Source organism: Cenococcum geophilum (assembly GCF_001692895.1).
Source record: "Cenococcum geophilum 1.58 unplaced genomic scaffold K441scaffold_29, whole genome shotgun sequence".
In the NCBI taxonomy this organism is placed as follows: domain Eukaryota; kingdom Fungi; phylum Ascomycota; class Dothideomycetes; order Gloniales; family Gloniaceae; genus Cenococcum; species Cenococcum geophilum.
This window is the reverse complement of record NW_027137587.1, coordinates 1,767,191-1,832,850: the sequence shown is the minus strand read 5'-3', so window position 1 is coordinate 1,832,850 and position 65,660 is coordinate 1,767,191. Positions and strand designations below refer to the sequence as shown.

Sequence of the window (65,660 nt, the reverse complement as noted above, 5' to 3'; positions counted from 1 at the left end):
TTTNNTATTTAACNTACTTCCGCTTATATAAGATTTCCAATACTTCTAATATAAGTTAGTTATTACATTAATAGGCTGCTATTAAATTTGCATTAATTATTATTAAGAATTGGTTGATTTTACTAGGGTCAAAAAATCGCGATTTTGGTGGGGTTTTGTAGTGCGCGACTTCCTTATATACGCGACTCGCTTATAAAGTACGTTATAGGGAAATAAACAGGAGAAGCTATTCTAAAAACTTAAAGACTTATTTACCTAAAAGCTAATCTTTAAGATCTACTAACTAGGGCTAGATATGGTTGTAAAAATAAATTTATTAAACTTTATACTAGGAGTATATTTACTATAAAAGTATAGGGACGCTTAGCACCTAGTAATATACTATAGTTAAAAGATAATACTACTAGAGTTAAACTATAACATCTATAATAAAGAATTATTAGGTATAGTTGCAGTACTTAAAAAATAAAGAGCGTTTTTATAAGGTGTAGAGAAACTATTTATAGTTAAAATAGATTATAAGAACCTAATGGGGTTTCTAATAATAAAAGAACTTAATTATAGATAAGTTAAATAGGTAGAGATACTTACAGAATACTATTTTAAGATTTAGTATACTAAAGGAACTAAGAATATAAGGGTAAATATATTAAGTAAAAAAGCTAAACTATAAAATAATAAAAAACTATTAGGAGTAATACTACGCAGAAATAAAGACGGATTAATTAGATATAATTACCCTAAGCTAGTAGTAACTTAAGAGGATAATAAACTAGAAAGAGTCTATAAGATACTAAAGAGCTTTTAAGTATAGAGAATTCTAAAAGCATAGCTAGAAGATCTATAGATAGATATATACAAAAATTAAGAAGCGAAGTATATCCTAAAGAGTATCCCTTAACCCATCGGGGTCCGTAGAGTATATGGTCTATACACAAACACCAGGACCAAGACTACGCGTATTCTATATAAAATTCAACCATTAATTACACCACCACTATACCTTGCAATCATGCTAGACTTAATGCAGATCTTATTTAGAAGACTTAATATAACGTTCCACCAAATAAGATAGCCAAAATATTACCTCCGAAGCCCTAGCCGCTGCCTTATTTTAAGCCTCTTTATATTAATAATTGGGACAACTATAGCTTACCAAACTTCCCCTTAGACGTTGATCCATATAATCCTTATAAGCTATTTAGCTTATTCTTTACAGAGGATATTTTAAATAAGCTTGTAGAGTAGACGAATAAGCACGCGGAGCTCTATCCGTCGTATAAGGAAAATAAGCATACACGCCTATAGCAGCCAATATGCAAGGAGGAACTGTACGCGTACTTTAGTGTGCTTATTTATATAGATATTACCATAGAATCGTGCATTAAGGATTACTAGAAGGATTTAGACACCCATAGAACAGAGCATATTATTAAAAAGTATATTTCAATCGTCCAATTTTAGCAGCTTAATTATTACTTTCAAGCCTTACTACCATGGCCAAAGGATAATATAACACCTAAATCTATATTTAATAGAGTTAGCGAGCTTACTAATTATATTCGGCTTACCTATAGGAAGCTCTACACGCCTAAAACATACCTTACCGTTAATAAGACGATTTAACGCTTTATGGGTCGCGCACCTAAGATTATTAATATTCCATCTAAACCTATACTAAAAGGCTTTAAGATATAGATTTTAGCAAACGAGGACTATATATTAGACTTTATATAGCACGCTAAAGGTAATAAGAAGGGCCTAGTTAATTTAGATAAGTCTTTTCTTAATAAAGGCTTTTTAAAGACGCAGGTGGTAGTTCTTAATTTACTCCTATAAAAAGACGCCAAAACAGATAAGCGCCTCTACCCACCTAAACAACACATCATTTAGCTCGATAATCTATTTATAAGCGTTAAGCTTTTTATATAACTACGAGGCCTTAGTATTAGAGGTGTAGGAACTGTTTATATAACTAAAACACAGCGTAAGGAACAGGGGGACCTTAAAGGCGATATTAAGATAGCTATAACTATAAAAGAAAGGGTTAAGAAGAAGAAGGTGCCTACTAAGCAAATAAGCCAGAGGCTTATACGGAGGCAGCGGGCAAAAGTTCCTGGCCCCCTTGCGCCATAAATACGCCACCAATAAGCCACAAAACTACTTTCTTGGCGTTCCGAATTAGGAAGGAAGCTAGTATAGAAGATGGATTTTGGCTCTTTACGACGAGAGTGTAGATATATGACATTATAATAGCCACCTGGTGTGGTGGTGATATATAGGATTACTGCTTCTGCCTACTACCTCGCCTACCACCTTGTCCAGCACCTCGTCCAGCACCTCGTCTAGTACGTCGTCCAGCACCTCGTCTAGCACCTCGTCCACCACCTTACCGTGGCTTCTTTCCTTTTAATGACTTAGCCTGCTGCTGCTGTGGCTCCTGCTGCCGTTATGGCTCTTGCTTGGGCTTAATAAACATTATATTAAGTAGCTTGATTAGCAGGTGCCGTTGTGGGTTTTATCGTAGCTCTGGAGGTAGAGCTTATAGTAGTTTGGGAGGTGATTTGGGGGGTGGCTCTAGAGGCTCTTAGGGTAGTTCTTAAGATATTTTATAAGCTTCTTGTATCGCGAAGATAGTAGTAAGGGCAGCGCCAGCAGCGCTCTTAGCTGCTACTGCTAGTGTAATTTAATGCCGGAGACGCTTATTCTAATAGCGGCTTAAATATTAATATTTATACTACCGTAAATCTTTATAGTAAGGGCCTAAGCTCTTATATAAGTTACCTATTATAAACAGTAAGATATAATAAGGATTTGATGGATTTTAAAAGTTTATAGAGTATAGTATTAAGAGGAGAGCTTTGTACGCCACGACCCCGCGATGCGCGCCAAGCATCTCTTACGCCACATTAAGCCACTAAAGGCTAGCGCACACAGGGGGGGGGCCAGGAACTTTTGGCCGCTGCCTCCGTAGACCTTAAATTAACCCACGCGGCTTAAATTCTATGGGGAGAATTATATAGTAAGCTTTCCAAAAATAGCTAGGTAATAGAGTTTACTTAAAAGGACGCTAATATAGTACTTTTTATAAGTACTATTAATAACGGTAAGTTCTATAATTTAACTCTTAGGCTTAAAACCTAATAATATTATACATCGCTAGGTTAATAGAAGATTAAGGACCTATAAAAATAACCTACCCTTACCTCTAGCGGCGCCGGACAGACTCGGAAGGTCTTTAGTAATAAGGTATAGAAGTAGTTGCTTATTTCTACCTTCATTTTCTACTACAATCACTATATATGTAGTGTGGATATTATAAATTAATTACAACAGTATTTTATAACATAGAGGATCTATAGGCAGACCTAGAAGCCTCTATTATACTTCCTTCTTAATATAGTAATTAGCAATTGCTTCCTTCTGTCCTCCTACCGTTCTACTAATTATCGCGAAGGCTGTTATAACGGCCATAAGCAGTTCCGAATTAACCTCCGCAACGCCTTATTTAAGCGATCTATGCACCTTTACTAAAAATGGAAGGCTCCCAAACTTAACGCCCTACCCCCGCAACGCGGTACGGACGATATTATATAGGTTCCTATATAGCTATACTAGTTAATTAAGCTGTCCAATAAGGACGTTAACTGCTCAGCCTACGTAGAGGCTAGTAGATATACTTAGGTAGAGCGACAGGGAGGAAGGAAGGCTCTATTGGATCTATCACCAAATACTACACGGAAGCCACGAGATAGTAAGGAATAAGAAAGGCGTGGGCGTGCTCCAAGGACTTGATTTGGCTGTAGTATCTACAAGATACCATTCTGCAGGAACGACGCCTGCTAGCAGCCTCATATTAAGCGACTAAACTCTAAAGGATAAGCCTATATAGAGATTTTGTGTAAGAATTAAGCAATATTAAAGGCTTTAAACATCTAAGCACGGCTGTCGAATCTAGTTGATCTAATTGGCTGGCGCTTATCGATAAGCTACGGACCCAAATTAACGGGTTAAGGGATAGCAGAGTATTTTGTAGAAGATTTCTATAAGGGAATAATTTAGGGATATAATAAAGCAACAGGCTTAGTATTAAGACTTTAGGAAGAATATATTATTAATAAAATCTAGAATATCGCGAGGAAAGTAATAAAAGAGTATTTAGATTGCTAGAAAAATAAACTAATAAGGCATAAGCTATATAGAGGGCTATAACCTATTAAAATACTAGAGAGATTATAGGAGGTTATATTATAGAACTTTATTATTAAGTTACTAAAGTTATAAAAAAAACTCTATTACTAGATAAGAGTATAATATAATCTTAGTAATAGTAGACAAGTTAACTAAATAGGGCTACTTTATAGTATATACGGAAGAAATCTTAGTAAAAAATGTCGCTAGAATCTATATTAAAGAAGTGTTTATAAGATATAAAGTACTAAATAAGATTATATTAGATAGAGATTTAAGATTTATAGCAGTATTTTAAAAAGTATTCTTAATAGAATAAGGAGTTAAAGTAGTAACTTTTACTATATATTATCTATAGATAGATAGATAAATAGAAAGATTAAATTAGACGCTAGAATAGTATCTAAGATATTATATTAATTATACACAGAATAATTAGGTATTGTTATTACTAGTTATATAGTTTATATATAATGCAACACTATAAAAAGAAATAGGTATATTACCATTTAAGGCAAATTATAGATATAAGCTAAGAATATTATTATTACTATAATAAGTAAAGAAAACAAGTAGTATAGCTAAAGAAAAAATAAAGATATTAATAAATCTTTATATAGACCTTATAGAGTTAGTAAAGTCAGTATAAAATAAAATAAAAAGGTATTATAACGCTAAAAGATTTAAGGGACTAGATCTTAAGGAGGGGGATAAAGTATAGCTACTATACAAAAATTTCAAAAGTTAACAACTAAGTAAGAAGTTAAACTATGTTAGACTAGGACCTTTTAAAATTATATAGAGGATTTTACTAGTTATATTTAAGTTAAACCTATTAGCTAAAATAAAGATCTACCCTATATAGTATATTGTAATACTAAAGCCAGTATATAGGAATATTAAGCTACTAATTTATAAAGTAGACATGTATAGAGGATAAGAAAAAAATTAATAGTAAGTTTTAAAAATTATTAGTTATAAGAATATTAATAATAAAATATAGTATAAGGTTAAGTAAATAGGCTATAATAAAACTACCTAGAAACTACTATAAAATTTAAAGAATACTATAGGAAAGATATAAGAGTATTAAAAGAAAATAGGTTAGGTAATATTAAAAAGGAGCTAAAGATAAAGGGATTAGTTAAAGGTAATAGACGAGCCAGATTATCTAAGGGATCTACTACTAGTATATAAACTATTTCCGCCTCTTTTTAAACAGAATCCTTTTTAGCCTTCTTAGCCTTAAGTTTAGATAGACCTTAATCTATTAAGTAAAGCTCTTTTAAGTATACCTTTTTATAGACCTTTATTAAACGGCTTAGGCAAGTATAAATATCTAGTTAAGCTTTTAGAGCCTAAGACGCCTTATTAGAACAACGCTAAACCTTAGCAAGGGCCTCGGCTAGCTTACTCTCTAGTTTTTTAGCCGCTACTAATACGCGCAACCCTAAAGGAGATTAGATAAGGAACTAGATAATTATAAAGAATAATAAGACGTATATATTTAGCATTAAAGATAGATTAAATATTATATAATAACCATATATTCGCTCACGTATATTTAGCATAGAAAGAAGGTTAATAACTAGATAGAGCTATAATCGCAATATATACTAACTTCTTCTCTATATAACGAGAATAGAATAGTATAACTTTACTAAGGGAAAGAATAAACGTTACTAGCTAGTTATAATAATTAAACGTAAAAGATCTAATAGGGGGTATTAGGAATAATAAAGGTTATTAAATTAAAGATAGGAATGCCATACCTCTAATAGACAACTTAGAGATAGGAGATATCTTTAAGGACGAAGATAAAGAGGAGGGGGATAGTATTACGGACCTTATATTAGCAGTAGTATAACTACTAAGGATAGATATAAATAGGTTAGTTAAGATAGTATAGGAGGCGCTAAAACCGATTAAGCTATAGAATAAAGGGTAGCTAAGTTATATAACTAGTTACGTTATAAGTTTAGAATATAGGAACGCGACGTACCGATGTACTAATATACCGATATACTAAACCCTTTACTATAGGGAGGAGTTATATATTTAAGGACACACAGTCTTTATAGATAGTTTCTCTTCTTTATAGTAAATCTTAGAATATAATTAGAGTTAATCTATTAGGTAACCACTTCACCAGTTATATTTACGTTGTTAACTATTCTATACCTATATACCCAGCCCATTAACAAGTCTACCGTAGTATTTTCTATAAGGCTTCGTTATACCTAATACGTTCCTAAAGGTAGGAGATCTAATAGCCTATAGAGGAGGTATTATAAATCTTAAAACAGAACCTATTTAGATAACCATTAAAGGAAGACTAATTAAGATATCTTTTAATATCCTACTATTAGGACAAGATAAGGCAGTACTAGAAATACCTTAGTTATAGGCATATAATTTAAAGATTAATTGGGTTATAGGTTAAGTTAATATTAGAAATACTTAATAACGTAAGAGGCGTATAGTAACTAAGTTAGAGCAATATATAAGGAAACTGAGGAAGGGTTATCTTATATACTAAAAAGATACTATAAGTATAGCAAAAAGTTATAGAGCCTAGAAAGTAAAAAGCTATTAAAGTATATAGTATAGAAATATAAAATAGAATTGGAACCAGAAATAAGTCTAAAGTTCTTTTTAATCTATAAGCTGACTAAAGAAGAGTTAAGAGCACTTAAAGAGTTTATCTAGGAGAGCTTATAAAAGGGATATATTAGACTATTATAATTATTAGTAGGTTATCCAGTACTATTTATACCAAAGAAAAATAGAAAACTTAGGCTATATATTAACTATAGACAGTTAAACAGTATTAGCAAAATCTAAAATAGGATAAGTAATATATAAATCTTTATAAAGATAAATCTAAGATAGGTATACTATTAGATTAGGATTAAAGAGGGCAATAAATAAAAGGTAGCCTTTAGGTTAAAGGAAGGACTATATAAACTATTAGTTATATAATTCGGACTTATAAATATACTAGCGACGTTCTAAAAGCGGATTAATAATATATTAGAAGAACACTTGAATGAATTTATTATGGTATACTTTAATATTATTATTATCTACTTAATAACTAAGGGAGAATATAGGGAACACGTTAAATGGGTTTTAAAGAGACTATAAGAAGAATAGATGTTAGTAGTAATTAAGAAATGCGAGTTCCTTATATAGAAGACTAATTTTGTTAGATTTATTATTAAACTAGGTTATATTAGTATAGACCTAAAGAAGATTAAAGCTGTAGTAAGTTAGCAAAAACTAGAGAATATAATATAGTTAAGGTTATTTTTAAGGATTTGTAACTACTATAGAAGGTTTATAATATAGTGTTTAAAAAACATTAAATTATTTACTAGGCTTATAAAGAAAGAGGAACTATAGGTATAGAAATATAAGTAAAAGGAGTTGTTTAAGGAACTTAAGGAGTTATTTACCTAAGAGCCAATCTTTAAGATCTACTAACTAGGATTAGAAACAGTTATGGAAATAAATATATTAGACTTTACGCTAGGAGTAAACTTATTATAAAAATATAAGAATATATAGCACCAAGTGGTATACTATAGCCGGAAGATAATACTACTAAAACTAAACTATAATACCTATAATAAGGAGTTATTAGGTATAAGTATAGCACTTAAAAAATAGATAGTATTCTTATAAGGCATAGATAAACTATTTATAGTTAAAATAGATTATAAGAACCTAACGGAGTTCCTAATAATAAATGAACTTAATTAAAAACAAGTTAGATAGGCAGAAATGCTTATAAAATACTATTTTAAGATTTAATATACTAAAGGCACTAAAATTATAAGGGCAGACGCACTAAGTAGAAAAGCTAAACTATAGAATAATAAAAAACCATTAGGAGCAATGTTGCGAAAGGATAAGGATAAATTAATTAGATATAATTACCTAAAGATCGCCATAACCTAAGAATATAATTTGTTAGAGAGTAATTAGGCGGAAAAGATCTAAGAAGTATAGAATAAGGATTTAGACTTAGAGTAATATAAAAATTAAAAAGTAATATATATGCTTAAGAGTATTACAAAGGAATTTATTAAGGATTTCTATTAGGGAATAATATAAGGATATAATAGAGCTATAGGGCTAATGTTAAGACTTTAGGAGGAGTATATTATTTAAGGAATTTAAAGCTTAGTAAGAGAAACTATAAGGGAATATCTAGACTGCTAAAGGAATAAACTAATAAGGCATAAGCTATATGGAGGGCTACAACCTATTAAAATACTAGAAAGACTATAGGAAGTTATATTATAGGACTTTATTATAAAGTTGCTAAAGTTAAAAGATCCTATTGCTGGATAGGAGTATAACGTAATCCTTATACTAGTAGACAAGTTAACTAAGTAGGGCTACTTTATAGCATATATAGAAGAAATCTTAGCAGAAGATATCGCTAAAATCTATATAAAAGAAGTGTTTATAAGACACAGAGTACTAATAAAGATTTATAGTAGTATTTTAAGAAGTATTCTTAGCGGAATAAGGAGTTAGAGCAGTAACTTCTACCGCGTATTATTCGTAGATAGATAGGTAGATAAAAAGATTAAATTAAATACTAGAATAATTAGGTATTACTATTACTAGTTATATAGTTTCTATATAATACAGCACTATAGAAAGGTGTAAGGATATTACTATTTTGGGCAAATTACAGATATAAGCTTATAATATTATTATTACTATAATAAGTAAAGAAAATAAGCAGTATAGCTAAATAAAAAATAGAGACGTTAATAAATCTTTATAAAGACCTCTATAGCATAGCCAAATTAGTATTAAAAAAGATAATAAAAAAAAGTACTATAATGCTAAGAGATCTAAGGAACTAGATCTAAAGGAGGGGGATAAAGTATAGCTATTACATAAAAATTTTAAGAGTTAATAACTAAGTAAAAAGTTAGACTATGTTAGACTAGGACTATTTAAAATTATAGCTAAGATTTTAGAAGTTATATATAGACTTAGCTTCCTAGTAAAGATAAAGATTTACCCTATATAGTATATCGCAATGCTAGAGCCAGTATATGGAGATGCTAAGCTATTAGTTTATAAAGTAAATATATATAGAGGATAAGAAGAAGACAAATAGCAAGTTTTAAAGATTATTAGTTATAAGAATATAGACGATAAAATATAGTATAAAGTTAAGTAGATAGGCTATAATAAGACTATTTAAAAACTATTATAGAACCTAAAGAACGCTATAGGAAAGGTATAAGAGTATTAAAAGAAAATAGGTTAGGTAATATTAAGAAGAAGCTAAAAATAAAGGGATTAGTTAAAGGTAACAGATGAGCTAGATTATTTAGGGGATCTACTACTAGCGTATAAGTTGTTTCCGCCTCTTCTTAATTAGAATCCTTTTTAGCCTTTTTAGCCTTAAGATCGGCTAAACCTTATTCGGTAAGACGTAACTCCTTTAAGCATACTTTTTTATAAACTTTTATTAGATGGCTTAGGCGGGTATAAGTATTTAGTTAAGCCATTAGGGCCTAAAACGCCTTATTAAAACGGCGTTAAACTTTAAAAAGGGCCTTGGCTAGCTTACCCTTTAGTTTTTTAGCCGCTACTAATATATAAAACCCTAAAGTAAATTAAATAAGGAACTAAATAGTTATAAAGAATAATAAGACGCGTATACTTAACGTTAGAGATAGATTAAACGTTATAGGATAACCATATATTCGCTTACGTATATTTAGTATAGGAAGAAGGTTAGCAATTAGATAGAGCTATAATTGTAATATATACTAAAAATAGGATAGTATAACTTTACTAAGTAAGGGAATTATAGTTACTAGCTAGTTATAATAATTAGATATAGAGTATTTAATAGGAGGTATTAGGAATAATGAAATTTATTAAATTAAAGATAGGAATACTATACCTTTAATAAATAACTTAGAGATAGAAGATATCTTTAAGGACGAAGATAGAGAGGAGGGGGGTGGTGTTACGGACCTTATATTAACAGTAGTAGCACTACTAAGAAGAGATATATATAGGTTAGTTAAGATAGTACGGGAGGCGCTAGAATTAATTAAGCTATAAAATAAGGGGTAGTTAAGTTATATAGCTAGTTATGTTATAAGTTTGGAACGTAGGAATATAGGAATATATAAACGCGATATACTAACATACTAACGTACTTAGTACATTTCTTAGGCGTAGTATTATATATTTAAAAGGACTACAGTCCCTACCGTAGATAATTCTCTTCTTTATAGTAAATCTTAGAATATAATTAGAGTTAATCTATTAGGCAACCTACTCTACTAGTTATATTTATTTGTTAACTTAACCTATACCTATATACCTAGCCCATTAACAAGTCTACCGTAGTATTTCCTATAATGCTTTGTTATATAGGATATATAGTTTAAATCTATCTACTACCTTAATAGCTTAAAAGTAGAGATCTTACCTCTTATCCCTACTAATATTCATATCTTAAACTTATACGCCTCCTATATCTTATTAGTTATACCTTTATACTCCCTTTTTAACGCCTTTAATATATTAATATTCTATATCTCCTCTACTAACCTTACCTTAATTAGCTTAAGAATCTCCCTTTACTACTTATTATTAAACTCTAGCTAGTTAATAAGCTATCTAAAGAAGAATTTAAGTAGCTTAACTAGGTTTATCTTTAACTAAATAGGGCTAGAATTATAAGGCTAGTTAACTATTAAATATAGATATAAAGGGTAGTGTAGAGGGTATATAGGGAGCTAAGGTTAAGGCTAAGACTGTTAATAGTATTATCCTTTTTCTTTAACTACTTTATCTTATTACTTTTACGGCCTTTCTTCTTCTAGTTTATAAGCTAAATAATAATATTCTATAAAGGCTAATCTATAGTAAACTCTCCCTTTAATAGCTTATAGTTCTAATATATTAGATTTTCTAAGCTAATAGGATAATAGTAGAGGATATAATCTAGTATGGTTAATAATTAACTATTACGCTAATACGATATAGAATAGTTACTATAGTGCTTATTTAAATAAGACTACCTATAAACTATCTTAGGGACGTAATTACCGGCGTCCTCCTTAGCGGTAAATAGCTTAGGTAAATTATTAAGTTAAGCTTATATAGCAGTCCTTTTTTCTCCTAATATATTACTTACTTGCTAATTTAATATAGGTATCGGTATTACTAGAATTACCTTTTTTTCCTTAACTAAACTTAATATAAAGTTAAGCCTTAAGGATTTTAATAGCTAGCGTAAATACTACTTCTTTATAATCTTAACCGCCTACTAAGGGTCCTTATAGTTATTAATTTACTATTAATAGAAATTATAAGCCCGCGCGTTCTTATATAAGGCAATCGCCTTAAGCTACTAGACTTTAAACTTTATAATAAGAGATCTCTTAGAAGCTTTCCCCTCTAAACCTTAATTATAATCAGGTAGAGTATAATCTAATTTAATATTACTAATTAAGTCCTAGATAGAATATCCTTTTTATTAAATACCTTCTATATACTTATAAAACGTACTATTAGCGGCGGCGGCGGCTCCTCTATCTTATCGTCCTCTACCTCCTTCTCTTCCTCGTTATTATCCTCTGCATCTATATCTATTAAAGGCTAGGTAAACGCCGGGGGTAATGGCGTAAACGGTAATACTCTTAGGGTATAGAGGCGGGGAAACACGTGTAGGAGGCTAAGGCGCTGCCCTAGGTCTTGCTTTCTTAACTGCCGGTATAAAGGGCGTCGATATTAAATGGGAGCGCTTCTTTAATATTTTAGAAGGACGCCTTAATACGCAGGTCGGCAGTTTAGCTAGCTTATTACGTCTGTTAGAAGCCATAGAAAACACAAAAGGTCCTATATAATTATTAATTAAGCTAAACTTAAACTTTATTTTAAGCTACTTACGGCTATTTACTAACATTTGCTAGGTCTTTAATAGCTAGCATTAAACCTCATACAAATTTTAGTGGGGTGCGATGCGGGTTGTACGTGGGCTTGGCGATCTTTTGCGGATCACTGTAAATTGTTTCAGCGGCTTGCACGTACCTATTACCTCTAGGAATAACATAGTGAAGATTCTATACAGTAAGGTTTAGTGCTATAGTATAGAGGAATTATAAAGGCCGTTCCGACCAATTATACGAAGTTAAAACGTGATGCTGGTGTTAGTTTAAAAGGAACTAGAAGAATTAGAATATTCGTAATTGCTCTTAGCCATGTGCATAGGTTAGAGTTGGAGTAGGGAAGTAAGAAGACACCCTATCCTAGCCTTCATCACTATTAGCTCCCTAACGTGAGACAAATACCATTAGAAACTCTAATAAGCACTTCAATATTACACGGATCTGTTAATGTCCCCGAAAAAGCTCCTCAAACGCATGCACACCTCATCCTAAGATTGAGTCCAAACACATAAGGCTCGCTGGCACTCTACAATCTACTCTCAAAACCACCAGCGCCCCATCTCCTCTCTCCTGGCCAACTCGCCTCAGGCCACACACACCTCAGCGCGTCCCAGATGTGGGCAACATGCACAATCTGCAATCCCTCGAGCACTTCAATGGGTATATCCCTAATATCCTTCCTATTTCCCTCTGGCAATAACACCTTCTCCACCCCAGCCCTCAACGCCCCAATGAGTTTCTCCTTGATCCCACCAACCGGCAAGACTCTCCCCCTCAGGCTCACCTCACCAGTCATAGCCAAAGTTGGCGGGACCGGCTTTCCGCTGAACAGTGAGATAAGGGCAATAGTATGCGCCAGCCCAGCGCTAGGTCCGTCTTTGGGGATTGCGCCGCTTGGGCAATGCACATGGATACTGCGATTCTTCATGATATCTTCCTCTAGCGAGTGCGTTAATGCCAGTTCGTATGCATGAGCTTTCACCCATGTCAAGGCAACCTCTACACTCTCTTTCAGCACATCGCCCAGCTTTCCAGTCAGCTGTACGCGACCTGACCCAGGCATATCGGCGACTTCGATGAAGAGGATGCTACCTTGCCCACCAGTGCTGTAAGCGACCAGGCCAGTAACAACGCCGGGTCGTGAGTGCTGCTCCGCGAGTTCCTCACTGAAGCGCTCAATCCCGAGGATGGTATCGAGATCGGCTAGAGATACGACCGGGTTATATGCGGTTAGTGAATTTGTGTCCTTTGCGGAAGCATATTCAACGGCTTTAGAGCGGCAGACGGAGCCTATCTCGCGCTCGAGGTTGCGCACGCCAGACTCACGGGTGTAAGCAGCTATGATCTTGTCTAGAACCTCCGGAGTGAATTGCACAAGGTCAGAGGCAAGGCCATTAGTAGTGATTTGCTTGGGGAGCAGATGTCGGGTTGCAATGTGGCGTTTTTCGAGAGTAGTGTATCCGGATAGCTGGATCATCTCCATACGGTCAAGGAGAGGAGGCGGAATTGTATCAAGAGAGTTAGCGGTGGCGATGAAAAGTACTTTGCTTAAATCAACGGGAATATTGACATAATGATCGGTGAATGTGTGATTCTGCTCCGGATCTAACACTTCCAACATCGCAGCGCTCGGATCGCCGTGGAAGTTGCTCATGCCTAGCTTATCAATTTCATCGAGCAGGAAGACTGGGTTTGCGACGCCAACCTTTTTCAGCCCATTAACAATGAGTCCAGGCATCGCAGCTACGTACGTTCGTCGATGTCCGCGGATTTCAGCCTCGTCTCGTACACCACCGAGAGAGATGCGGTGGAATTTGCGTCCAAGTGCAGCGGCCACAGACTTAGCGAGACTTGTTTTGCCTGTTCCCGGAGGACCTACGAGGAGGAGAATAGGGGATTTGTCAACCATACGCTTCTTCTCTAGTAGTCTTAATTCTGCTTCCCCCGGCTCTTTTGAGGTGGGTTTCTCTGCTTCATCTTCCTTTTTCTCATTTTTAGCACCAGTAGCAGCAGCGGTCAACTGCTTAATTTGCAAATCGAGGTCAGCATTCGCCGCATGTTTCAATTTTAGGACCGCCAGATATTCCAGTAATCTTTTTTTGATCTTTTCCAGCCCATAATGATCATCATCAAGCTGTTTCTTTGCCCGTGCCAAAGTGGCAGCATCGAGACGATCCTCCGTCGTCTTACTCCACGGAATCTCTGCTAGATTTTCTAGATAATTTCGGCAAACCTGATACTCCGCCTGCGCCGGATTCATCTTCTGGAGTCTCTGTAATTCTCTTTGCGCCACTTTATCTGCCTCGGGTGACAGTTTCGCCTCCTCCAACCTCTTTTTTAATTCGTCCAGCTCATTGACTTCTTCACCGCCCTGATTTCCTCCAGGGAAGCCCAGGAAACCTGGAGGTATACCACCGGGGAGTCCATTCGTGCCTCTCCTAAGCAGTGCCTCTTGTTGCAATTTCCTTAGACGGTCTATATCAAATGTTCCGCTTGGTGAAGTGCTTGATGATACTGTGATCCTCGTGCTTCCCTGGATCCCTTGGATCTGCCTCTGCAACACCTCAATTACTCGTTCCAATCTATCCTTTACATCTAACGCAGCCAGTATTCTCAATTTCTCCTCGTGTGTGCAGTCAACAACATTCGCCATGAAGTCTGCCAAAGAACCTGCTTCTCCAATGTTCTTGCGCGCGATATAGAGTTCTAGCCTACGTGCGACGATGGGGGATAGTGAGACGGATGGGCTGCGGGGAAGGATGGAGGAGAGGCGAACTAGTGCAAGGAGCTCGCGAGAAAGCTGCTTTAAATGCTGGAAGAGTTCTGCAACCTCCGTATTCGAGGCATTGACTACTTTCCAACCGTTAGCTTATCATAGCCAATGCCCATTCAAATTCTCCGTTACTATAGTTTTATCCCATTATGCATTCTATCATCCTCCCATATTCCTCGAATGCTCGGGCAGATATTATAGAAGGGATCACATACCTTGATCTTCGACCACCTCAATCATCCCCTCAAAATACGGTTTCTCCTGCAGTATCTTCTCAATCCTAAACCTGCCCAGCCCCTCTACTACCAACGCTAGTTCGCCCTGCCGCCGTCCCTGCACCCCAGACACCTTTGCCACACACCCAAACCCAAAGAGATCTTTATTCTTCGCGACGACTGGATCACTCTCATAAACTGCCTTTCCCTTGGTTCTCGCATCCCCATCTCCTTCATCCAACAGCAGTTTCCCATTTTTGCTGACCAGAGTCGAGTTTAGCGGCACGCAACCGACCGTGATGGTGGCATCTGGTTTTGCGGTCGTAGCGCGTGAGTAGATCTTGGCGAGGACGGCGGTGACATCGGCACGGTTGGTGATGGGAACACGAAGTGTGACTCCTGGGAGAAGCACAGAGGGACTGGTAAGAGGGAGGATAGGCAAGACCTTGGGTTCGGCTTTCGAGGGGGACTTGCCCATGGTGAATTTGGGGTTCCACGGTCCAGACGCCCGACAGCTAGGAGTGTATATAGAGACAAATACAGAGGTGGAGGAATGGATACGGGTAAAAGCCGATTGACGGATACAAAGTCTGGTAGGATGAAGCGCTTAATCTGTTGATATATCTGGAAGGGATACGGAGAGCGGAAGTATCGCAATCTAGTGTATTGCATCGTCATCGCCGAGGTAATACGGCCCCTGTCTCGTGATTGGGCTTGAGCACGGAATGATATGGAGCAGGAAGGAGAAGCTTTTCCATGTTAAACTACATTAAACGACCGCGACATCTCTCACTAGTCTAGCAAAGGCAGACCAGGTTTAGCTCTGTGAATCATTTATATTTCATAAGCTACAACATCAAGAATTCCTCCTACCAAATTCCTGGAGCCGTAATTCCGCTTCTCAATAAATCAACATCTCCACAAGCCTAGTGTACCCTCAGCCTCTAAATACTAACTACCCCTAAAAGCTCTATCACTATATTATCTACTAAGCTGCTACGTACCTAAAATTACAAGGCAGTATCTATTTTATAGTTCTATCTACTAGTTGTACAAAATAAGACTTTTTTTAGTAGTTATCGCGAACGTCCACAAAGAAAGCTGTCCGTGCAGAACACCAGGATCAGAACAACGCGCATAGGCTGATCAAACCATGCCTTCTAATTGTACTTCCAGTGATATAGACCTTGTTCAGCCGACTCAATATAACGTTCAACCAAATCGTGTCTCAAAAAAGCCTCCCCCGGAGCCTTGGCCGTTGCTCGATTTCGAACCTCTCTACATTAGTTGTATATTCCTGAGCATGGCATTGATTTAATTGGTAAATCCTTGTCGATAACGTGTGGACGAATTTTGGCGGGTTAAGGGATAGAAGCGTTTTTAAAAACAAGTATATGCGTACAGGTGGCTCGCTTATTTTCACAGCACTTTCGAAAAAGGTAGTAAAGGGGTAGAGTCGGATATTCTTACTTTCGTACGAGTAGGCCCGGTATAACAAAGCCCCGTAGGAAATACTACAGTGGACGTATTAATAGGTTAGGTATATAGATAAATATAAAACAATAAGCTTAAACTAGTAAAGTAAGTATTTAATAAATTAATTATAATTATATTTTAAGATGTTACGGACGCTTTAAGTACAATGTTACGACTACTTGGAGAAGAGACGGAAGAAGCTAGTTGGTTAATTCAGGCACGGTCTAGGATAGAGCCGGTAGAACCATATGACGAGAAATAGTAGCCGAGGTTACATAATATGCTACGTATTAAACGCAAGGAACGAGAGGAACTCACGTACCTTATATATAAGACGTATATTATATATAAGAAGGATTTTATAGGAGTACGGTTGTATATTTAAGGACCCTTAGTCCCTACCTAGATAGTTCCTTCCTTATAGTAATTCTTAGAATATAATTAGAGTTAATCTATTAGGCAACTACTCCACTAGTTATTATTACGTTGTTAACTTTTATACTTATATTTTCTATATACCTAGCCTAATAACGAGCCTACTGTAGTTCCTGCTATAAGGTTCTGTTATACAATTACTACCTAGTTACGGTATTAATATAAGAAGTTAAATAATATGCTACTAAAAGTAGCTACTACAACGCCATTAACGGCAGCAACTATATTGAGGTTAGGTAATAACACCAGTATAGTAGACACTAACTCACAGCAACCTATAATGGTTGGACAGTTATAAGAGATAGTTAACTAGTTAACAGAAAATAATGTAATGTTGGAAAATAGGATTAACGGGATAGGCGTAGTAAAGGTTAAGTTACCATCAATTAAAAGGTACTTAGGAGAGAGATTAAAGCTTAAAGGATTTCTAACGTAAATATACTTTAAGGTAGTACAGGAAGGAGTAAAGCTAGTAATACCTATAGATTAAATAGCATATATAGGATTGTTCTTAATAGGAAAAGCACTTAAATAGTTTAAGCCTTACCTAATAGAAATCTAGGCAAATGGAATAACAACTATAAATTAAGAGGTACGGTTTATATTCTTAAGCTAGAATGGATTCGTTAAGCGACTTATATAAATATTTGGAGACCTAGAGGCAGTAACTATAGTAGAAAGAAAACTCTAAAATATTACGCAATGAACTTTAGTAATTAAGTATATAATATAGTTTTAGACGCTAGTAATATAAGTTAAGTGGAATAATAGGGCGCTTATAGCACAGTATAAATAGGGACTTAAGGCTAAAGTCTAGGACGTAATTATTCTAATGGAAGATGTAGATACCCTAAGGGAATTAATAAATTAGGTAATTAAGATTAATAATTGGATCTACTAAAGGGAATAGGCTAAGAAAGGTTAGAATAGAGTTCTATAGTTGTATAAGGCGTAGAGTACGCAACGATAGAAGCTAAGTTAAAAACTATAGTATAGCGCAGAGCTAATAGACCTAAGTGGTATTAAAGAAGCCTATAAGAGATAGAGTAAATAACCGTAGAAACCTAGAGGATAAGGATTAAGTAATTAAAGGTCTAAGAAGCAGAGGCCAAATTAGGGATCTTAACAGCAGAAGATATTTAGGCGGACTCTATAGCAAGAAAAATGGTTTAAAAAAGGAGCTTATATAAATTGCAGAAAATAAAGTTATTACGTTAAAGACTATAAAAGTGGGTAGAGTTACTATATAGTAAAAGGTATAAGACTAGTAGATAATATATACGTATAGAGGGATAATAATATACTACGAGGAATAAAAGAATGTTTAATTAGAAGTTTTACATTTTGTTATAATAACGCATACTAAATTTATAAGGACGCTAAGTATGGCGTAAGCTATTGGCTATAGGAGCTAGCACCTATAGGATATAGAGGAACTAATAAACTAGTTCGTAGATTGGATATTAAGGATAATAAATTTAACGTAGGCGAAACATTTTATAACGATAAGGTAATAAGAGCGGTTTACTAGGAACACGTAGCCATTAAAGATATTATACTAAAGGTAGAGGATAATTCCACTATAGAATAGGGAATATTAGTAGGGATTAAAACCCTACTAAATATGATGTCTATCGCTTCGCGAGATGTAAGAGAAGTAGGATAGCGAACTACTTTGGTACTTAATAAAGGCAAAAGGCCAAAGGCTTAAGATTCTTATAGCAAGATAAGAGACGACTAAGATTCTTAAGACGAGATAAGGTAAGCTTAAGGACCTATAATAGACGAAAACCAATAGAGTAGAGTAGTAGCTTAGTTTAAGAATATACGAATAAGTTTAAGATAGAGATTCCTATAGGTATAAGATTCTTAAGACGAGATAAGTGAGATTTAAGACTCTTAAGACGAGATAAAAATACTAAGTAAGCCTAGTTAGACTAAGGCTGGAGCTAAGCTTAAGTTAGAAGCAAGCTTAGGATTAAAGAATCTAAGGGATTAAGAATTTGGAGTATAAATTAGGACACCTATAAGTAAGAGGCAAGGAGCTTTTTTATAGATTAAAGAATCTGCGGCGCAAATAGTAATTAGACTAGGAGACGAATATATAGACCTAGAAGATTTACTAGTAGAACACGTTGTTTAGACTAAAGGTTGAAAAGTTAATACCAAGATTAAGAAGCAAGAAGACTTTAAGGATTAAAGCGTAAGGCGTAAACCAAAGGAAACTATAGAAGAGTTTAGATAAAGAATTATCGCATAGCAAGAATAGAAACTAGATAAGAGATCTAGCATATTAGGACGTATAAAGGATAGAGCGCTAGTATAAAGAATTACTAATAGGCCGAGAGTAGGCACACTAAGAGCTAAGTGGCTTACTAAACTGGAAGATAAAGAGGATCTAGGGATTTTAACTAGGTTCGAAGAACGATATATAAAGGGCTATTACGACGTAGTAATAAGAAGATACTTCCTTATGGATAAGCCGTATATACTTTAGCAGCTGTATTAAAAGTGGTATAGGCAAAGGCATAACGATGAGTAGGAAGATTTCTATATATGGTTAGATAAGAAAGTTATCTAGAACTACCCAATTATAGAAAAGGCTATAACTTACATTAAAGGAGCCTTAATTATAATGTTAAAGGATCTAAAGGAGCGTTTAGAGGACTAGAGAAGTAAGAGACGTATCTTAATACCTATAAATAAAGTCGTAATGTTTAGATTAGCACGATAGAGGTTTAAACTTAAGGATAAAAATAAGTTAAGAGTTAACCTAAAGTACCTAGCACACTATACGTTATTATGGATTGCGTGCGTGGATAATATATATAAAATATATAAGAATTTAAAGAAAAAGAATCGGAAATACCCTATAAGGATATACTAGATAATAGACGAGCGATAGTATAGAAATGCTAAATATATGTATAAATAGCATCTAGCAGAGGTCTAAAAGGAAGGAAGTTTAGTACTTTAACCAGAAAGATTCCTTATGGAAGAATGCTTAGACGGATAATAGTAGTAGAAATGCCTAGAAAATATGTATTTATAGTATATTAAAGATAAAAAGCAAACTAGGCATTAGCTAAAGAATAAGCTAAGTGTAATAGGATTAAGCAGCTAACAGTTAGGAAAAGTAGAGGCCTATGGGACTAGAGGGAGCTAGTAGTAGAGCCTTAGACCCTTAAAGGAATTTAAGGACGGCACCTAAATTTATAAGTTAAATGGCAAGATTAACAGTTTAAGGCATTAATAGATAGTAGAGCAATAAGGAACTATATCTTGCTAGTAGTAGTTAAAAGGATAGGATTACCTTATAGACAAAAGGAGAAACCTTACCTATTAGTTATAATTTTAGGAGATCTAATAACCTACGGAGGAGGGATTATTAATCTTAAAATAGGACCTATTTAGATAACTATTAAAGGAAGACAAATTGAGATGTCTTTTAATATCCTACTATTAGGACGGGATAAGGTAGTATTAGGGATGCCTTAGTTACAGGAATATAATTTAAAGATTAATTAGATTATAGGTTAAGTTAATATTAAAGATACTTAACGCCATAAGATGTAATAATAAGCTAAGTTGGTATAGTACTAAGTGGGAGCAACCTATAAGGAAACAGAAAAAGGATTAAGTTATATATTAAAGAGATACCATAAGTATAGTAAGAAACTATAGTTACCGGAAAATAAAAAGCTATTAGAGTATATAGTATAGAACTATAAGATAGAATTAAAACTAGAAATAAGTTTAAAGTTCTTTCCAATCTATAAGCTTACTAAAGAAGAAGGTAAAGCACTAAAAGAGTTTATCTAGGAAAATCTATAAAAGGGATATATTAGACCATCGCAGTTATTAGTAGGATATCCAGTACTATTCGTACTAAAGAAAAATAGTAAACTAAGGCTGTGTATTAATTATAGATAGTTAAACAGCATTACTAGGAAGAATAAATATCCTTTACCCTTAATTAGCGAAATCTAAGATAGAATAGGCAATACGTAAATCTTTACGAAGATAGATCTAAGATGGGCGTACTATTAGATTAGGATTAAGGAAGGCGATAAATAAAAGGCAGCCTTTAGGTTAAAGGAAGGACTNTATAAACCATTAGTTATGNAATTNGGGCTTATAAANGNACTAGNAACGTTTTAGAAGCGNATTAANAATNTNTTANGAGAANANTTAGATAAATTTATTATAGTATATCTTAATAATATTATTATCTACTTAATAATTAAGGAAGAATACGGGGAATACGTTAAATGGGTTTTAAAGAGACTATAAGAAGAATAGATGCTAGTAGTAATTAAAAAATGCGAGTTCTTTACTAGGAAAACCGATTTCGTTAGATTTATTATTAAACTAGGCCAACTTAGCATAGATCTAAAGAAGATTAAGGCTATAGTAAATTGGCAAAAACTAAAGAATATTACGTAGTTAAGATTGTTCTTAGGGTTTTATAATTACTATAGGAGGTTTATAGCATAGTGGTTAAAGGATATTAAGCCATTTACGCGATTAATAAAGAAAGAAGAACTATAGGTATAGGGAGAGGAATAGAAGGAACTCTTTAAAAAAGTTAAAGAGTTATTTACCTAGGAGCCAGTTCTTAAGATCTATTAACTAGGTCTAGAGACGGTTATAAAGATAGATGTATTAGACTATGCACTAGGGGTATACTTTATATAAAAACATTAAGATGGATAGCACCTAGTGGCATATTATAGTTAAAAGATAACACTACTAGAGTTAAACTATAACATCTACAACAAGGAGTTATTAGGTATAGTTATAGCATTAAAGGAATAGAGAGTATTCTTATAAGGTACAGAAAAACTATTTATAGTTAAGATAGATTATAAGAACCTAACAGGATTCCTAATAATAAAGGAACTTAACTAAAGATAGGTTAGATAGGCAGAGATGCTTATAGAATACTATTTTAAGATTTAGCATACTAAGGGTATAGATAATACGCGGGTAGATACTTTAAGCCGTAAAGCTAAACTTTAGAACAACGAAAAGCTATTAGGGGCTTTACTGCGAAAAGACACAGACGGATTAATTAGGTATAATTATCTAAAAATTATAGCCACTTAAGAAGATAATAAGTTAAAGAAAGTCTATAAGACACTAGAAAGCTTTTGGGTATAAAGGATTCTAAAAGCATAACTAGAAGATCTATAAATAGATATATATAAAAATTGAGAAGTAAAGTATATCCTAAGAAGTATAGCAGAGCAGTTTATAGAAGACTTCTATAAGGGACTAACTTAAGGACATAATGGAGCTATAGGCTTAGTGTTAAGACTCTAGGAGGAGTACATTATTAACGGAATCTAGAGAATAGCTAGAAAAGTCACTAAAGAGTGTCTAAATTGCTAAAGGAATAAACTAATAAGGTATAAGCTATATAGAGGGCTATAACCTATTAAAATACTAAAGAGACCATAGGAGGTTATATCGTGGGACTTTATTATTAAGTTATTAAAGTTAAGAGATCCTATTACCGGATAAGATTATAACGCGATTTTAGTGATAGTAGATAAGCTTATAAAGTGGGGATACTTTATAGTATATATAGAAGAAATCTTAGCGGAAGATATTACTAGAATCTATATTAAAGAAGTATTTATAAGATATAGAGTACTAAGTAAAATTATATTGGATAGAGATCTAAGATTCGTAGCAGTATTTTAGGAGGTATTCTTAGCGGAGTAAGGAGTTTAAGCAGCAACTTCTACCGCATATTATCCGCAGATAGATAGTTAAACGGAAAGACTAAATTAGATACTAGAGCAGTATCTAAGGCATTATATTAATTATATATAGAATAATTAGGTATTACTATTACTAGTTATATAGTTTGCATATAATATAACACCTTAAGAAGGAATAGGCATATTACTATTTAAGGCGAATTATGGATATAAGCTAAGGATATTATTATTACTACGGCAAGTAAAGAAAACGAGTAGTATAGCTAAAGAAAGAATAAAGACGTTAATAAATCTTTATATAGACCTTATAAAATTAGTAAAGAAAGTATAAGAGAGAATAAAAAAGTACTATAATGCTAAGAGATCTAAGGGACTAGATCTTAAGGAGGGAGATAAAGTATGGCTATTATACAAAAATTTTAAGAGTCAACGACTAAGTAAGAAGTTAGACTACGTTAGACTAGGACCTTTTAAAATTATATAGAGGATTTCACCGGTTATGTTTAAGTTGAACCTACCAGCCAAAATAAAGATCTACCCTATATAGTATATCGCAATACTAAAGCTAGTATATAGGAATATTAAGCTACTAGTTTATAAAGTAGATATGTATAGAGGACAGGAAGAAGACAAATAGTAAGTTTTAAAGATTATTAGTTATAAGGATATTAACGATAAAATATAGTATAAGGTTAAGTGGATAGGCTATAACGAGACTACCTAGGAGCTACTAGAAAATTTAAAGAATGCTATAGGAAAGATATAGGAGTATTAGAAGAAATTAGGTTAGGTAGTATTAATAAAAAAGGATTGCTAAAGAATGAGTTACCTAAGGGGGACCTAAGAAGAGCAGTTACCGAGCTATTTAGATCTATTTCCTTCTCTATTAAAAGAGAATCCATTTTTTTATTACTAAGTTCCTATAAACCTTATTTTATAAGTTTCTACTCCTTAGAACGAACCTTTTTATAAACCTTCTTAAGACAAAGTAGATAAGTAGACGCCGCGATTTAAGTATCTAAGGCCTTCTGTTCCGCATTATAAGAACGTTCTAACTTAGTAAGGGCTTAAGACAGCTTACTATCTAGCCGCGTAGTAGCAGATTAAATATAAAACCCTAAGACAAATTAATTAGGGAACTAGATAACTATTAAGAGTTATAGGTCGCGTATATTTAGTATTAGAGGTAGAGCAAACGTCGCAGGACAAATAAATATTTGCTTTAGTGCACTCTAAATAAGAGGATGGTTATCGTGAAGATAGACTTACTAACGTAATATAGACTAATCCCTCTTTTAAACAGCGAGAATACGGAGACGGTATAATCTTACTAAGAGATAATATTGCAGCCACAGTGCGAGCACGACGTTGGGCGTATAAAGAAGAAATTGCTTTAGGTATAATAAGCAAAGATATTAACTAAATTAATTAAACGGATATTACACCTCTAGTAAACAACTTGGAGATATTTTAAATCTTTAAGAACGAAGATAAAAAGGAGGGAGATAGTGTTATAGACGCTTTAAGTATAATATTATAACTACTTAGAGAAGAGACGGAAAAAGCTAGTTAGTTAATTTAGGTACGGTCTAGGATAGAGCCGGTAGAACTATATAACGAGGAATAGTAGCCAAGGTTATATAATGTGCTATATATTAAACATAAGGAATAAGAGAAACTTATATACCTTATATATAAGATATATATTATATATAAGAAAGATTTTATAGAAGTACAGTTGTATATTTAAGGACCCTTAGTCCCTACCTAGATAGTTCCTTCCTTATAGTAATTCTTAGAATATAATTAGAGTTAATCTGTTAGGTAACCACTCCACCAGTTATTATTACGTTGTTAACTTTTATACTTATATTTCCTATACACCTAGCCTAATAATAAGCCTACCGTAGTTCCTACTACAAGGTTCCATTATATAAGATTTACTATAAAGAGAGAACTATCTAAGTAGAGACTATAGTTCTTTAAATATATAACATACTCTTAAGAAATACCTTTATATAATATATGTGTTATATATATTATACGTAACGTATCTTATATATACTATATATAATATATATAATATTACCTAACTTTTATAACCTTGCTTACTACTTATTATATAATTTAACCAGTTTATTATAGTCTATATTATATTTTATAGCTTATCTAGTTTAGTAATAAGTATTTATAATACTTCTAGTACTAGGTTTATAATACTGCCCCTCTTCTACCTCTATCCTTAGGGGTATAGTAAAACCTCATTATACCGTTTAGCTCGGTAGTAGGGGGTTTAAACATTATGCTGTATAGAAGCGTTATATTGCGAGCTCACTTATTAATTGCTGTAAGGGGCTAAATCAACTCTTCTCTCTATTTATAACTACTTAAAGAAGCTTGTAATAGTTGTCTACCTTACCCACATAGCTTAACGGCCTTAAATTACTCTCTCTACCTTTATAAGAGCTGTAATTAGAGTCTTATTACTATCCTCTTACTGCCCTTTATAGAGCTTAAGACGCTCTGGTGCATCTAAAGCCCTATTAAGCTTAATAACTTATAGCTTAACCTCCTTATCGCTTTCTCTATTATCTAGCGCGTTATATAAAGCAATACTTAAGGCCTTAATTGCTTCCTATAATATAGAGGCCTTAGGCTCTATTAAAGCGTCCTCCTTATTTATATTAATGAAGTTACTAATAGAAATTAATTGCCTAATTTACCCTGCCTGGCTAAGCTACTATAAATATACCTCTAATTCGGCCTTAAGCTAAGGCTTACTGTACCCACTTAGTATACCTTAGGGGCCCTTATAGGGTCTAAAGATTGTTAAATACGTAAAGCAATTTATTACGGTTTAAGGGCTAATTTTATGCTATGCTGTAATAGCCCACTAAACGGCCCTAAGTACGTTTATTGTCTTAAGGGGGTTCCTATCTTATTCCACCTAATCTACTATATAGGACAGCTAGTAGCGGCGGTAATAGGCTTTAAAGGTTTAAATTATACCCTAATCTAAAGGCTAATAGAGAGAAGTAACGTTTTTAGGCAGGAATTTAACCCTAGTATTAAGTAAGCTAGTGCGCTCTAATATTATAACTATACCCCTAGTATGGCTAGGAGCGGAATTAATAAGTAAAAGGACCTTTTTGCCGCCTATTAAGCCGTTAAACTACTTAATATAATTAAGGAATATTAACGCCATTATCTAGGCCTTTTTATTAAACCCCTAGGCGAAGTTAAAGCCCCTAAGGTTACTGCACTGCGTACTAAAATATTAAGGATTCTTTACTCTTTTAATAATCTATATATTACGGAGTGAGTATAAGCGGCGATAATATATAGTAAGGTAGATATTATTAAGTTATATACAAAAACTGTATAAGAAGTCAAAACGTTATATAAGGAAAGAGGGTAGGAAACGGAAAGAAAGGGTATATATTATAGACTTAGTTGCTTAGTTAATACGTATACAGAGCAGAATAGAATTTAGGTGGTGGTTCTAGCAGAACTTAGCAGGATTTAGTAGAACTTAACAGAATATAGCAGAATACGGCAGATTGCCGTAGATTGCTATTAAATTGCTATCTTATAGTTAGTCTCTAGTTGCTAAGTTAGTAGGAATATATAGACGTATATAAGGTGTTACGGGGGTATCCTATAACAGTTACCCCCCCTTTAAAATTAAGCTTCTGCGAAGTAGGGCTATAATAGTTTTAAGTAGAGTTTATAAAAGTCTTCTATAGCTTATATAAGTCCTATAGAGTTAATAGGTTCCTATAAGGGCTTAATAAAGCCTCTCTATTTTATAAGATATATATATTAGCGTTTCCGTTTATTATACTTAATATTATTAATTCTTTTAATAAAGTACTTGTTCTTACCATCTACTTTAACTAATAGGGGAGGGTCTTATATCTATCTAAGTAGGGCGTTTAATATAGGGGTAGTAGGGTAAAGGACTAACGTATAAAATATAGGGTGGATTTTAACCGTATTAGGGAGCTTTAGTTAGTAGGCGTAGGAGAAGACAACCTTCTTAACCTTATAAGGGCCAGCGTTCTTCTAATTAAGCTTCTTAGCAGGTCGTTTTATATTTGGATTTCTTATATTTAGCTAGATAAAGTTACTAATTTAATAGACTAGTGCTAGGGTTTATTTCTTATTCACTGTGGCTTTATAAACAGATTAAGCCTATATTATTTTATTAGTAAGAAACTATTATAGTTCCTCTATCTTCTTTATAAATTTTTTGGCTTTTATAACTTATAAGGTATAATAAGTAGGGCAAGGAACATTACTAAAGGGTTTAAACCCTATTTGTAGATACTAGCCGTAGTTAGCCAGAACTAGGGAGATCTTTATAGTTTCTAAGACGGAATTATTTATGGTAAACTTAGTAAATATAAGCCAGTTAATCTAGTTATCTTATAAATACGACATATATATCTAAATATACTATTTTATTATAGTATTTACGCGTTCTATTTAACCGTCCGTTTCTAGGTAGTATACAGTAGATAATAGTGCCTTAATGTAAAGCCGGATAGTTAGTTCTTTCTAAAATATAGAGATAATCGTTTTAGGGAGTCCGTAGAGTTTCTATATATAGTCTAGAAACAGTTAGGCGATAGCAGGTATTAATATATTAGGGTAGGCGATTAAGTACCTTATCTTAAATAGTTGGTCTATAACTACTATAATGTTTATACAGCCTTTACTTATAGGGAGGTTAATAATAAAGTTAATTAAAATATCCTTCTATTTTTGGTCTGGAATAGGTAGTGGCTTTAAAAGGCCGTTATATGTCTTATATAAAGCTTTAGCTTATTAGTAGATATAGTAGCTAGAGACGTACCTTCGTATTATATTATATATATTCGGCCAGTAATACTCCCATTAAAGTAGCTCTAGGGTTTTTCCTTGGCCTAAATAGCTAGCTACTAGTAGATTATATACATATTTAAGGAGCTTAAGCTAAAGTTTATTATAATTAGGGACAACTAGACGGTTCTAGTAATATAAGCGGTTTCCATAAGCTTTATATTTACTTAAAGAGATCTTCTTAAAGCGTTAACGCCATTATAGATTAGCTTAAGCGTCTCTTAGATAAACCCATTATTTAGGTATTTATTAATTATAATCTATTTAATTAATTAATTAGTTATTTTAAGGACGTATACCATAAGGTCTTTAATAGGAAAGTTAAATAGTTTAGGATAAAGTAGGGTCTAGTTTTAGTAAGAGCGCGCTTTTTTTAGTGCTAGTACATCTTATAAGCATTAGGTTAGAGTATTAGGCTTTTAACCTTAAACGCTTAGGCGGTATATAATTAAGAATTAAAAATAGAATAGATATTCTAACTAGCGGGCCTAATAATAACTTAGCTATTTCGTAGTTATAAAGTACTATAGATTCTTATAGTCGTTAAGGACCTTAATTAGAAATCTAGCGCCTTTTAGTTTAGGTTACTATTATTTAAAACATCTAATAATAGCTAGTAACTCCTTATTATAGATCTTATAATTATATTTAGCTAGGCTTAGTTATTTTAAGTAGTATACTATAGGGTATAATACTCTATCTTTATTATATTAGGACAAAATACCTCTAGTAATATAGTTAGATAAGTTAGCTTCTATAATACTTATTTAGTTTAGGTTAAAGTATTAAAGCATAGGCGCGGTAGTAAATATAACCTTTAGATAAGTAAAGGCCTTCTTATATTCCTTATTAAAGATGGAGGCTTTATCCTTTTAGGTTAAAGCTATAAGGGGTAAAACTAGGATAAAGAAGTTGTTAATAAACCGTTAGTAAAAATTGGCAAACCCTATAAAGGCTCTTATATCCTTAACGTTCTTAAGTTCTTACCAGTTTACAATCGCTTTAACTTTCTTTAGGTCTATTTCTATACCATTTATAGAAATAAAAAGTCTAAGGTATAGAACTTCTGTCTTATAAAAAATATATATATCTATATCTAATTATAAACTAGCTCTGTATAGTGCTTATAAAATAAGATTAACGTATTTTTAGTATTTGGTTAGGTTATTACTATATATTAGGATATTATTAATATAAGTAGTATAGAAAATATCCAGACAGGGATATAAGATATTATTTACGTAATATTAAAATAAGCTTAAAGTATTTATAAGGCTAAAGGGTATTACTAAGTACTTAAATAATCTATATTGGGTACGAAATGTAGTAAGCTATTTATCTCCTTTTGTAATATAGAGGCGGTTAAATATAGAGATAATATTAAGCTTTATATAGAAGTAAGCCTTACTTAGTTAGTTTAGCGTCTTTTATATTAGCGGGATTGGATATTAGTTCTTAATAGTAACGGTATTAAGTGTTAGGTAAAACCTAAGTAAATAGTTATATAGCTATAAGGTATAGGCGACCCTAGGGCAACCTAGGAGTGACTTACCCGTAAGGCACGTGCGCTGCACATGCCTAGGGAAAACCCTTCCTACCTCGCATATAGACTCCTCCTTTTTCCCTTAAGGATTCGTCTCTGTCTATATAATATACCCTATTATTCTATTATTAGACTCCTTATCTACATCTTTACCTTATATTTAAATCCTTACCAATCCCCTTAGGAGGATAGCTGGTTTAATTTTTCTATAATACCTCTAAAAAGAAAACTGACGCCTATACCTAATAGTAATACGCTAGTAATACAACTGTAGAACGCCTTAGGATCTAGTGTAGACAAAACCACTAGAAGTATACTAGTAGCATTTAAGCTACCTTTTAAACCTTAAAACGATTAAATATCTATAAACGCTAGAGACTAGTTTAATCTATATATCTAGGCTTAATAGGAGCTTAGTAAGGTTACTAGCGTTTTACCTAATACTGCTAATATAAAGGAGCTAGATAAGCTAGCTAAGAAAATAGCCAACTTATAGAGCATTATTGATTTAATAAAGCCCTCCCATCGCCTCTTTAGTAAAAAGTATAAATTACGTAGTAAACGTATACGCCAAATAAATCTTAACGCCCTAATTAAGAAGTTACTACCTAATATTAGCGGTACTACTTAACAGCATTTTGGCCGGTAGATTACCACAGTTAAGAACTAATTCGAGGTTAATAACGCTAACTATAACTATAAGCGACGTACGCGCTAGGCCATTAAAGGTCTTATTAAAAAAAAGACAATTGCCTAACTAGTTTATTGCCAGTTAGGTACTAAAGATAAGGGCCCTTTACTATAGGATAAGTTTAAGACTATAGTCTAAGACTAAATTAGGAACCCTATAGTAAGACGCTTTAATAACGCTATAATATACTATACGGCTGTTATAAAGGAGAATTAGAGGTTTAATGTCTTCCTAGCCCGTATACGTAGCTTAGAGGACCTCTTCTTATATACCCCTTTTGTTAATCCTAAATAATAGGTAGACTTTTAGTTCTTATNTCTCCNAGCCTACCTATAAGNAGAGCTNTTCNGNTAGAACTTTNCCTAANGGGTAAGAACNNCTAANGACCTNTTTAATNAAATCCGCTATATAGAGCAATTGCTTAATACTATAAAGCTCGCGGAAGATCGCGTAAGTAGTAGCGGTAAATTATTGTGTATAAAGCGCGGTTGCAGCATAGGCTTTATAGAGTTAGGGTTAGGGAATAGAACCTAAAAAGGGTAATGCTTTAAGTAAACTTTTAGGGAGATTACCTAAAAGCTAGACGGCTTAGGGGACCCCCTAAACGCTAGGGCTACATACGCGAGTTAAAGGACCGCAGGCGGCTACCGTAAGGAACACTAGAAGTAGGTCCAAGTTGGGCCTCCTTAATCTTACTAGGTTATTAATCGTCCCAGCTCGGGTCACATCAACTGATAGCTTGCTATCGAAGCAACCAGCGTGTGGCCCGGAAGGAAAACCGAAATTATTGATTGAGTGTATTTGGAGTGGTCTCAACCCCTGGCGAGCTGAGCGACAGGAGACTAGTTCATTCTTATGCCCATCAGAGCTGCATTGCCCAATTCTGTAAAATAGTGGAAATTGCTCTCGCACTAGATGGGGCAACAAACCCTGTTGCGAAGCCTCGTATGAAGGACAGCGACGAAGGTCTTGCAGAACAAATTATGTACTACTACATTACGAAACAGTAGGCCTTTGAGTCAATCATACCATACACCGGCACCATGCTTGCACTTACATACACTTGTACATGTAGAACCATACTGGATACAAAATTCAAGCTGTGAGTTCATATATAAAGGCTACAACAAGTATATCGGCCTTCAAGAAAACAGAAAATCCTAAAACAGCTAAGTAATATACATATCATTACGTGTAACCTAGGCCGAAAAATGGGGTGCATATAGGTGGCTCTTTCATCCACTCCGGTCCGAACCCCTGCCCCTCACCCCCTCACACTACTCCCACATGCTCCGCCACCAAGCTGACTACTCATCAAGCTGGCTCCAAGATTCGGCGCCGGGCTAGCCTCACGCACCGTGATACTCGGCGGTAGTCCAATTATAGGAATGCTGCTGTCTAGCATCGGCGTCGCGTGAGGGCTGGGACTAGCGCGTTGCAAAAACGCCTCTTCGTAGAATATTTTCAGGGCCGTGGCGTCGGAGCAGAAGGCTTCGATTTCGTCTTTGATCTGTTCGGGCATCTGTAACTGCACTTGCGCCGCTTTCTCCGCTGATACATGTAATATCGAGGCGTCTGGAACGGGGTGGGAGAGCGGTGATGAGAAGGGAGAACGGTGAGAGGGCGTGTGGCGCTCTGTGGGGCCAGGGGTGGGTGTCGTGCCTGTCCCTCCTCTCCGCTCGTAGGAGTCCGCGGGCTTGTATTTTAGTGCGTCGCGGGATGCGGCAGCGCGGTTGTTACAGAGACGATTGGCGAGGAGGAGGAATGCGCCTTCGTCTGTGATTTGTGCAAGGAGCACGCCCGATTTGTGGATGTATTGCGTGTACTGGTAGTCCGGTCTGCCCCAAGAATACGTGACGTCTGCATCAGACGGGAAAGATGAGGCGGCTTCCATATCGAGTACGAAATTGAGCTTGCGGAGCAGCGCCTTGTGGTAGACGAATTTGTCGGACTTGATTTGTGGTGCGAAATGTGCCGAGTCGAAGTACTGCTCCGGTTGGGTTTTTGGTGGTGGTACAGCGAGGCGAATAATATAGGGCGAGCGGAAAGGATGCGCGTTGCTGATATTCGACGCTTCTGCAATAGGCACTTCCACGAGTTTGAGTCCATATTTTTCAACCGAGGTCGCCCAGGTGACGATGGCGTCTTCTATGAGTTTAGCTGTAACATTCATCCAATCAATACGAATATGGTAGCAGTTATCTGGGTTATGAAGGCGGTCATAGTGCAAATTAATAATCTCAGGTCGGTAAGATCGTTTTCGAGAATCAACATCGTAGCGCATGACTCGACTAAGAGTGACTGTACGTTTTGGGCTCCCAGCTCGAGTGGGCGTCTTCTCCCCTTCGCCGGACGCGTTAGAAGAGGTGCTAGTGTTCGGACGAGATCGAGAACTTCGTGTCGTAAGAGGTGAGGTTCTTGGCGCATCGGACATTGGGGTTGACGGTACTGATTTGTCTAATCGACGAGTTCCGAACCAACTGGTTCTTGAGTCTGGACGCGGAGCACGATATTCAGTAGCAATCTGGTAAAAGAAATTGCCATCTCGAAATTGGTGCTTCCTCTGCACGTGCTGGAAAAGACCTTTTTTCATAAGCTGATTTCCAAGGTCTACTGCTTCGTCTCTGGTCTCAATATTCTTAAAATTCTGAAGCAACCAACTGGTCAAATCAAATCCAAGGAAACAGTTGTAATGCAATCTCCAATGCCATCTTCGATCCAACATTTGTATGCCTTTCTCTCCTTGGAGATCCTCAGCGAGCTTCTTCATGTCGATGCTGGAGGTGTGATACTGTTCTGTTTCGGCGAAAAGCTGAGAAGAAAAATTGTTAGGATCTCCATCCGCGAGTAGTGCGCTGTCAGGGCCTGCTGCAACAATTGCAGAGGGATCCCTTGTTTGGTACTCGATTGCTAAGGGGTTTGGGTCTTTTCGCTTCCGAGCAGATTCTTGAAAATGACGTTCTTCCGGAGGAATATAGCGATACCGCTGCCATATCTGGGTCAATTTTCGGATACCCTCCAGTCGAATTTCTTCTTCAGAATCTTCAGTGAGAAGAGGAAGTGGACGGCGAGTAACGCTTGGTAATTCGACTGGAATTAGCACAAAACGAGCGCGCCAAAAACGGAGGATATCCGAGAATTCATCGTCGTACCCAGCCAGAAATGAGTCGATGAAATTCCAATTGTACTCTTTCCTTGGTGGCTTCAGAACGATATCGCGAGGATGATATTCATGCTCAAGGGCTGTACGAATGAGGGGTTTGTAAAACAAAGGCGAGTCTACGCCCGCGGAAGTTTCTAAAGCTGTAGTGGGCTTCCGATTGTATCGTTTTACTTCAACTTCGCCTCCAGCTACGCAAACGAGTTGATGTATGGTGTTTCCGACCGACATAAAAACCATGTCGCCGTCGTTCGACATATAGTTCAAGTCAAAGATACTCTCAATATCGCGTTCCCTACTTCCCGTAAATTCCGCCACTGCAGTCCCGACAACAATCTGGAAGCCATGGGACAACCGGAATGCAATGAGTTCTCTAATCAAGGACTCACGAGATTTGGGAACATCAGTAGTGTCATCGTCCTCGTTCTGAGTAATCTTGTATGGGCTCTCGTGGTATTCAGTAACAAGTTGCTCTGCTGTTGGGAAATACTCATTTGTCAAGGGTACCGCAGCCGGTGAACATAGTGACTTCCACTTTATAGCTGACGCACGAAGGGGCTTTGGGAAAACATGCTGCCACCTGCGAAATTGGTTTGCAATACTCATGTTGTTCTTTTTGGGGTTGCATGGATTGACTAGTACTAGCCAAGGGGAGAGTGCACTAGTCGGTGACAACGTTCGTGGAATCTCCTGGGCGCCGCCACTGGATGATAGATCTGGCTTTCGTCCAACTTGCTCTAGAAGCTCCCGGGAGCCTGCGAGAAGAAATAGTGAGCCAGGATCCTTGGATTCTAAACTTGGCTGGATTGTTTCCGATTTTCTTGGGCCAGGGACGTTTTTCATGGTGATCACAGATTTAGGAACGTTTTCGGGGACTGGAGAATGTGCGGAAGCTACACTAACACGCGATGCAGCCCTTATGGCAATAGGTTGTGAGGGCTTCTCAGTGTCGTGACTCCTGGTGCTCGCTAATTTTGCTGCAATAACACCTTTCTGGTTATTTTCAACTGTCAATCTGGCGGGCTCCACACTGCCGGAAGACACTGTAGCACTAGCAGTTGACTTAGAAGCTCCAAAGCCTAAGCCGCCGAAGCTAATTTGCCTTGATAGCCACCTGGAAGGTCTCAAAGGAGGGTTGGTGTCGGAGACCGCACTACTAGTGCTGTGTGTCTCGGGAAGTGTGTCTTGAAAACGAGGTGACGTCGGGTGTTTTGTTATCACCTTCAATGAGGCAGAGTCTCCACGTGTGCCGTGTACGTCTTCTTTGAACGAAGTTGTGGTTACGCCTACTATACCCCGCTGATCTCCTAGGCTAGCTCGTGGATGAAAGACTGGTCGTCCCGGGGGATCTACTACTCTAACCGAAGAGGTCAGCCTGCGCTGTGGTGCCTCTGATAATCTGAAGCTTGAATCACGAGACAAACTCTCGTGTGTTGTGTCAGCCTCGACTTCATTCGAGCGCTCTCTCATAAGTTGGTGAAAATTTGTATTAGGCGGAGGTCGAGCAGAATTGCCCAGAGAATGTGTGGGACTGCTGAAAGAAGCAGACAACAGTGAGCCTTGTGGCACTTGATGATAATTGGGAGCATCCTGGGCCAGCTCCCTTTTCTGCGATGCCTTACGATGCCTTTCTTCTACAGCTTTTTTATCAGCTAAAGGCCGGAATATGTGATCATCATAAGTTTTCATCCATGTGGATTGGAGGAAGCGACCATGTCTGATATTATCTTCAGGTCGGGTTCGATCAGATGTAGTGATTTTCGTGGGAGATTTTGGGGCAGGAAACAACACTGGACGAACCATTAAACCCTGAGCAGTTTCGATTAAATCCTCATAATATCCTCGTAAGCCGTGGGGATACAAAGGGTTTTCTTGCATGTAGGGAATCGATATGTTGCTCAGCTCGTTTTCCATAACGCCCATCATCTGAAGTTCGTACATTCTACACCTTAAAGCAAATCGTCTGTCTTTTTCATGTGGCTTTAAAAGCGATTTCCTGGTGCTACGGTGTCGAGACAGTTCTATTGTCTCACCCGATGGTCCAGACCAGAATGAAATGTCAAGCCAATGAGGCATTGCATAGCTCCATTCACCAGGGACCATATTGTCTAAGTTACCCATCAACGGACTTGGCGTACGTATTGCACTCCGTTTCGCAGGTGAGTACCCTATTAGTAGGCTAAAGTTTGGCTGGCTTTGCCTCGGCGTTTTTTCATCATGCTCGTCATATGAGCGTCCGTTTAGAGGACTCGTTGTTTCGATCCGACCAATAGCTTTTGCTACTGTGCTAGAATATAGGCGAGGATTCCGGTACTTGAAAAGTGGTACAGAATGCAGCGGCATAGGTGATAAGCATACAAGATCGATACCGATACCAGTGCCGATGAGAGTGTCTGTGGTCAGCTTGAGCATGTTATAGTCGACCTCATAGACACCAGTTCCTGCTGTTATAACAATAACAGATATGCCTGTGCGAACCAGGTCCCTATCGATATAATCCTTAGCAAACTGGGCGGACGCAAGGTTAATAGCCTCCAATACGTTTCCATTAGCTGCCATTGATGGCGTCCCAGCAATGATGAACTTTGATTGGGGGTCTTCGTTGGCATTTATTTGACCGTTAGCTCCTTCATTCGCGTTCGTTTGTTGTGGTGTGAGTGAAACATCCCGAAGAAACGCACGAAATTCCTTCTTGAGTTGATAGAGGATATTGATCCAATCTCCGCTTGCCATTTCGCTTACTACTACGCGATAGAAGTCTCTAAACGGTCGGCCCTGGTTGCCCTTCTCATTGAAATGCGGGTGTTCGTCCGCAAGATTTTTCGTGGGTAAGGGATTTCCCACATATTCGAGCCTTGTGAAAAGGATTATGGTGACAAGATGCCGCGCATTGATCCTCATCCAGCGTTTGAATAGTTCGGGAAGGAATCCATTTACGACCTTGTTAAACATGATCTCTCCAGCACCCTCCGTATCAAAGTCCCACATCTCCTTAGACATTTGGATAAACAAAATGTACCGTGCCGATTCGCTGCGAAATATAGGTTTTGTCATAGATGAGAAATAGCCTGAATGCATCGTCTGCCCATTGATGTATACATTTTTAACTGTTGCTTTGATCGTGCCCATGAAAAGCAATTTTTGGCCTTTGTAAACAGTTTTGTGACTTAGTTCAGAGACTGCCATTCGCCACATATCTGCTCTTGCGAGGTATTCGTCTCGAAATGCTAGCTCAACATGGGATGCTGAATGAGTTTCTTCATCAGCCTGTGCGGGGAGATGTTAGCAGAACACAGGCAGCATAAAAAAAAGATAGACAAATTAACATACTGTTGTTACTATTATCTGCATTCTATTACGGAATCCAAACACTTTTGCAATTGTTTCGGAAATGGAGACCTACGGCTATTAGTGAATACTAGGTGGTAGTAGAATAACGTGTGACGTACTTGTAAGTTAGGATGCTTAGCTTTCTGTTCTGGACTCATCGGCTTGGTGACAAACACATAAGACTTCTGTGGGTCCACATCACGGCTGCCTTGTATAGCTACTCCATTCTCATCTAGGGTGATTGTAACTGAGCGTCTGCGAGCTTTCTTCGGTTGCGTTTCCGGGACAGGGTCTCTCTGTACCTCATCAACTTTTGATTGCCTTGGATCTACCGGGGAGGTCTTTAGAGCTGTCTGAAAGTCCCGGACTGCCGTTGTTTGCTTGAGCGCAAGGATCCGCGCTAAGGATCCAGAAGCAATGGGAAGCTCAACAAACTTATCAATATTGAAGACGACCTCGTCCCTCGAAAAGTTTTCGTCATGAGTCCAAAGAGCGCANATTTTTTGCACCCTTGTGGGTCTGATATTGGCGGCGGATTTCGACATGGCGATTACTTAGTTGGTTAGGATTAGAGTATAAAAGCCATAATACGCGTATATTCGGCAGTCTAATAATATAGATAAACCAGAGAGCTTGGAATAATGTTGAGCGGCATCTATGCGGGCCAAAAATAGAACATAACGTTTTATCAGGAAACGCGAACGGCAAACTGCTGCCGTGGTCCTCGGAGGGAAAGATGAGCGACCCAGTTGCAGGATGTCATGAGTATTCGAGACTGAACAGAATGTGACAACTCAAATCCCCCACAGGGAAGAACTATCGCGTATTCGATGTAAAGAGGCCGTAAAAGTAATAATTTTGATAAAATGGTGGAGAGAGAAGAGGCTACAGAGATGCAATACATATTTCAGCCGCGTGGAATGGCGTCGGGAAAACTATTCTCGCTTGCGTATTTTCTCATAAATCAGACCCTCGGGGGAGCGTTGGTACGTGCACTACGCGCACTACGCGCACAGGCGGGCATACTGCTCCTTATTAACCAACGAAATTCTCCCCCGAGGGTCTGAGAGCTTATGGGCGTCGCTTTGGTGAGAATGCAGCGTTAAAATGCAGCAAAAATCACCTTTTTCACTGCTGTATCTCAACTATTTTACAACGTCTAGTTATTATAAAAATACTACGAGGTAAGAGCTCTTTAGCTTCTCTATCTATTGCATTAAAAAATAACGTTGTAGCTATATTATATAAAATATTAGATATAGGCAGTCGGTCGCATTTATGGTCAGTATTTTGTCGCAATTTTGTTACAATTTTGCCTCACTGCTATACCTTACATACTTCTCTACATCTAATTATTTCTAAAATACTATAAGCTAAAAGCTCTTTATTTTCTCTATCGCCTCTACGTTACGGCAATATTATAGCTCTATTTTATAAGAAGTTAGATATAAGTAGTCGGTCGGTTTTAGTTAAAATCTACAGATCCGTAAAAACATTCAAATTGAACATCTGACTTACGTTGTGCGACAATGTATCTCGCCCCCTAGTATTCTTAGTAGGGGGTTATAATTTATAAATATATAGATATGATTACCTAAAGAATCTATTGCATCAATAAAATATATAATAGGTCTTGTGGTTAGGACGTCGCTCGTAAAAATACACAAAATTTGATTTTTAAAACATTCAAATCTCACCAAAGCGACGCCCATAAGCTCTCAGACGCTCCATTCAGAATTTTTAAATATAGGGAGCAGATATGAGTGATTTTCTAGTGTGCCCGCCCCGTAACCAAGCACGTGCTGATCTAACTGAGTTCGGTTAAAATTCTGCTACAGAGCGTCTGATTCATGAGATAACTTGCGCGGGGTGCAGCTGAGCAGGGTCACGGAAAAGTTGAACAGGGTCACCGATGGGGGTCGGCGAAAGCTGAACGGGGTCACCAATGGAGCGCCGGAAAAAGGTCGGTAGGGTCACACTTTTACCCATACAAAACACGCATTGGTAGCCATATTTAACTTAAGCGACCGCACAAACTAAAATATTCAGGGCATATGCTACGTATACGCAGGCATACAGGATATATATATATATATACATATATATATATATATATATATATTTACGCATATTATAGTATATAAATAATAAGTGAAAACTATACTAAAGCAAATAAGAGTATAGCAGGATAGTTAAACGGCCTACTAGTTAGTATGTATAACTATATGCTACGCATATACTAAGTATACGTAGGCATTCTAGAGCTTACCTAATATTAAATATAAAGATGATAGTTCTTAAGATAATATAATCGGCGGAGAGGGTATTAAAGATAAAGAGGGTAAGAAGGAGGATAAGAAGGGTAAGGGTTAAGATAGTATGTAATAGCGGCTTCCATTTTATATAGGTCTCTCTAAGGTAAACTATATCCAACTTTATACATAAGCTATATATATACTTAGAATAGCTAGGGAATACTCTGAGACTATAGAGCACTTATTAGCTCTAACGGCAAGTATTAAGTTATTGTCTAAAAGGTAATAGACTATATTATAATGCCAGAATATCTAGCAACTAGGAAAGAAGGAATTATATACTTTATCTATAAAGCAATACCTCTACTATCTATAGATGCAGATAAAAAAATAGTATGTGAGGTTATTAATTAGTATATATTAAAGGTAAGCAATACATATATAAAGCATATACTGTATTTATATATCTAGCAGATTTAATTCTTATTCCATTAAACTGGTAGCCCTAGGATTATATAACTACAGCTTCTTAGTAAAAACAATTAGGAGAGTAAAAAAGCATTCCACTAAGCGTTTAAATACAGCGGCATTAGATACTGCAAGTATACCTATAAGGATATGCTCCGCATATGCTTAGTATATAATAGGGTTAAGCTTAAATCAATTAACGACCTTTGAAAGCGTAGTAGTTGTCCATACCAGGCAGTAGAGATTAATAAAATGCTTAAGTAAAGCATAGAGAAGTAAGCATTATCTATATATATTAGGTATATACTTATAATATACAGCTACTACCACAGTATTCTATAATTATGGCGGCAGTGTATCTACCCTAGTACATAAGAATGTGTATATAGTAAAAGCAGACTAACGATGTTTTTTTGGCATGGAGTATGTATATATCCGGCATATGCGTAATATATGCTTATTATATATAGGTAGAGTTTATCGGTTATTCTAGCAGTAGTGATACTAAACTATAGTATACTACCTGGCCTTTATCATCAACAACTGCCCAGGTAGATATTCAATACCTTTGGTTACTTATTAAATATGGAGTTTAGGAAGTTAAATGAGAATGTACCTATATTGGATATATAACGTTAAAGCGAAAATATTATAGTATATAATATATATATCGTGCATACGCTATATATATACTAAGCCGACGTAGGATTCGACCACCCGTAAGGCTAAGGTAGGGTAGTGGGCCGAACATACGGTGTATAGTTAGACTGCTATATTCCTATTAATATAGCACAGTATCCTTATATTTACCTTATTACACGAAATTCTTATATATATTATCTACTATATCTAATAAAGCTACTAATTGACCTTGCTAATAATGTAGTTAAAGTAATAAAGTAGGTAGATGTCCTAAGCCTTACTACACGTATACTCCGTATATGCATAGTATATGCGAATGAAACTACTTACCATTATATAGGTCGATTTATCCTATTGCCGCAGTACTATATTTTATATAGGAAGTATAGAACGCAGACACTACGTGCCGTATATAGTAGTCTTAATATTAAGGATCGAATTACTGCTCTAATTCGGAAGGAAAGGATGCTATAATTCCTAGAGGGGATGGCATATATAGGTAAGTATAGGTTAGATATACGCCAAGCATATACAGAGGCTAAGCGTAGTAGGTATACTACGTGAGTTCTCTATTAATCAATATAAAGAGAACACCGAGCAATGGATTCGGGCAATTTATAACTTTAATAACGAGTATTTCCTTATCGTATATTATACGTATACGCAAGCTAAAGCATTTTAACGCGTAATATATATCGAAATAGACCTATTATTTAAGATAGTTTAAGGTAAAACGAATCTATTCTTAATTATAGGATAGGACAAGAATTCTAAACGTATGTATACCCTATGCCATATATATGCTATATATGAGCTAAATACTTATAAAAATCAAGGTATAGGTATACGCCTTTCTTAACCTAGAAACACGTGCTATATACATAAAGATATTTTAGCTAGTATTTAAGGTATTAGGTAATACTGCTTAATTATCTATACAATTTGCATATATTTATAGAACTAGACTTTGCACTGCTATAGTTAATATGTGTAAGAAATAAGCTGGTGGTGAGTATACGCTCTATATATGCTCTGTATATGCTAAGCATATGCTTATAATATATAGGCTTTGGAGATTACCTATATATAATTAACCCATCCCGTAAATGGGACGAACACCTTTAGTATATACTTATATTTTGCCTAGTATACGTTAAACAAAACTTTATAAAGCGCTTTTAAACTTATAAAGTAAGATATATTATAGAGCAGATATAGGAAGCAGAGACAAAGTAGAAACTAACAGCGCGTATATAAAGTATATACACACTGCATCCGGAGCTTACGTCTTAGATAAACAACAAAAAGAAACTATAGATACTAGCCGGGCTTATAAAAGAAAAGTCAAAGGTTCCTTACAAGTAGTGGGCGTATATACGGAAGCATACTGGAATTAGTAAAAGTAGTCACTTTTAAAATAATAACTTTACTGGTTGAAAGTTATACATACTTGCCGCAGTACTACAGTAACGGTATATGCTCTACATATGCTCTGCATATTCTAATATTTTAGTATAGGCTTAAACTTTATATATAAGAAATATTCAATCTATAAGAGCTATATAAAGAGACGGGAATAGATAATATATAGAAAAATCAGAGTAACTTAAAGCGAATAGCAGTATAGCTATAGAAATAATATATGCATATATAAAGCATATATAAAGTATATACTAAGCTTAAGCAGCGCAGAAACAGCAGAAATTAGCTAAGCGGCGAGCTAGAAATCCTAGCCTAAATCTTCCTTAAAATCCTTAGAATCCATTTAATACCCCTAAGCCTACTATATTTAGTAGCCAGATTATCTCGCAGATAAGTACAGTAGATAACGATATTGCATTAGTATTGGATATGTCGCGTGTATCCACCGCATATACAACGGAGATGCCACCACCACTATCGCGAAGTTAAACACCCCGGACTATAGGCAAGAGGTATAGGTCTTACCTATCTACAAAGGAGCTAGAAAAGGAGGCATATACACTACGTATAGAAAATATAAAGCAACGAATTAACAAATTAAAATAAGCTAAAGACGCATATAATAAAGCAAAAGAACTAGCAGAGCTTAAGAAGTGGGCATAAGAGCATAATGTTAGCATATAGGGCGCATATACACAGTATATGTATAGAAAGTATTATATAGAGTTCCATAATAAATAAAGAATTAATTAATATGGGCCTATCGCCCTATGCCCTATATTAGGCATATGCCTAGCCTACCTACTAAATAAACCCTAATAAAACTCCGACTATATATAATGCATACTATATACTATATGCGTAGCGTACAGGCCTAGTATATACCAGGACTTATAGCTTGGGACTTGCGCGGTAAAGGTAAGTTAAGTAGCAGGTTCCGCCCGCGGCTTATATAGAGCATAAGTATAATATACACAACAAAAGGAACTAAACTTACTAGAGCTCTTACCTCTACCACAACGGGCCGTTGGCTTTTTACTCGCTAGTGCTAAACATTAGCTGTATATATATAGGGTATATGCAAGACAAGCTTACCCCTTTAGCGGCGGGTGGACGGCAAAAGGGACTCCTCGCGGTCGCCTAGCGGGGTCAGGCCGCGCTATGTATATAGTTAGCGTATGCCAAATATATGTAGGTGAAATACTAACCCTATATTTTAAGCCAGTAGAGGGAGTGAACGGGCCAACGCGCTGTTTCTCTCTTATTAGCATACGCCTAGCATAAGCACGCGTTAACCTATAGTTAGTTAAAGATAATAGGGGTTTATATATGCGAAGTATATACGCGTATAAGCTAGCAATATAACCAAGTGGTGGTTTTGGTGATGTATATATAGGGCCTATATAAAGTCGGACTTTACTAGTCTCCTAGATATAAAGACAAGCGTTCGTTTCTAAATCGGGTAGTAGTCCTAGTAGTAGCCGTGCTTATTCCTCGCATACGCTACCCTTAGGCCTATAAGCACCCTTAGGTCTAAAATTAAACTTAGGGGGAATAAGTATATATATAGATAGATAGATAGATATATTAGGGTATAGTGCGTATATATAGAAGCGATACTAGTGCTCTTACCTTGTAATAGAATTACCTGCCAAATCGGGTAGTAAACCCCTAGTCTTAAGCACTATATTTAGTTAGCTTAGGCTAGATATATACTAAGTATAGAGTAAGCATACGCGATTAAAGTGCAGGCGTTTATATACTCTAAAATTCTTGACCCTAAAGGGCCACGGCTGTGTGCGGTGTTAGTACTGTATATATAGTGCATATATATAACCTACCTAGGCTTATATAGGTACCTAGCATCCTATTAGCCACTAAAGAGAACAAAACGCTTTAGGGCGCTATGTTATATTAGCGTTGTATATACATAGCATATACTAGGTATATACTTCTCCCCTATAATCAACTCCGCAGCCAACATATTAGTAGTAGGAGGATTAGTTACTACATATAGTAAGCATATACCTTTAATAAACTGCATAGTAATACATACAGGCACCGCTATACTTATTGCGGACATAGCGGCGATACTACAACTCTATTAGTAAGACGTAGATACTATATATATGCAGAACATACGCTAGGCTAGGCCGTAAAGACCCGGCCGCACATCTACGTGCCATTTACTGTAATATCATAGCTATATTTATTGTCAGCATATACTATATATAAGGTGTGGATATGCGACCTATACTATGGAGTTAATAGTAGACAGTGTGGAGGCAGGGTTAGGTGGATCTAGTTTACGCTTAGTATATACGCACTCTTTACGTAGAGCCTTTCTGGCACCTACTCGCGTTATCTTAAATAGTTATAGCTAGGGCTGTATAAGGTTAGCATATGCTATAGGTATATGGCTCTAGATTTACATACGCCTTCTACCTACTACTACTGCGGCGGCGCGTGCTTTATCTACTATAAGCATATACTTTGCATACGCGTTCTCTATAACTAACCTAGTATTACCTAGTTAGGGTTAGGATTAGGAATCGGGCCTATATACTTTTATTAATATATACTTCTTCTAGGTATATATAAAGCATATACTCACCATAATAGTACCTAAAGGCGCTAGGGTTAGTAGCACTGGCCACCTATAGATTATTAAAGTCTATAATTGTGAGGCTTATAGTAAGCATAGGCTAAGCGTATACTAAAGTAAAATTGAGATATTAATATTGCCCTAGCCAAATGTTAGCATATATAGCGCTTATACATAGGCTATATAGTATATACTTATGGCGTATGCTGCGGTATTATAGAGAAGTTCTAGTATAACCGCTGTTGTTATGAATATATAACGCGTATGCACGGTCCATGTTTTAATAACTTAGCTCGCTTACTTTATACGGTAGCTAGTGATATGCATATACCCCGCATATGCAAGCCACGCGTCATTTAATATTCACGATTTATTATATACCGTCAATTATCAAGCACTATAAAATTTTATTAAAAATTAAATTTATTTTATATATGCGCTATATATATAGAAACTTAGTAGGGTTAGAAGCTGAGCATAGTTAGAAAGGTTCTAACCCTGTTAAACTTTGTAACCTTACCAAGTTTTTCCGTGACCTCGCCGAGCTGTAAGCCTATAACTTGCGTAGAAGTCTCGGGGCTTACAGCTCGGCGAGGTTATAGAAAAACTCCCATGCTCAGCTTCTAACCCTGCTGAGTTTCTGCATATGCAGCGCATATACAAAATAAATTTAATTTTTAATAAAATTTCATAGTGCTTAATAATTAATGGTATATAATAAATCGTAAATATTAAATAACGTGTGGCTTGCATATACGGGGCATATACACCCCACTAGCTACTATATCCCTTGCACCAATATCATCCTTAGAGGTATAGCCCATGCACGCGATTAAGAACATTAACTTCCTCGCCTTAAGTTATAAATAGATAACTTTATTAATTAAATATACCGCTAAAATAGTATGTAATTATATATCCAATAATATAGATCTTATATAGCCTACTTAATATACTATTTCCAAAAATTTGGTTATAAAAAGCCACCGCTTTAGGCTCTAACACTTCCTCCTTTAAAGAGCTTTAGTAATACGGCAGAATAACTTACCGCCTATATATGCACCTTATTAATTAGTGCGNANAGGCCACAGCTTTAAGGACGNAACTTATTAGTATAAGGGNTANCCCTTATACTAATAAGTTNCGTCCTTAAAGCTGTGGCCTGTGCGCACTAATTAATAAGGTGCATATATAGGCGGTAAGTTATTCTGCCGTATTACTAAAGCTCTTTAAAGGAGGAAGTGTTAGAGCCTAAAGCGGTGGCTTTTTATAACCAAATTTTTGGAAATAGTATATTAAGTAGGCTATATAAGATCTATATTATTGGATATATAATTACATACTATTTTAGCGGTATATTTAATTAATAAAGTTATCTATTTACAACTTAAGGCGAGGAAGTTAATGTTCTTAATCGCGTGCACGGGCCATACCTCTAAGGATGATATCGGTGTAAGGGATAAAGTAAGTAAGCTAAGTTATTAAAACATAGACCGTATATACGCGTCGCATATCTATAACAACAGCGGTTACACCAGAACTTCTCTATAATACCGCAGTATACACTATAAGTATATACTATATAGCCTATATATAAGCGCTATATATACTAACATCTAGCTAGGGCAACATTAATATTTTAATTTTACTTTGGTATACGCTTAGCCTATATTTACTATAAGCCTTATAATCGTAAACTTTAATAATCTATAGGTGGCCGGTGCCACTAACCCTAGCGCCTTTAGGTACTACTATAGTAAGTATATACTTCGTATATACCTAGAAGAAGCATATATTAATAGAAGTATATAGGCCCGATCCCTAACCTTAACCCTAACTAGGTAACACTAGGTTAGTTATAGAGAACGCGTATATAAAGTATATGCTTACAGTAAACAAAGCACGCGCCGCCGCCGTAGTAGTAGGTAAAAGGCGTATATAAATCTAGAGCCGTATATTTATAGCATATACTAACCTTATACAGCCCCAGCTATAACTATCTAAGATAACATAAGTAGGTGCTAGAAAGGCTTTACGTAAAGAGTGTGTATATACTAAGCGTAAACTAAATCTACTTAACCCTACCTCCGTACTATCTGCTATTAACTCTATAGTATAGGTTGTATATCTATACCTTATATATAGCATATACTAACAATAAATATAGCTATAATATTATAGTAAATGGCATATAAATATACGGCTAGGTCTTTACGGCTTAGCCTAGCGTATATTCCATATATATACAGTATCTATATCCTACTAATAGAGTTATAGTACTGCCGCTATATCTGTAATAAGTATAGCAGTACCCATATATATTACTATACAGTTTACTAAAGGCATATACTTACTATATACAGTAATTAACCCTTCTACTACTAACATGTTAGCTACAGAGTTAATTATAGGGGAGAAGTATATACCTAGTATATACTATATATATACAACGCTAATATAACGCAGCGCCCTAAAGCGTTTTATTCTCTCCAATAGCTAGTAGGATACTAAGTACCTATATAAGCCTAGGTAGGTTATATATATATACTATATATACAGTACTAACACTATATATAACTGTAGCCCTTTAGGGTTAAGAATTTTAGAGTATATAGACGCCTATACTTTAATCGCGTATACTTACTCTATACTTAATATATATCTAGCCTAAGCTAACTAGATACAGTACTTAAGACTAGGGGTTTACCACCTAATTTGGTAGGCAATTCTATCGCGAGGTAAAAGCATTAGTGTCGCTTCTATATATATATACTATACCCTAATATATCTATCTATCTATATATATATATACTTATTCCCCCTAAGTTTAATTTTAAACCTAAGGGTACTTATAGGCCTAAGGGTAGCGTATGCAAGAAATAAGTACGGCTACTACTAGGACTACTACCCGATTTAGAAATAAACGCTCGTTTTTATATCTAGGAGACTAGCAAAGTCCGACTTTATATAAGCCCTATATATACATTACTAAAACCACTACTTAGTTATATTGCTAGCTTATACGCGTATATACTTCGTATATACAAACCCCTATTGTCTTCTACTAACCATAGGTTAACGCGTGCTTATGCTAGGCGTATACTAATAAAAGAGAAACAGCGCGTTAGCCCGTTTACTCCCTCCACCAGCTTAAAACGTAGGGTTAGTATTTTACCTGCATATATTTAGCATACGCTAACTATATATATAGCGCGGCCTAACCCCGCTAGGCAACCGCAAGGAGTCCCCCTTACCGTCCACCTACTGCTAAAGAGGTAAGCTTATCTTATACATACCCTATATATACACAGCTAATATTTAGCACTAATAAGCAAAAAGCCAACGAGCCGTCATAATAGAGGTAAGAGCTCTAGTAAGTTTAGTTCCTTCTATTATATACGTTATACTTATACTCTATATAAGCCACAGGCAGAATCCGCTACTTAACTTATCTTTACCGCGTAAGTCCTAAGCTATAAGTCCTAGTATATGCTAGGCCTATACGCTACGCATATAGTATATAGTATACATTATACACAGTTAGAGTTTTATTAGGGTTTATTTAGTAGGTAGGCTAGGTATATACCTAATATAAGGCATAGGGTAATAGGCCTATATTAATTAATTCTTTACTTATTATAGAACTCTATATAATACTTTCTATGCATATACTATGTATATACGCCCTATATGCTAATATTATACTTCTATACCTACTTCTTAAGCTCTACTAGTTCTTTTGCTTTATTATATACATCTTTATCTTATTTTAATTCATTAATTTATTACTTTATATTTTTTATATATAGTATATATACCTCCTTTTCTAGCTCCTCTATAGATAAGTAAGACCTATACCTCTTACCCGTAGTCTAGGGTGTTTAACTTCGCAATAGTAATAGTAGCATCTTCGCTATATATGCGGTAGATACGCGTAACATATTTAATACTAATATAATAATATTATTTACTGTACTTATCTGCGAGATAATCTGGCTACTAGATATAGTAGGCTTAAAGGTATTAAATAGATTTTAAGGATTTTAAGGAAGATTTAGGCTAGGATTTCTAGCTCGCCGCTTAGCTAATTTTTGCTATTTCTGCGCTGCTTAAGCTTAGTATATGCTTTATATATACATATATTATTTCTATAGCTGTACTACTATCCGCTTTAAGTTACTCTAATTTTTCTATATATTATCTATTCCCGTCTCTTTATATAGCTCTTATAGATTAAAAATTTCTTATATATAAAGTTTAAGCCTATACTAAAATATTAGAATATGCAGAGTATATACAGAGCATATACTATTACCGTAGTACTACGGTAAGTACGCATAACTTTTAACCGGTAAAGTTATTATCTTAAAAGTAACTACTTTCACTAATTTTAGTATGCTTTTATATATACGCCTACTACTTATAAGAAACCTTTAACTTTTCCTTTATAAGCCTAGCTAGTATCTATAGTTTCTTCTTATTGTTTATTTAAGACGTAAGCTCTAGATGCAGTATGCATATACTTTATATACGCGCTATTAGTTTCTACTCTATCTCCGCTTCCTATATCTGCTCTATAATATATCTTACTTTATAAGTTTAAAAGCGCTTAGTAAAGTTTCGTTTAACGTATACTAGACAAAATATAAGCATATACTAAAGGTGTTCGTCCCATTTATGGGATGGGTTAATTATATATAGGTAATCTCTAAAGCCTATATATTATAAGTATATGCTTAGTATATACAGAGCATATATAGAGCGTATACTCACCACCAGCTTATTTCTTATACATATTAACTATAGCAGTGCGAAGTCTAGTTCCGTAAATATGTGCAAATTATATAAATAATTGAGCAGTATTACCTAAAACCCTAAATACTAGCTAAAACATCTTTGCGTACGCAGCATGTTACGGCACTAGCAGAACTTCGCACCGGCAAGTTGCCACAGATTGCCACAGATTGCCGCGTATTGCAATTACGTAACGCGAAGATCTTATAAAACACCGAACGGCGCTACTCTTCTTCTCCTTTCCTTTTCCTAGCTTTAGATTCTCGTTTATAGACAATCCAATTGTACAGGCTTGCGCGACCCTTTTGCCGTACTTATATCTCGATTGACTAAGTCGCTAACATTATCTAAAGCTTACTCTACTCTTTCTTCCTAAGAAGGAACTTAAATATATCTACTAGAATACAGACTAGGACCCTAAGGACATTACTAGGACCATAAGGACAGGACCTAAAAGAAAAGAATAGAACCCTAAGAAAAGGACCTATAAGATATATACAGACCAGAACCCCTAAAGAAATTACCTAGAATTACCTAACACCCCTACTACTATACCACGAACTACAGTAGCAGGTAAAGCAGCTGCAGGACCCTTAAATACTTTAAACGAAGAAATAATTAACATTTTAACCCCCTAGGCGGAGCTTGCGGCTACTAATACTAAAATTAAACAACTGCGAGAGCTGCTTAAAGCTAGAGATACCCCTATATCTAATAATAAGTCATTATTAGATAACTAAAGACTTGCTATAGTCCTTTAGGCCCTATCCCAGCGCCTTAGTGGACCTATTAAGGCCTATATAGCACTAAGGTGGTCGGCAAAGGTCGCGGATCCCCCGTTACTTATAGACAGAACCAACCCTATATTTAATAATTAGAAGCTTTAATTACGGAATAAGCTTAAAGTTAATGCAGACTACTTCCCTAACGCCCAAGCTAGAATAGCCTACGTTTTCGGCTGTACTAGCGGAGACGCCTAGACATATTTACGCCCGCGATATACTAAAGACTTAGCAGACCCCTTTATCTCTAAAGAAGAAATAATTAAATACTTGTCTTCTATTTATAAAGACCCTTTTAAAGTATAAAACGCCCGCCTTAGCTATAAAAGCCTAAATATAAAAATAACGGAGACCTTTTTAGCCTTCTAAACCCGCTTTCTATACCTAGCTAGATAGGCCTAGATCCCCTAAGAAGACCTACTACTAGACCTCTTTAATAAGCTTACCCTAGACCTATAGCAGGCCGTATTACTAGCTTATACTACGGTATAGATATTAAAGGAACTTATGGACTATTACCTAGTTATTAACTAAGGCCTCCGTTAAATCAAGGCATGCGCTAACTGGCTAAAAACTAGAAACCTTGCAAACCAGGCCGTAAGTACTACAAGTACGGCCCGTAGTGCCCTAGTATAATTGGCAACTCCTATAGTTAACCTAGCAGCTAGCCGCGCAGCTACACCTACTACGGGCCTAGTATACACCCGGCCTATATATAGCGACCCCTATATATAGGCCCTTAGCGATTAAGGAGCTTACTTTTCGTGCGGTTAAATAGGCCACCCTATAAGGAACTGCCTAATAAAGGCAAAGATAAATAAGGTCCTATTAATTTAGGAGGATAGTACGGAGCCGGAAAAAGAGGAACCTTAGAGGAAGACTCCTCTCTAGGGTTAAAAGGGATTAATATATTATATATTGATCTGGGTTAGCTAGTTAGTAGAAGAAGCTGCACTATCCCTTATACTTTATTTTATAATAGATATTAAGTTTTAACCTCTGCTTTAACTAACTTAGGAGCAAATACCTTTACCTTAATTAATATAAAGTGCGCTGCAAAACTAGCTGACTTTTTAAATATACCCCTTAAAGAACTGCCCAAACTAGTCCCTATTTGCGGTTATAACGGACGGATAGAACTACCTATTACAATTATCTTGCGGATTTACCTCCGCGTTAATAGACGAAGGTAGTATAATATCCCCTTCCTAATTACGGACCTTGGAAGCCATGATATAATCTTAAGAAGAAAATAGCTAGCCTATTTGGGCTTATAACTTAACGTATAAAATAGGCAGCTTATCTAGCCCAAAACTATACCCCTAACGCCTTCCTTTATAAAAGAGATCAGTATTACAATAGAAAACCTTATACGGCCGTAGATAAACACCGTTTACTAGGCCGATGCGACGCGTAGGGACTAGGCTTTTAAGAAGGATATACAGCTTAATCCGTAACGGATCCGTATACTACGCCGCCCCCAGACTACCTATATTACACCACCCGCACTAAAGACTTAGGAAGTCGGTAGTGGCCTAGCTAAGTCCCTAATGGAGAACTTAGGCCCTACGCAGCTATAAAGAAAGGCTAGGGATATTGGACAATATACTAAACTAATAGACCAGAAGGATAACTTACGGAAAATAGAATGTAAGCTAAGGAAGACTATAAACCTTATACCGTAAAATACGGCCTAACGAATATCTGTAAAGAAACCCATAGACCTCCCACTAGTTAATATCTGCTATATTAGCGCTATAGGATTCTACCAAAACCTAGTTTAGCCTAATACCGTTGCCTTTACAACTAGCTTATACGAAATTAATTAAATAATTAAAGAGAAAGAAGCCCTAGCCTAAGAGAAAGGCGAGCTTATAGATAAGGAGCTAGTAGAACAGAAACTGCCCNNTTAATACTAGAAATTTAAANATACCTTCTCTAAAGNAGCGTNTAATATACTCCCNCCTNACNAACCGTANNACTATAAGATTAAAATTAAGCCGGATAAGGTGGTTACCCTTAGCTATAGCCCCCTCTAATAGCAATCTACTGCCGAATTATAGGCCATAAAGTAGTATCTTATTAATAACCTAGATAAGGGCTTTATTGAGCCTAGTTAAGCCCCTTTTAACTTACCTATTCTCTTCATTAAAAAGCCAAATAGAGGACTTTATTTCTGTATTGACTACCGCAAGCTTAATAATTTAACCCTTAAAGACCGCTACCCACTACCTTTACTTAATAAGACTTTGGCCCAAATAAGTAGAGCTAAGATCTTTACGAAGCTTAATATCCACTAGGCTTTTCACCGAATTAGGATAAACCCTAAATTAGAAGACCTTACTATATTTCAGACCTATTACGGAACGTATAAATGCAAAGTACTGCCTTTTAGACTGACTAACGGACCGGCCATATACCAATAATATATAAATAACGTACTATTTAACTACCTTGATGACTTCTATACAGCATACCTGGATAATATTATAATCTACTTTAAAAACGAACTGGAACATAAAGAATATATCTATAAAGTCCTATAACGGCTTTAGGAAGCTGGCCTCTAAGCCAATATTAAGAAGTTAGAATTTAGTGTTAAGCGTATAAAGTACCTAGGGTTTATTATTAGTATAAACGGAATTAAGGCAGACCTAGAAAAGATAGCTATAATTAACTAATAGGTACCCCCAAGGACCGTAAAGGGGGTGCAGTTATTCTTAGGGTTCTGTAACTTCTACTGACGCTTTATTAAGAACTATAGCAGGATTGCCTGGCTACTAAGTCTACTTACCTACAAGGACCGGCCCTTTTACTTTAACACTATATATAGGCAGGCTTTTAATAAGCTTAAGAAACGACTGGTCTCTGCTCCCTTACTTGCCTACTTTAACCCAGAACAGCTCTTAATGCTAGAAACCGATGCCTTAGACGGTGTTATAGCCGGCATTTACTCCCAAAAGCAGATAAACGGAGAATGGTACTCTGTTGCTTACTATTCGAAGACTATAGTAGATGCTAAGCTAAACTACCCAATTTACGACAAAGAAATGCTGGCTATTATCTCTAGCTTTTAGCACTGGCGAGCCTAACTAGAAGGCACCCCTAAGTCTATTTAGGTAGTTTCCGATTATAAGGCCTTAGAATATTTTATAATAATAAAGGCCCTTATAGCCCGACAGGCGCGCTAGGCGGATACCCTATCTTAATTTAACTTCTTAATTATATATAGGCTAGGCGCTACTAACCGTGCAGACGCTCTTATAAGGCATAAATAGGATATAAATAACTAGATAGCCGTAAAGATCTTATTACGGACCTAAGCGCTACTATGACTAGAGCACCTTAACTTCTAGATACGGGTAGAACTAAATATAGACTCTTTAGATGCCGAGATATGCCCTATTAACTCTATAGAACTAAACCTTATTAATAAACTGCTGTAGGTAAACCGTATAGCCCCTTCTCTATAGGAGTACCGCAAAAAGATAAAGAATGTTTCTAGCCTATAGTCCCTTAAAAGTGGACTACTTAAGCACCGCGAATAGCTAGTGGTAGTAAAGGAATAGAACTTATAGACTCGGCTTATTGCCGAAGTACATACCTAGGTCTCTACGGCCTACCCTAGAAAAAATAAAACCCGTAGGATTATTGGCGACCGCTACTACTAGCCTAGAATAATTATAGATATTAACCGCTATATACGGAACTGTAATAACTACTATAGGTCTACAATTCTATAAGATAAGACCCCAGGACTATTAAAACCCCTTTTAATACCCGACCGCCCCTAGTAATATATCTCTATAGACTTTTATAAGCTACCTCCAGACCGTAACGGATATAATATAGTTATAATCCTAGTTAACCGCTTTGGCAAGCGCCCATTCTTAATTCCCTGTCACAAAAATATTAATGCTAAAGAGGTAGCCTAACTGTATATCCACTACGTCTACTAAATTTATAGACTACTAAACACTATTATATCTAACTACGGGCCGCAGTTTATATTAGCCTTTTAGAATAAGTTTACCTAGATTTTAGGCATTAAGCTAAAGCTTTTTACGGCATATTACCCCCAGACAGACGGTTAAACGGAAATTATAAATTAATACTTAGACTAGAGACTCCGGCCTTTTATTAACTACTTTTAGGATAACTAGGCTAAACTATTACCCTTAATAGACTACGCCTAAACGACCCTACCCCATAACTCTACCGGATTTGCCCCTATTTAACTAGAAATGGGTTACCTACCCTATATAAGCTTTAACTGGGAAAGACCAGAAGGGCCCTAGACCGACGCGAAAAACTATCTTATAAGGAAGCCTGGCAGTACGCTAAGCGCTTAGAAGAAGCCTAGAAAGTAGCCCGTATAAACCTAAAAAAGGCCTAGAAATTAATAAAATAGCAGGCAAATAAGTATAGGCGCGAGCCTAACTTTACTGTAGGCGATATAGTCTAGATTACGATAAAGAACTAGAAGATAGAACGGCCTAGCCGTAAGCTAAACTATAAGATAGCAGGACCATATAAGATTCTTAATAAAGTAGGCAACTCGTACAAGGTTAAGCTCCTAGACTTAATTAAAGTTTACCCTATTTTCTTACCGGATAAGCTACGGAAAGCTATAAATAACCTACTACCCAGACAAAAGAATAAACCTCCCCTGCTAATTTAAGTTAATGGCAATAATAAATAGGAAATTAAAGAAGTGCTAGCCTATAAACTTATAAAGGGAACGTTAAAGTATTGTATTAGTTGGAAAGGATATAACCTAGACCCCACTTAGTACCCTATATAGAACTTTATAGGTAGTCCCCATAAGCTCTAGGAGTTTTATAGCTATTACCCTAATAAACCCGGACCGCTAAAGTACCTAAATAAGTAAATAGAATACTGGTATAATGAAGATAATAAGCTACTAGAAGAACATAAGGACAAAAATACCCCAGAAATTTCTTAGTTACATAAGGTATTGAAATATCTAGGAACTTTAACCGGCGGTTAAAGTTATCTAATTGGTTAGATTCTCTTGCCAAGACTTTTAGCGACAAAGCCTAAGGGCAGGCTTTTTTGGAGGTAATGTTATGGCACTGGCAGAACTTCGCACCGGCAAGTTGCCACAGATTGCCACAGATTGCCGCGTATTGCGATTACGTGACGCGAAGATCTTATAAAACACCAAACGGCGCTACTCTTCTTCTCCTTTCCTTTCCCTAGCTTTAGATTCTCGTTTATAGACAATCTAATTGTATAGGCTTGCGCGACCCTTTTGCCGTACTTATGTTTTAATTAACTAAGTTGCTAACACAGCACGTGTTTCTAGGTTAAGAAAGGCGTATACCTACACCTTAATTCCTATAAGTATTTAGCTTATATATAGTATATGTATAGCATAGGGTATGCATACGTTTGGAATTCTCATCCCATCCTATAATTAAGAATAGATTCGTTTTGCCTTAAACCATCTTAAATAATAGGTCCATTTCGATACATGTTACGCGTTAAAATGCTTTAGCTTACGTATACATACAATATATAATAAGGAAATGCTCGTTATTAAAGTTATAAATTACCCGAATCCTTTGCTTAGTATTCTCTTTATATTAATTAATAGAGAACTCGCGTAGTATACCTACTACGCTTAGCCTCTATATATACTTAGCGTATATCTAACCTATACTTACCTATATATGCCGTCCCCTCTAGAAATTATAGCATCCTTTTCTTCCAAATTAGAGCAGTAATTTAATCCTTAATATTAAGACTACTATATACGGCACGTAGTGTCTGCGTTTTATACTTCCTATATAAAATATAGTACTACGGTAATAGGATAAATCGACCTATATAATAGTAAGTAGTTTTATTTATATATACTATGCATATACGGAGTATATATATAGTAAGGCTTAAGACATCTACCTGCTTTATTACTTTAACTATATTATTAGCAAGGTTAATTAGTAGCTTTATTAAATATAGTAGATAATATATATAAGAATTTCGTGTAATAAGGCAAATATAAGAATACCGTGCTATATTAACAGGAATATAGCAGTCTAGCTATATACTATATATTCGGCTTACTACCCTACCTTAGCCTTACGGGTGGTTAAATCCTACGTCGGCTTAGCATATATATAGCGTATGCACAATATATACATTACATACCATAATATTTTCGCTTTAACGTTGTATATCCAATATAGGTACATTCTTGTTTAACTTCCTAAACTCTATATTTAACGAGTAACTAAAGGTATTAAATATCTACCTAGGCAGTTATCGATAATAAAGGCCAGGCAGTATACTATAGTTTAGTATTACTACTACTAGAATAACCGATAAACTCTACCTATATATAATAAGTATATATTACGCATACGCCGAATATATACATACTCTATGCCAAAAAAACATTATTAGTCTACTTTTACTATATACACGTTCTTATATACTAGGGTAGATATACTACCGCCATAATTATAGAACACCGTTATAGTAGCTATATATTATAAGTATATACCTAATATATATAGATAATGCTTACTTCTCTATGCTTTACTTAAGCATTTTATTAATCTCTACTGCCTAGTATAGACAACTACTACGCTTTTAGAGGTCGTTAATTAATTTAAGTTTAACCCTATTATATGCTAAGTATATACGGAGCATATCCTTATAGGCGTACTTATAGTGTTTAATACCGCTGTATTTAAACACTTGGTGGAATACTTTTTTACTCTTCTAATTGTTTTTACTAAAAAGCTATAGTTGTATAATCCTAGGGCTACCAGTTTAATAGAATAAGAATTAAATCTACTAGATATATAAATAGAGCATATACTTTATATATATATTACTTACCTTTAATATATACCAATTAATAACCTTATATATTATTTTTTTATCTGCATCTATAGATAGCAGAGGTATTACTTTATAGATAAAGTATGCAATTCCTTCTTTCCTAGTTACTAGATATTTTGGCATTATAATATAGTCTATTACCTCTTAGATAATAACTTAATACTTACTATTAGAGCTAATAAGTACTCTATAGTCTTAGAGTATTCCCTAGCTATTCTAAGTATATATATAGCTTATGCACAAAGTCGGATATAGTTTTACCTTAGAGAGACCTATATAAAATAGAAGCCGCTATTATATACTATCTTAACCCTTACCCTTCTTATCCTCCTCCTTACCCTCTTTATCTTTAATACCCTCTCCGCCAATTATATTATCTTAAGAACTATTATCTTTATATTTAATATTAGGTAAGCTCTAAAATGCCTACGTATACTTAGCATATGCGTAGTATATAGTTATGCATACTAACTAGTAGGCCGTTTAACCATCCTACTATACTCTCGTTTACTTTAGTATAGTTTTCACTTGTTATTTATATACTGTAACACGCGTAAATATATATATATCCTATATACCTGCGTATACGTAGTATATACCCTAGATATTTTGGTTTATGCGGTCGCTTAAGTTAAATATGGCTACCATTGCGTGTTCTGTATGGGTAAAAGTGTGACCCTGCCGACCTTTTTCCGGCGCTCCATCGGTGACCCCGTTCAGCTTTTGCCGACCCCCATTAGTGACCCTGTTTAACTTTTCCGTAACCCTGCTTAGCTGCACCCCAAAAGTCTCGCTAGGCTATATTACCTCAGCAAGCTCAGACCCTAGCCTATCTCGCTCCCAGACGATATTATTACGTGCCTACTATATCACGTATAGATTACATAAGCTTAGATGATTGTCTAGAGTCTATGCGAGGTTTTTTAGTAAACCGCGGGCGTATTTGTGTGTAATCCTTATATAAAATTACACGCTATACTAAATTTTAATTTATTAATTAACTACTAACGTAGTTCCCTAGTAAGCTGGCCACCCTAGCGAGCTGGCCACCTCATTATACGCGCGACGCGCTTTTGAACTTTTTTTTTTGAAATTATACACCGTTTTAGCTGCCCTAAAGGCGCTATGCCGGGTCTTCTATTTTACAGAGGTAAATCCTGGATAATTACCCGTCTTACCTACAGCAGTGATTCCGTAAGGCCCTCGTCCGCCTATCTACTACGTGCTGTAGGTATATGGCGCCTAGGAGAGAAGTAAATGTCTAAAATGTAAGGGAACTAGAAAAGAACGCTATTGTAATATAATTATAAAGACATACGCAAGTAGGGTAAGTTTCTGTACAAAGGAAATAATCGAGATTAAATAATTAAAAAGTAGTAAGTACCCAAATTACCTCCGTTTCGTACCGTATATTAAAGCTAGGCCTATTTTATAGGGCCTGGAGTTCTTACTTTAATACTGTCCGTCTTCCGCTAATATCGCGTATAATATATCTATCGCTAAGAGACTTAGTTACTTTAAGTCTGTTCCTGGCCTCCAGAAACTACCTTAGGGGGCCTATTTATACTATATATTGTGCTGCTTTCTTTACTAACTATGCTAGGTTTAAGATTAATTTATAGCTCTAAGGTTAGCTGTTATACGGCTAGACTGCTTTCCTTAGTTCTTTAAAGTTAGGGCATTTAATTAGGACATGTCGTCCTATCTATTCGTCCCCGCACGTATACCTTAAGTTAGGCATATGTTTAATCCTATAGAGGTAGCTTTTAAGGGCTACCTTACCTATATAGATCTGCGTAAGGGTAGCAGAGAAGGCCTTTAGTAGGCTACTATACACCCTTAGTCTCTGTTTTAAAATCTTTAGTGCTAATTTATATAGTTCTCTCCCAGTCTTTCTATTCTCCCATTTATTTGCCTAGTAAGCTTTTAGTCTTACTTTTGTTATTCTCTTTACTGCTAATAATAGGCTTTAAAGTAATGAGAAGGTAGGTATTACGGACGCTTTAAGTACAATATTACGACTACTTGGAGAGAAGTTAAAGGAAGCTAGTTAGTTAATATAAATACGGTCTAGGATAGAGCCGATAGAGCTATGTAACGAGGAATGGTAACTGAGGTCACGTAATATAATCTGTATAATTTATAGGATCTATATAATCCGTAATAGAGTAGATAGAGCACACGTATATTATATATAAGAAGGATTTTATAGGAGTACGGTTGTATATTTAAGGACTCTTAATCCTTACCTAGATAGTTCCTTCCTTATAGTAATTCTCAAAATACAATTAGAGTTAATCTATTAGGTAACTACTCTACTAGTTATTATTATATTGTTAACTTTAATTTATATTACCTATACACCTAGCCTAATAACAAGCCTATTGTAGTTCTTGCTATAAGGTTCCGTTATATAATTACTACCTAGTTATGGTATTAAATATAAAAAGTTAAATAACATGCCACCAAAAGCACTAGCTATAACGCTATTAACGGCAGCAACTACTTTAAGATTAGGTAATAACACTAGTATAGCAAACACTAACTTATAGCAACCTATAACGGTTAAATAACTATAAAAGATAGTTAACTAGCTAACAGAAAATAATGCGATATTAAAAAATAGGATTAACGGGATAGGAGCAGTGAAGATTAAGTTACTATTAATTAAAAGGTACTTAGGAGAAAGATTAAAACTTAAAGGATTCCTTATATAAATACACTTTAAGGTTACGCAAGAAGGAGCTATGCTGCTAACACCTATAGATTAAATAGCATATACGGGACTATTCCTATTAGAAAGGGCACTTAAGTAGTTTAAGCCTTATTTTATAGAGATATAAGTAAATAGTATAACAACCACTAATTAAGAAGTACAGTTTATATTTATAAGCTAGAAAGGGTTTATAGAGCAACTTATATAGATATTTAGAGACCTAAAGGCGGTAACTATAGCAGAAAGAAAACTTTAAGACATTATATAATAAACCTTAGCAATTAAGTATATAACGCAGTTCCAGACATTAGTAATATAAGTTAAGTGGAATAATAAGGCGCTTATAGCATAGTATAAGCAGGGACTTAAGGCTAAAGTCTAGGACGTAATTATCTTAATAGAAGATGCGGACACCCTAAGGGAACTAATAGATTAAGTAATTAAGATTAATAATTAGATCTACTAAAGGGAATAGGCTAAAAGAGGTTAAGATAAAGTTCTATAGTTATATAAGGCGTAGAGTACGCAATAACTAAAGCTAAGTTAAAAACTATAGTATGGCGCAGAGCTAATAGACCTAAGTAGTACTAAAGAATCTAAGAAATAGAATAAGAAATTATAGAAACCTAGAGGATAAGGATTAAGTAATTAAAGGTCTAAGAAGCAGAGGCTAAATTAGGGATTTTAGTAGCAAAAGACGTTTAGGCGGACTCTATAATAAGAAAAATGGTTTAAAAAAAAAGCTTATATAAATTATAGAAAATAAGGTTATTATATTAAAGACTATAGAAGTGGTTAGAGTTACTATATAGTAAAAGGAATAAGACTAGTAGACGATATATATATATAGAGGGACAATAATATGCTGCGAGGAATAAAGGAATGTTTAATTAAAAGTTTTACGTTTTATTATAACAATATATACCAAATTTATAAGGACGCTAAGTATGGCGTAAGCTATTAGCTATAAGAGCTATATTTAGCGGAATATAAAAGAACTAATAAACTAGTTCGCAGATTGGACATTAAGGACGATAACTTCGACGTAGGCGAAACATTTTATAACAATAAGGCAATAAGGGCCGCTTACTAGGAGCGAGTAGACCTTAGAGATATTATACTAGAGGTAGAGAATAATTCCACTATAGAATAGGGAACATTAGTAGGGATTAAGACCCCACTAAATACGATATCTATTGCTTTGCGAGACGTAAGAGAAGTAAAATAGCGAGCTACTTCGGCACTTAATAAAGGCAAAAGGCTAAAGACTTAAGATTCTTAAGAAGAGATAAGAGGTGACTAAGATTCTTAAGACAAGATAAGGCAAGCTTAAGAACCTATAATAGACGATAACCGACAGAGTAGAGTAGTAGCTTAGTTTAAAAATATACAAATAAGCTTAGGATAGAGTTTCCTACAGGCATATAACTCTTAAGAAGAGATAAGTAAGATTTACGACTTTTAAGACGAGATAAGAATACCTAAGCCTAGTTAGACTAAGGTAGGAGCTAAACTTAAGTTAGAAGCGAGCTTGGGATTAAAGAATTTAAGGGACTAAGAATTTGGAGAACGGATAAGGGTACCTATAAGTAAGAGGTAAGGAGCTTCTTTATAGATTAAAGAATCTATAGTATAAACAGTAGTTAGACTAGGAGATAGATATATAAACCTAGAAGACTTACTAGGAGAACACAGTGTTTAGCCTAAAGATTAAAGAATTAATACCAAGATTAAGAAGTAAGGAGACTTTAAGGATCTATCTATAAGACGTAAACTAAAAGAAACTATAGAAGAGTTTAGGTAAAGAATTATCGTATAATAAGAACAGAAACTAGATAAAAGATTTAGCATATTAGGACGTATAAGGGATAGGGTATTAGTATAAAGAATTACTAATAGGCCTAGGGCAGGTATACTAAGAGCTAAGTAGCTTACTAAACTAGAATAAGAAGAGGATCTAAGAATTCCTATTAGGTTTAAGGAATAATATACTAAAGGCTGTTACAATATAGTAATAAGAAGATACTTTCTTACGGACAAGCTATATATACTTAAAGGGCTGTACTAAAAGTGGTATAGACAACAATATAATAATAAGTAAGAAGATTTCTATATATGGTTAGATAAAAAAGTTATCTAAGACTACCTAATTACAGAAAAGGCCATAAGTTATATTAAAGGAGCCTTAATTATAATATTAAAAGATCTAGAGGAGTAATTAGAGGACTAGAGAAGCGAGAGGTAAATTATAGTACCTGCGAATAAAGTCGTAACGCTTAAATTAATATAAGAAAGATTTAAACTTAGGGACAAAAATAAACTAAGAGTTAACCTAAAACACTAAGTATATTATATGTTGGCATAGATTATATATATAGATAATATATATAATATATATAGAGTACTAAAAGATAAGAACCGAAAGTACCTAATAAGGATATATTAGTTATTAGACAAGGCGAAATATAGAAACGTTAAGTATATATATAGTTAGCACCTAATAAAAGTGCAAAACTAAGGGGATTTAATACTTTAACTAGAAAGATTCCTTACGGAAGAATGCTTAGATAAACAATAGTAGTAGAAATGCCTAAAAAATACGTGTCTATAGTATATAGAAGACAAAAAGCGAACTAGATATTAGCTAAAGAGTAAGCTAAGTGCAATAGGATTAAGTAGCTAATAGTTAGGAAAAGTAGAGGCCTATAAAACCAAAGGGAGCTAGTAGTAGAGCCTTAAACCCTTAAAGGAATTTAAGGACAGCACCTAAATTTATAAGTTAGATAGCAAGATTAGCAGTTTAAAGCGCTAATAGATAGTAAAGTAACGCGAAACTATATCTTACTAGTAGTAGTTAAAAGAATGGGACTACCTTATAGATAAAAGAAGTAACTTTACCTATTAGTTATAATTTTAGGAGATCTAATAGCCTATAGAGGAGGGATTATTAATCTAGAAATAGGACCTATTTAAATAACTATTAAAGGGAGATAAATTAAGATGTCTTTTAATATCCTACTATTGGGACGGGATAAGGCAGTATTAGGAATACCTTAGTTACAGAAATACAATCTAAAGATTAATTAGATTATAGGTTAGGTTAATATTAGAGATACTTAATGCCGCAAAATATAATAATAAGCTAAGTTAGTATAGTACTAAGTAGGAGTAACCTATAAAGAAACGGAAAAGGGGCTAAGCTATATACTAAAGAGATACTATAAATATGGTAAGAAACTATAGTTACCAAAAAGTAAAAAGCTATTAAAGTATATAGTATAGGACTATAAGATAGAATTAGAACTAGAAACAAGTCTAAGGTTCTTTTTAATCTATAAGCTTACTAAAGAAAAAGGTAGAGCACTAAAAGAGTTTATTAAGAAAAATCTACAAAAAGGATACATTAGACCATCGCAGTTATTAGCGGGTTATCCAGTATTATTCGTACTAAAGAAAAATAGCAAACTAAGGCTGTATATCGACTATAGATAATTAAACAGTATTACTTAAAAGGATAGATATCCTTTACCCTTAATTAGCGAAATCTAAGATAGGATAGGTAATGCGCAAATCTTTATAAAGATAGATCTAAAATGGGCGTACTATTAGATTAGAATTAAGAAAGGCAATAAATAAAAGGCAGCTTTTAGGTTAAAGAAAGAACTATATAAACTATTAGTTATGCAATTTAGGCTTATAAATGCACTAGCAACATTTTAAAAGCGTATTAATAATATATTAAAAGAACACTTAGATGAATTTGTTATAGTATATCTTAACAATATTATTATCTACTTAATAACTAAGGCAGAGTACGGAGAACACGTTAAATGGGTCTTAAAGAGACTATAAAAAGAATAGATGCTAGTAGCAATTAAAAAATGCGAGTTCTTTACCAAAAAAACGATTTTATTAAATTTATTATTAAGCTAGGCTAACTTAGTATAAATTTAAAGAAGATTAAGGCTATAGTAAATTAGTAAGAACTAGAGAATGTTACGCAGTTAAGATTGTTTCTAGGGTTTTATAATTACTATAGATGGTTTATAGCGTAATAGTTAAAGGATATTAAGCTATTTACGCGACTAATAAAGAAAGAGGAACTATAGGTATAGGGAAAGGATCAACGAGAATTATTTAAAAAAGTTAAAGAGTTATTCACCTAGGAGCCAGTTCTTAAAATCTATTAACTAGGATTAGAGACGGTTATAGACATAAATGTATTAGACTATATACTAGGGGCGTGCTTTATATAAAAACACTAAGATAGATAGCACCCAGTAGCATACTATAGTTGGAAGATAACACTACTAGAGTTAAACTATAACATTTATAACAAGGAGTTATTAGGTATAGTTATAGTATTAAAGAAATAGAGAGCATTTTTATAAGGCATAGAGAAACTATTTATAGTTAAGACAAACTATAAGAACCTAATAGAATTCCTAATAATAAAGGAACTTAATTAAAGATAGGTTAGATAGGTAGAAATGCTTATAGAATACCATTTTAAGATTTAGTACACTAAAGGTACAGATAACACACAAGCAGATACTTTAAGTTAAAAGGCTAAACTATAAAATAATAAAAAGCTATTAGGGGCTTTACTACAAAAAGATATAGACGGATTAATTAGGTATAATTATCCGAAAATCGCAGCAATTTAGGAAGATAAGGAACTAGGAAGAATCTATAAGTCACTAAAGAGCTTTTAGGCATAAAGAATTCTAAAAGTATAACTAGAAGATCTATAGACGGATATATACGAAAATTAAGAAATAAAGTATATCCTAAGAAGTATAGCAGAATAATTTATAGAAGAATTCTATAAGGGATTAACTTAAGGATATAATAGGGCCACGGGCTTAGTATTAAGACTTTAAAAGGAGTATATTATTAATAGAATCTAGGGCTTAGCGCGAAAGGTTATAAGAGAATATTTAGATTATTAAAGGTATAAACTAATAAGGTATAAGCTATATAGAGGGCTATAACCTATTAAAATACTAGAAAGACTATGGGAGGTTATATTATAGGACTTTATTATTAAGTTATTAAAGTTAAGAGACCCTATTACCGGGCAAGATTATAATATAATTTTAGTAATAGTAGATAAGCTTATAAAGTAGGGATACTTTATAGCATATATAGAAGGAATTTTAGCGGAAGATGTCGCTAGAATCTATATTAAAGAAGTATTTATAAGATATAAAGCACTAAGCAAAATTATATTAAACAGAAATCTAAGATTTATAGTAGCATTTTAGGAGGTATTCTTAGCGGAACAAGGAGTTAGAGCAGCAACTTTTACCGCATATTATCCGCAGATAAACGGTTAGATAGAAAAATTAAATTAAACACTAGAATAGTATTTAAGGCACTATATTAATTATATATAGAACAATTAGATATCGCTATTATTAGTTATATAGTTTATATATAATGTAACGCCATAAGAAGGAATAGGTATATTACTATTTAAGGCAAATTATGGATATAAGCTAAGAATATCGTTATTACTACAGCAAGTAAAGAAAACGAGTAGTATAGCTAAGGAAAGAATAAAGATACTAATAAATTTTTATATAGACCTTATAGAATTAGTAAAGAAAGTATAAGAGAGAATAAAAAGGTACTATAACGCTAAGAGATCTAAGGGACTAGATCTTAAGGAGGGAGATAAAGTATAGCTACTATACAAAAATTTTAAGAGTTAACGATTAAGTAAGAAGTTAGACTATATTAGGCTAGGACCTTTTAAAATTATATAGAGGATTTTATTAGTTATATTTAAGTTAAACCTACTAGCTAAAATAAAGATCTACCCTATACAGCATATTATAATGCTAGAGCCAGTATATAGGAATATTAAGCCACCGGTTTATAAAGCAGATATATATAAAGGATAAGAAGAAGATAAATAGTAAGTTTTAAAGATTATTAGTTATAAGGACATTAACAATAAAATATAGTATAAGGTTAAGTAAATAGACTATAATAAGACTACCTAAGAGCTACTAGAGAATTTAAAGAATGCTATAGAAAAGGTATAGGAGTATTAAAAGAGATTAGGTTAGGTAGTATTAATAAAAAAGGATCGCTAAAGAATAAGTTACCTAAGGGGGACCTAAGAAGAGCAGTTGCCGAGCTACTTATATCTATTTCCTTCTCTATTAGAGGAGAATCCGTTCTTTTATTACTAAGTTCCTATAAACCCTATTCTATAAGTTTCCACTCCTTAAAATAGACCTTCTTATAACCCTTTTTAAGACGGATTAACTAAGCGGACGCTATAAAACAAGACTTAAGAGCCTATTACTAAGTATCGGCAGCCTCCCGTTCTACGTTACAAGAATAGCGCAACCCCGCTAGAGTAATAGATAGTTTATTATCTAGCCGCGTAGTAGCAGATTAAATATAAAACCCTAAGATAAATTAATTAGGGAACTAGACGACTATTAAAAGTAATAGGTCGCGTATATTTAGTATTAGAAACGGAGCAAACGTTATAGAATAAGCAAATATTTACTTTAGTACACTCTAAATAAAAGGACAGTTGCCATGAAGAAGGGCTTACTAACGCAATATAAACTAACCCCTCTTTTAAACAGCGAGAATATAAAGACAGTATAATCTCACCTAGAGATAATATCGTAGTAATAGTACAAATGCGACGAGCAGTTAAAGAAGAAGAAATTGCTTTAGGTATAATAAGCAATAATATTAA

The 65,660-nt window shown here is 35.0% G+C and overlaps 2 protein-coding genes across 2 annotated transcripts; both read right to left on the bottom strand.

Annotated features, from left to right (window-relative positions):
• Positions 1-12,663: 12,663 nt before the first annotated feature.
• Positions 12,664-15,774, bottom strand: K441DRAFT_613797 (ATP-dependent protease-like protein La; the record flags this gene model as incomplete). Its single annotated transcript, XM_067645653.1, has 2 exons — positions 15,126-15,774; positions 12,664-14,990 (listed from the first exon to the last, which is right to left on the bottom strand). The coding sequence occupies exons 1-2, from the start codon at positions 15,601-15,603 to the stop codon at positions 12,664-12,666; spliced, it is 2,805 nt and encodes a 934-aa protein (XP_067502546.1). The 5' UTR covers positions 15,604-15,774.
• A 14,918-nt stretch (positions 15,775-30,692) lies between these two features.
• Positions 30,693-37,254, bottom strand: K441DRAFT_697478 (uncharacterized protein). The gene is made up of 3 exons (XM_067652978.1): positions 36,493-37,254; positions 36,374-36,442; positions 30,693-36,310 (listed from the first exon to the last, which is right to left on the bottom strand). The coding sequence occupies exons 1-3, from the start codon at positions 36,916-36,918 to the stop codon at positions 31,148-31,150; spliced, it is 5,658 nt and encodes a 1,885-aa protein (XP_067502545.1). The 5' UTR covers positions 36,919-37,254; the 3' UTR covers positions 30,693-31,147.
• Positions 37,255-65,660: the final 28,406 nt, after the last annotated feature.